At 42.0% G+C, this 72,089-nt stretch overlaps 1 protein-coding gene across 1 annotated transcript; it reads left to right on the forward strand.

The window, feature by feature from the left end:
- Window positions 1–15,234: 15,234 nt before the first annotated feature.
- Window positions 15,235–40,115, forward strand: LOC120225933 (L-lactate dehydrogenase B chain-like). Its single transcript, XM_039224104.1, is given in 5 exon segments — window positions 15,235–15,263; window positions 16,267–16,414; window positions 39,269–39,491; window positions 39,494–39,991; window positions 39,994–40,115. Coding segments are annotated over 5 exon segments (1,020 nt in total).
- Window positions 40,116–72,089: the final 31,974 nt, after the last annotated feature.

Consider the following 72,089-nt stretch of genomic DNA (forward strand, 5'->3'; position numbering starts at 1 on the left):
GCCTAGCTATTGTCAAGCTAAAGTTGTTTTACCCTCTAGGAAAGCATTATCATGAAGACAGTAGGGAGTTCCTGAAGATTGGGCTATTGATAAGATATTTGTAAACTGATTGGAGACTCTATCAGTTTAACCATTTGTTTTCTGTCCTTTCCTTTGTTCTTGGAGAGCCAGGAGTACCTGAGGAATATCACACACATCCCACCCGGGGGCGGGGGTGTTGTGCTATCTTGGGCTTGGCCCTCAGCTTGCCTTATGGTCCCTCATCATCGTGACAGTGAGATCATGACCTGAGCTGAAGTCAAAGAGTTGAGTGTTCAACTGACTGAGCCATCCAGGTGTCCCAAAAATAAGGCCTTTCAAGTCCATGGGAAATCTCCTGACCAGCATTAGTTAGGTCATCTACATGATAAGAACCCTTAGGGTCCATTTTCCAAAAGGAGAAGTCCTGGCCCAAGACAATCCTTTCTTTCTTTTGGCTAATAACTTTCTTGCCCCACCCTCCTTTCTACAAAAACCTTTCATTTTGTATAATTCATTGGGATATGTCTCTATTTGCTAGATGGGATGATGTTGATTCATGAATCTTCATGAATCATTTAATAAAGCCAATCACATCTTCAAATTTATTCAATCAAATTTTTTTTTCATAGCTGTGATATTTAAGAGAGATTTTGGCCCATGCACTCTGCTCCATAAATGATAGTTATTAATGCTAATAACTCTTTTGGTCTTGCCTTCAACCACATGAGTATCATTTATGACCCTGTAGCTTCTTCTGGAATAGCTTTGGGACCTGAACTCTCTTCTGTCTCTATCTTGCCCTCACTGCATTATCTCCACCAATCCTGACCTTGATGTTAACACGTTGTCTGCGGCTGTGAGCTTGTGCCCCTAGGAGAAATTGGATAGAATACTCACATTCAGACTCTGGAATCCATTCATTTTTACCCAGCTAGCAATCACAACTGTTTACCTACTTAAAACAGAAGCAAAAACTGTAGCTATTCCTAATGATTGTATATTGGTATGGAGATCCAGTAACTTGGGACAATGCAGTGCTGAATTTTTTACTGGTGTACAAAGATAATTATTGTTTATTTATTGGCAATTCATTTACACTATCCATTTTAATCGGATGATCTGAATACCTTGGAGCAAGGGATCGCAAATACCTTTCACGAGGTATGCCAACTCTGCTCACCTAATTGGTAGTCGTTGTACAGAGTATGGTGTTGAGAAAGATTGAGATTGTTGCCCAGGCTGGAGTGGAATGGGAAGACTATCTCTGTTTCAAACAATAGGTTTGTTTAGAGGAAAGGGTGGGGGTGGTAGGAACAGTTATAGCCTTTTTTTTCTTATCTCCCCAACATAATCTTCTATTCTAAAACATTGGTAGAAATTTCTGTTTCCTGGATCAGTTCTGTAAGCATCTTGTCCCTGACCTGATTGGATTCTAAATTCAGTATAAATTCTAGTAGAACAAGAACTGGTTTTTACATTCATATTCAGACTCAGTTGTTACTATTTATTCATTGAGGCACACCCTGGGCCAGGTGCCCTCTTGAGCTGTCCCGAGAGTATGGACCTTACCAGTTGTTCTTTTCTTGTGTGTCTAGGGAATACATGTGAATGCAGACAGGACTCTTCACTCTCCCTTGTCAGAGGTTTCTTCGATTTTAAATATCAGAACAAATATTTTCTTTTTTTTTTTTTTAAGTTTGTTTGTTTGTTAGGGAGAGAGAGAGAGCATGAGCAGGGGAGTGGCAGAGAGAGAGAGAGAGAATCTGAGGTGGGCTCTGCACTGATAGCAGCAAGCCTGATGCGGGCTCGGACTCACAAACAGTAAGATTGTTGCACATGAATTTAGCTTCAGTCTTTCCATCTTGACCCAGAGTTTACCTTGTGGGTCTACACTTGGCCGGGGGAGGGGGGGGGTGCTACATAACTATCCTCAGGTGCAAGGAAAAAAAAAACCCAAACAAGTAAAAAGATAAGGGTTAATGGTCCCTGTTAATGGTTATTTATGACACAGCTGGCATACTCTGTCCTTGAGGTAATAACTATTCCTTTGAGACTCCCCCTACGACCCCAAACCTTGCCTTCAGAATGACAAATGCTTTCTTACATACCAGGACAGGGGGTGCTGGCTTTATCACTTTGTAGTCTTTTTACAATAACCGCTCAATTTTGCTTCTGTACTGCCCCCTTCCCTGCTTGCTCATTATAAAAAGCCCTAAGTCCTTGGACTCGGGGCCACACATTTAGAGAGTTCTGTGTTAACTCTGTGTGGTCCTGGCCGGAAATAAAGACTCCCTTAACTCAGCTTCAGTAGTCTCGATTGGTCTCTGTGTCTCTCGGCATAACAAGATCATGACCCGAGCCAAAGTTGGATGCTCAATGACTGAGCCACCCAGGCATCTCTACAAATATTTTTTTTCCTTAAAAGTGTTTAATAAACCTGATTTCCTTTCTCCTTTCTTTCCTTTCCTTTCCTTTCCTTTCCTTTCCTTTCCTTTCCTTTCCTTTCCTTTCCTTTCCTCTCCTTCTTTCTTTTAGAGAGAGACAGGGAGCAGGTACAGATGCAGAGACAGAGAGATGAGAGAGAGACTACCAAGCAGGCAGGCTCCATGCTCAGCAAGGAGCTTAGAGTCAGGCTCCCAGGACCCTGGGATTATGACCTGAGCAGAAATCAAGAGTTGGAAGCTTAATTGAGCCACCAGGCGCCCCAACCTGATTTTCTTTAAGTTAAAATGGGAGCTTTCCACTTTTTAAAGTTCTGTAATAAACTTCCAGAATATTTTCTGGCAGTGGGAGAAACGTGGCTACCTTTCTAACAATTATTTGTTACAACCCCACCATTTTATCACAGCATGCACTCTTCCCAAGACTAGAGCAGGGGGTGGGGGTGGGGGGCGGCTAGCCCTGTGCAGGTAGACTTCCCACAAGTAAGGGCACAGGTGTGGCTGCTGCAGGACACTGCGACATTGTCACACAAGCAAGGGTGGGCTTTGAGAGCAGCTGCACATTCCCAAACATTCATTGTCTTGCATTGTTTAGTACACACTCTGAGGATAAATTTTTAAACCCCAACAGTGGTCTTGTCCATCTTTAACTCTGAGGGTTTTCTTCTTTTTCATCAGCACTGTTATCTTCGGGACCTCTTGATGTCAGCTGTCCTGTTCCCTTCCTTCCTCCATCTCCAGAGTACGGTCTGGTCTGCGAGGCTCTTGTGCGAACATCTCCATCTCTGTGAGCAGCTGGTCCAGTGGATGGTCTGTAACCCTTTCCTGCACCACTGCCTCCTTTGTTTTCGGAAGTCCTTAAGCAGGCCAGACAGAAACTGTTCCCTTAAGCACTTGAAGTCACCCTAAGTAGGGCAGCCCTCATGCACTGGACATCCCGCCCTACAGCCCTACCCCTTGCTGGCCACGCCCCTACACACCTTCGCTCTGGCCTCTGCGTGGGGCTGCTCTCTCCACCTGGAGCGCTTCCTCCCTTCCATACACTCCTCTTCTCCTAGTTAATTCTTTTTCTTCAGAGGTTAGTTTGTTCACTTGCTCCAGAAAGCCTTCTCCCACCTCCCTAAGTCACATCTTCCTAGTACATGATCTCATAACACCTATGCCTCCCTGTTGTACAATTTTCCATGACGGGTGATTATTTGATTAATGTCTCCACCTACCCCTAACTCCCCACAGGCAGAGGTGGGAATTGTTTCTAATTTTGTTCCTCGTGGAATTCCCAGCGTCTAGCACCTTTCTGGCACATAGAGAGAGGGTGTCAGGGTGTGCAATAACTATCTGTTGAACGTAACCATGAAAAAACAGTTAACAAGGTCGTTGGTGCCATCGCAGAGAGGTTGGTTTGGAAGGACACTGGAGATAATATTAAAATGCAGAGAGGGTGCTCTGCTCCTGCAAGTTTGCAAGAAAGTTTGTGTCTTCGAATTAGGCTCAAGTTTAAAAGCAAGTAGACAGGAGCAAGCTGGTAGTGATTCCTTTTTTTTTTTTTTTAATATTTTTATTTATTTCTAGGAGAGAGAGAGAGAGAGAGAGAGAGACACAGTGTGAGCAGGGGAGAGTCAGAGAGAGAGGGAGACACAGACACTGAAACAGGCTCCAGGCTCTGAGCTGGCAGTCAGCACCGAGCCCGACGCGGGGCTCGAACCCACGAACCGTGAGATCATGACCTAAGCGAAAGTCGGACGCTTAACCAACTAAGCCACCCAGGCGCCCCAAGGTGGTAGTGATTCCTAGATGCACTGTAGGGCTCCCCAAAGGCCAGAGGTGGGCGATGAACAATCATTTTATGTTTCACCCAAACTGGGTGCAACATGCCAGCGTTTTTACTGGGCTTTTACTATGTAGGCTCTGATGATTTAAAAAAAAAAAAATTACTCCTTAAACTCAGCCTCCAACCCCATCCTTCCTGGGAGGTCCAGTTGACCCAAAATTCCAACCCTTTAATTACAGGGAGGGTCTTTCTGGTCACCTGCCCCCATTCAAATGCAATCACAGGACCCTTCCTGAGCCACCTCACTAGGATAATAAAGACGCACCTATCACTCAGAAAATCCCAAAGTTTTTGAATTTCTGTACCAGGAACTAGAAATAAAGACCAGTGGGGTGCCTGGGTGGATCAGTTGGTTAAGTGTCTGACTTCAGCCTAGGTCATGATCTTGCCATTCAGGGCCGTGCATCAGGCTCTGTGCTGACAGCTTGGAGCCTGGAGCCTGTTTCAGATTCTGTGCCTCCCTGTCTCTGCCCCTCCCCACTCATGCTCTGTCTGTCTCTCTCTCAAAAATAAACATTAAAAAAAGAAAAATGAAATAAAGACCAGATATATCCTTTATTACACCATAGTCATTAAAAAATTTTTTAATGAGACAATGTTTTTTTTTCCTTAAAATTGGGAGGATTTAGAACATTCATTGGTGGTGGGAGATAGTTGAAACCTTTATTAGGGAAGCAACCTGGCAATACACACAAAGAGTCTTAAAATGCTTATCCCTTCCCCCAATAACTCCATAATTTGGCATCTATGATAAGGAAGCATTCAGAATTACACAGAGAGATTTCTTGGCAACGGTGTTCATCACAGTGTTATTTATTATATGAAAAAATTTTTTTTAAATATTTAAGTCCAGTGATCGGGAAGAGATTGAATAATTTAGGAAATATTCACACAAAGAAACAATAGACATTCATTAAAAGTATTTCCACAGGATGATTAACAACAGAGGAAAATGTTTAAGCTCATTATTAAGTGAGAAGGACACAATTTACAAATCTATACACACATTGGGAGATAAAAGTATGGGTGACTACGATTTTAATACTTTTCTGTGATTTCTACAATGATTTCGTTGTTTTTATAATCAGAAAAATGTCATTGAAACTCTCTTTAAACCACGCAGGACCTAAATGAAGATGACACACAAGTTATAATCACAAGTTACTTTTTTTCATTCATTAAAGTACATCTGGCCAGACCTTTATTTGGCACCAGCAACTTCAGTGTTTTAATTTAAGGGTGCAGTTTATGGCTGAGAACAATAAAGCTTCCAGTCTTTCCAGATTTCACGTAAATTTTCATAAGCTGTCTTTCTCCATAATTCATTCGGATTAGAGAATCGTTGCCCGCTAAGATCTCTGGCAGGCTCCGAGGAAATTAGCGCCAGCCGATGGATGACAGAACGTGGCTTCTGCCCTCTGCTCCCATCCATCCCTCTCAGCTCCAGCAGGCTGTTAAGGGTGGTTTGACAATTACCCCCATCATTCTTCACCCACCTTGGCCCTTGGGGAGCCCTAGAATGCATCCAGGAATCACTGTCAGCATCCTTCTGTCTACCTGCTTGAAAAGGCAAGCTCCTGTTGATGGTAAACTTGAACCTAATCCAAACACGTAAACTTTCTCCCAAACATACAGGAGCAGAGCACTCCTCTGCATTGTAATATTAACGTACTGTCCTCCCACGTCAGCCTCTCCATGATTGTAACAAATGATGACCCATAGTAACCAGAGTCCTATCCATGGAACCATCTTTGTTTTGTAGCCCCATTTCTGAACGTGAACTCTTCCAGACCTCCCAGACTCAACTTCTGCAGGAGAACAGCCCTGTTCAGCTCTCTCTAAAAGAGGTGAGCTACTACTCCCCTGTATGACTGAGAAATCTCCCAAATAGTCATTTTTCTCCTGGAGTGGGACCTCCCTAAAGCTTCTCAACAGTAGGCATTCCCTACGGGAAGTAATGACCCCTGAACTAGGGGGGGAGTCCCCCAGACCAGTGGGGTACCAACAGTAGGTGGTGGGGGTGCTCTGATCAGGTATTGGCATTGAAGGGGCGCACTGTCTATTAAGAATTTCAGATGAGTTGGGGCGCCTGGGTGGCTTAGTCGGTTAAGCGTCCGACTTTCGCTTAGGTCATGATCTCGCGGTTCGTGGGTTCGAGCCCCGCCTCGGGCTCGGGGCTGACTGCCAGCTCAGAGCCTGGAGCCTGTTTCAGTCTGTGACTCCCTCTCTCTCTGACCCTCCCCTGCTCACGCTGTCTCTCTCTCTCTCCTAGAAATAAATAAAAAACATTAAAAAAAAAAAAGAATTTCAGATGAGTATTAAAAACAGAGTAAGTTTGTCTGCTATGTGAGCCAGCATTTCCAAACAATGTGATAAAATTCTTCTTTCCCAAAACATCTTTTGTTAGACCACATTCTAAATAATTATGATGAGTACTGTGGAGGTTTGAAAATGTATACGGGACTTCATATCAATACATGTTTGTTACTTATCCATTACAAACATTGTATTCTACATAGAAGGCAATTTGAAGCTCTCCCAGTTACAGTCAGCCCTAACACAAGGCTTCATACATTCATTTTGAAAGTCGATTAATGGGGTGCCTGGGTGGTTCAGTCAGTTAAGCATCCAGCTCTTAATTTCAGCTTGGGTCATGGTCCCACGGTTTTGGGATCAAGCCCCACATCGAGCCCTACATTGGGCTCTGCATTAACAGCAACAGTACGGAGCCTGCTTGGGATTCTCTCACTGCTCCTTCTTCATTCTCTCTCTCTCTCTCTTTCTCAAAATAAAGAAATATTTGTTTTAAAAAGTCAGTTTATAACCGGCCAGTGCTATATGTCTCCATCACCTGGTTTCTCCACATTCCTGCCCTTAACCAGTAGATTCAAAGTAACAGTGGTAATGCAGGGAGTATAAAGAGGGCAAAACGAAACTTGAATTACTTCAATTCTGCCATTTCATGTGTCAGTGAGGAGTCATTTGTGCTGAAATTGTAAAATAGTATGCCAACTTTGAAGTGTACTATTTTTGTTTCATAAGTGCAAATGTCAGGTCGTATATGAAACATGTTACCAAAATTGATGACGCCTTTAAAACTGAAACGCAGTCTTCTTTTTTAATTAATTGTTTTCCAAAACCAAATAACACATTAAGAAAATAATGATTATCACTCATCAGTACATCATTAGTACTGAAAATAATTTTGTGAAGGGGTGCCTGTTCTGATCTCACAGTTCATGGGTTCGAGCCCCTCCCAGGCTCACTCTCTCTCTCTCTCTCAAAAATAAAAAAAACATTAAAAAAAAAACTTTGAAAATAATTTTGTGACACAGAGGAGAGAGTTTGAAAAACAATCTGTTGGTGGTATAGAGTACTCTGCATATGTAACTGCCCCAAGTCAGGGACTCAAGTCCTCCTGGGCTTTTTGCTTTGTTTTGTTTTGTTTGTTTTGTTTTGCTATTAGACTGAAAGCCACTAGCATTCCTAAATGCAAAGAATCAGAGAAAAGGCAGGTTCTGATTTTTTTATACTTAGACAATTTGGAAATGCTGACAAAATATTCTGTTCCAGATCATCCTGGGCAGGTTAACTTAGTTGATACGTTGAAGAGGTTCATAATGGCACAGATTTTGGAAGGTAGACCTGGATGTTAAACCTATTTGCCAGTGTTCTGACCTTAGAAAAGTATGTAACCTCTCTTCACCTCAGCTTTCTCATCTGTAAAATGGGGAAATAATTAGTGATGGTATCAGGATTAATAACATTCAGCACAGGGCCTGGCTCCATGTTCATTAACATTAGCAAATAATACTATTACTACTACTACTACTACTACTACTACTACTACTACTAATAAGGGGGAGGAAGAGGAGGAGGAGGAAAAAAATGCAAAAATTTTTAAAAAATAACCAATATCAGCGAAATTAGTCTTAAGTTTCTCCCACTCAGAGAATTTTCTGTTTCCTAATCCCAAACATATACTATACCTCTAATTAATAACTACAGCTGTTTATTTAAATTGTCCTTCTATGATTGTACTTTATGGATAATAGTCATTATATGAAATACAGTTTACAAATTCTAATACCTCTTGGTTTTTAATGCCACATGGTAGAAAATCAGCATGTATTTTAACGGTAATAAATCATCACAGAATGACAAAGCCAACTCTTACTGTCCCTGGGCATCCCCTAGTCCCTTGCGGCAAAGGTCCATCAGTAATTTGAACCAACGTGGCGAAGCCAGAGCCCGCTGACATCCAAAGATTAGGAGATTTATCAGTCTCAGAATCAGCTAAGCTACAACTTGACCATAATTCAAAGACATAACATTTTTCCCAAACTTACAGAAGCAGAGCTTTTTCTCTGTATTGTAATATTATCTGCAATGTTTTCCGAAGTCAACATGCCCATGGCTGTAATAGTCTACCTGCCACAAGAACCAGAGTTATTTCCTTTTTCTGGATTCCTGGCACCTGCTACTCCCATAGTCGCCCTGGGTCCCTAAGCCCCTTTTTATCCCTGGCCGGTCATCTCTACAGCCCTGTCAGTATCTGACATCTGTTATCAAAACTCCATGTTGCCCAGATTTTTATACACCTATGAGCAGGGTGACTACACATTACAGCTTCCCTGGGACAGTTCCTGGTTTTAGTGTATTGCTCCAAGGCAATTGTCAACAGTGCCGCCTTTTTCTCTCAAAAACAAATTTGTTTGAACAGCAAATTACACGTTGACCTGTCTATATAGAGCAAGAGAAGTCTATGTCCTTAATTTTCACAAAGCATTGCAAATATCCTTCAAGAAGACAAAAAAAAAAAAAAAAAAAGGAATTAAGATATATGCGAATTCTCCAGTTATAAAAATTTTAAGTGGAGAAAACAAAAAGATCGAAGCAAGAGTGGTAAGATTTGGTGGGCTGTGCAATTCCAGAATACTAGTGGGATACAGACTTCTGACCCTGGCTTGTAGTGGTTCACAAGAATGGACTGAAATTTTGAGGCAGCTTCCCGGAGGTGGTAGGAGGGAACAGAGTCACAACTTTTTCCTTCCCGGGATGGTTCCTGACACAGACACACTCCAGCTTCTGGTTTGAGAGAGATCCGAGGGGGATCTACTCCCCAGCAAGCCCAAGCCTCAGGCTTCCTAGAACCATCTTCCAGCTTTGACTAGATTTTTAGGGCACAAAGATGCTGCATATTCTGACTATAGGAAGGTGTCCAGATTCTCCCAAGTGTCTCCAGATGGAGTCACACGTCAGCTCTGCTCCGCCCCTTCACTGGAGCCCCCAGAGCTGGAGTTCTCTCCCGGGTTCAGCTTGCTCTACATAGACCACTTGCCCTCACTGGGATCTTGGGTGTGGAACTTCCCCTCCAGATCCATGTTTCACAATGTGCCTGGAGAGACTCGGTGGTAAAGAACCCTGAGATAAATGCATTTTAAAAACCTCCCTTTTAGAGACTGACAATGAATAATCACTTATAAAAATTTCCAAGAAGAACTACAACCAAGAAGCATGTTTAAAGGCTTAGCCAGAGTTCCTCATATTTTATGACCATGAACTCCCTCCCCCCCCCCCCTTTTTTTGCAATACCTGATATCCCCAATATTACACTCAGGGAAATTCTGCCTTAATTTCTCTCTCTCTCTCTCTTTCTCTTTTTTATTAGGTTTGGTTAAAATTAAATCACTATCCAGCTGCTAGAGCAGTTTCTAGCTTCTGATGAAACCAGAGGTCTCTTAACCTTTTATTCTAAGCCCATATTAATTGGGAGAGCCATGTGGCCTGGCACTGGACACCATCTTTCCCTGGAAGCCACCTACTGGTGTCCTAGTAGCCATCTCCACGGCCACACTCCCCAGATCTTCCTTCTCTGTCATGAAAAGTTTGGGTTGGTGATAGGATGAGACCTAAGACAGAAAAAGTACTCCTCCAGAGTGGACCAGGCATTTGGGGCCCCGAGGAGACAGAATCAGTTGTAAAAGTAGAAAATACTTTATAGAGGAAACGTAATCCATCGCTGTTGTTTACTACTTATACCCTAGACATGTAACTGGTAATAGGGAGTATGCGGTGCTTCCATTTTGGAAAGCAGACGTCAGCAGTAGGGCTCCTCCTACCCAAACGAGTGAGAAAGCGTGGACGCCGAGAACCAATAAGGTCACAGCTGAGTGAATCCGAGAACAATACAAGGCTTAGTGACAAGGAAGGAGATGAAAACAGAACAGACTCTGCAGCAAAGTAGCCTTAGGTTGGACTTACGAATCATTGAGCTAGTGCTATCGGGCTCCCTAAATCCTGCTAGAATGGGAAACCGACTGGCCTAGGGGTCTGAGCAAGGCTGGGCCAAAGGTAGAGTCAATGGCTTCACCTAGAAGATTTAAAAACTTACTGTGACAGAAGGAGATTACAACTTTAGAGCCCGGATGTCTTTCTAGAACAGCTACCAAAATCCTGTTTCCCTTGGACAGATTCACTTGATCCCCAATATGAAGAAGGGGTCATTCTTCATTTTACAGGGGGGTATCAGTTATCTGTTGTCAAAATAATGCTGCATAAAAAACACCCATGCAACCTTGGGGGCATTCCATGGTAAACATTTATCATTTGTTTTTGAGGTCCACTAGACAGCTCAGTTGGTCTTGGCTGGACTCATTGTGGTCACTCAGACTCACTCTGTTGGTCACTGGCTGACTGTCACCTGGTCAGTCACAAAGGCTGAGCTTGGCCAGGAGGACTGGGGTGAGTATCTCTGCTCCATGGAGGGTTTCTTGAGGTCCAGGCTCAAAATTGTCACATTGTCACTTCTGCAACACTCTGTTGGCCAAGGCAAACCACCTGGTTGGATCCATTTCCAAATGGTGAAGAAATAGACTCCCCCTGTTTAGTGAGAGAAAGTGAGAAGTTATTGGCCAAAAATGTAGTGATGAGAGGTAAAGAATTGGGGCCATGAATGAATTACATTATCAGGAGTAATATCCCCAATCTTCACTTGGCAATTCTGACTCCCAATTGTTAAAGACCCACCAGAGCTTCCAATCTACAACTAGAGACCATGGTTAATGTGCAAATATTGAGTGTGGCCATCAAGAACGCAGAGCTGGGTTGAACTGGGGGTAACTATGAAATAGACATTGCAGGAGAAACATTCTGTTAAGTGTGGGGTTCTCATGTGTCCCTCAACCCATCCAGGGAACGATAGGAAAAAGGTAGTGTTTCTCCATAGCCCATACCCAATGAGTGATGTTTGCAATCTGAGAAGCACAATTATGTGCATCTCATTTCACCTTTCCGATTCCATGGGGTCGCCCAGGGCGCTGAGAGTGATCTACATTTCCTCCTGAGGCCGGGAGAGAGGAAGGCAATGCCCAGTCCACTGTGCAGAAATGGTGGTGCCCAAACGGGACCTGATTCTCCCAGCTCCTCACCCTGGGGTTCCTTCTGCCCTCTGAGCTGCCTCCCTCAGGCTGCACCCTCCGGTCCTGAAGCACCCTGGGCCACTCTATTCCAAGGGCAGGAAGCAGCTGTCCACGGCTTCCAGCTCAGCCATTTACTTCCAGAAAGTGCTGCCTTCCTTTTCTCTGCCGGTTTGCGCAGCAGATCCTCATGCAGCAAGGCCAATGCTAGATAACTGCTGAGTTAACTGCTTTAGGAGTTAAACGAACATACAGTTAAAGACCTCGCTTGTCTCCAGGAGGCACTTCTTTTGTTTCTACTTGCTTTTCTGCCAGCTCTTTGGGCAGCAGTTATGATCTCTCCGGTGCATGCTCAAGAGATGCTAGTGACACTCCAAAGGAGTGAAAAGCAAGAGTGCGCCCGTCGCTGGTTAATAGAACGATGCACGGAGAAGCTGTGGTCTGGCCACAGCTACGAAACCACTCACACCCCTGGGGAAGAGTGCGGAGACCCAAGAATGAGAACATCTGGGAATCTCGGGGCAGCCAAATAAAAATGTCATCACGCTGTATCGATGGCCTACAAAAAGGGCAGGGCGAGGAAGTCCGGATGAGAGAATTGCTAGGGAAGGTGGCAGCAGAGGCAGCCGGCTGTTGCCACCCACAGACGTGTCTCCCGGATATGGACACAGTCCCTGCGAGTAAACAGATTTAGCGCCGGAACATTTGTGTTCTATTCATATGGTAATTACTAAGTAGGAAAAGAACTATGCTCCTTGAAGAAGAAATGTCTGGGCTCGGCCATCACACATTCATATGTATTTCCATTTAAACCTCCTGGATTTTCAGTGCTTGTGGTTGATGGCACCATTCTCACTCCAGCTGGTCTACCCAGGATGGAAATGTAAACTCCCTCTGGGAACTGTAAACATTTTCTGTCAAACTATGTGACTCGGGGCACATCAGCGAAAACAGCACTCAGAGCCGTAGAGAGGACAAAGCCCTAGGGACATAGCGACAGTGGTAGTTACAAAAAGGAGCCAGTGTTTCCCCAAGATGACTCGGTAGAAGTGGAAGCCCAGTCTCCATGCAAACCAAGAAGGGCTTATTGCAGAGCAGCGCTATTCCACAGAACTTTCTGCGGTGATTGGAGGTATTCTACGCCTGCAAGTGCTCAGCATAGCAGCTATTAGCCACATGTGGCCATCGAGCGCTTTAAAGGCGGCTAGTGCAGCTGGGAAACTAAATTATGAACCCTTTTCAAGTTTCACTTATTTGAATTTAAATGGCCATGTGTGGAGAGTGGCTCCCATGTTGGACAGTGTAGCTCCAGAGTCTTGCTTTCTCTACTAAGTTGTACTTTGTTCCGTACATTCAAGGTTTTCTCATGTCCACATAAGCTACTTGGTGTGTTGGCTGTGTTCCTCTCCCTCTGTGGGAGGGGCTCAGGTGATGCAGTCTGTATGGAATGATCCCTTTGGGGGCAGCCAGCCTGAGGAGATAAACCTCAGCATGGGAAAATTTGGGAGGAAGCATGCGGGTGCCTTGAAGGCCAAGGTGGTCGCACTCCCGGGGCAGAGGGAAAAGAGCAGCTGAAAGAAATATTTCTAGATTTTTGGAGTCTCTCTTCATTGGAATGTGTCCTTCACAGACAGAAATAAAAGTGTTGGCCTTTTGAGTAAGGAGTGAGGAGGCGTTCATAAGTGCGTTATCCCTACAGCCAGAAGAAGGGGTAAGGACAGATGAAGGGCAAGGGCAAGGGCAATGAGAGGAGCTGAGCAAGGCCTTTCAAAACAGGACGGGTCAGAAACACTGTTCTCTCCCATGACTTTCTCCTCTGAAAGAAGTGACCCCCCAGCTTCAAGAGGATTCTTGTGCAATTATGCATAATGTGCTTTTGATTAAGTATCAAAACAAAGGAATGGAATTTCGGAAAAACTTGGCCACTGCCTGAGGTGAATTCTACCGTTCGTGGGCCTGTGTCTCCAATGAGGACATGACCAGAAGCCCTTATGTGAAGTCCCTGTTGGTTGGATGGGGGGGCTGTGGAGACAATTCCTGTCACTCAGTAAATATCCCATGAAGGGACACACGTAGGAATGGGAGATGAGAAGAAACTGACGCATGGAGTAAAATAATGACTCTCAGGTGGGCGCCCCATGTGGTGATGGTTCCACAGTATCATCCAAAGGAGTCTAATTAGTACCTGCTGCGGATGCATCTGTGTGACAGCTGGTGATGGGGGTGGGGGTTGTGGTATGAAACCTATGGCCACAGCTGTGGGGAACAGGGCTGGAGAAAGACACAGGGATGGAAATGGTATCTCTTGGATCCTTATTCATTCTTTCGGAACAGCGCTGATTTCAACACGGTCTCAAGGAGCACCCCAAATCCATCCCCTACCAATCTCCACCCAGCCACAAACTTCCTTAAACAGTTTAGTCTCATGTTTAAACAAGTCGACATTTTATTTCTGCACAACTTCCTGAGTTTAGTATATGCTTGAGCTCTCCTTCTAAGTTTGTGAGAGGGAAGAGGAGTTGGCGACATTGGTTGTCCATTTAGAAAAGAGAGAAAAGTTTTGGATTCCTACCTTATCTCACTGCAAGAGTTTAGCCAACTGCAGAGAGGGGGAGTAGCCTACCTCAGATCACCCTCACTTCTGACAGCAATGGGGGGCGTGGGTGGCTCCGCCATTAATCCTCACTTTCCATCATTTGCAGGACTCAGACTCATTGAGAGCTATTATACCTATGGTGACAGTGAGTTCCAAGGGAAGGAAACAGATGAAAATCGGCCAAGAGAAAAGCACATAGGTGAAATCTGGGGGTGTAACAAATGCAGAATATTCATTCTTCTCTCCTCTGGGAGTCAGGATGCATTACTTTCTGGTATCCATGTGTGACAATATGCACAGATTATTGCCAATCAGGGAAGCTCACTCAAACCTTGATGTTAGAGTTTTTATTGGGGCTTCATAACATAGACATGATTAATTGATTGATTGATTGCCCATGTAGCTAATTTCGGTCTCCAGGTCATCTGATACCACATGACCCCAGAGCCCTCAACCTAAATCATATTATTTGTTCTTCTGGCATGGCCAGCGCTTGCTCTAAGATTATCCAGCCTCTATCATAAATCATACAGTTAGACTATCCATTCTGACATCAGGCTCCCAGGCAAAACAAGACACCGCTATCAAGCATGACATTTCAAGGACTTGAGGATTACTTCCCAGGATCTGAGATTAAAAGCCGGACCTCTTGGGAGGCAAGGTTAAATTCTTTACTACACATGTACACATAACAATAAATTGCAGGTGGCTTGTAGATCTAAATAAAAAACAAGTTAAAGAACCAGAATAAAATATAGGTGAAAGTTTTGTAATCCTGGAGTATAGAGTTTCCATCTAAACATAAAACTTCTGAACTAAAGACACCACAAACAAATTGAAAGATAACCAACTGAACTAGAGAGTACATCCACGCCATATTTAACAGTTGACAAATCAATATAAAAAGACAAATAGTACATTGGAAAAATGGACATAATCCACAAGGAACAGAAAAAGTAAGTGTATCCTACAGGTGACTATGTAGATTTGTATAAACTGTTTGGGGGGGACTGTTTATTTAGAGTCATTAAAGTAAAATTTTTATTTTGAGAGAGAAAGAGAGTACAAGTGAGGGGGGGCAGAGAGAGAGAGAGAGAGAGAATCCCAAGCAGGGTCCCTGCTATCAGTGCAGAGACCCACGAAGGGCTTGATCTCACAAATGGTGAGATCATGACCTGAGCTGAAATAAACAAGAGTTGGATGCTTAACTGACTGAGCCACCCAGGAGCCCCCAAAATGTAAAATTTTAAATGAGACTTTACCTTTGGAAATACAGTTTACAGAAATTGCACACAAACTCAGAAACATGTGTTTGTACATACACACACACACACACACACACACACAGACATATATATCTACATATTTGCAATAAAAAGATGGGAAAATCTCATTCTCTAACCCATATAAACAAATATCTAGTCAATACAACAATGGCATGGGAAGCATTCATTGAATAGGCAAGCTGCAAAAGAATACTTATAGCTTGATTCTGTTTTATATATATATAAAGCCTGTAAATATGTGTAATCTATAAATGTATAACAATGAATGCCCACATATCTATCATATATATACACAGGAAAAACAAAGACTTAGAAGTAGTCACCCCCAAAGGGAAACAGAGAGATAAATTTTTCTTTTCTTTTATATCATGTGATTGTATCTGAATTTGCTTCCGCAAGCACAGGTATACGTGTGAGTTTTGCAATTAAACACACATGCATGTGTACAACGGTCCTGTGCTTGTGCTGACCTGACTACACTGGCGCTTCTTCCCAGAATCCCCTGCTCTACGTGATTCTGGGTGAGAGTCGGCTGAAAGAGAAGTTTGCAGGAGATGTGGAAAAAAGAAATACATCAGCAGCCTTTATTCTCTGAAATCTGTGGTCAAATATAACAACCAAGACACACAAGGCGGGGGTAGGTTCTACGTTGTCCTAACTCTCCCCTACCCAGCATCCAGAATTTCTCCACCCGGGTCCTGCTGACCAACAGCGGTCCTGAGCCTTCCTCTGGGACCCCTCTGGATTCCCCCTTTGGCTACAATCTCAGAGGTGGTAGTTGTAAGACTCCCCACCTCCCCTTTGCAACCCCACTCCGGCAGGTGGGTGTGCCTGCTTGGCTTCCCCATGTCCCCAGCAAGCTCGACCTGTCCTACTGTCCCAGTGCTCAGCAGGGCTGGGGAAAGACATTTCTCTCATTTTCCAAGGCCCCTTCCTGGACCTTTACCTCCCAATCTCCTCCCATCTTTGTGTAGGTTTGATTCCCACATAAATCCCTTATTTCATAATATTCGTAGTGGTTCTGCTTTCCTGACAGGATGCTAAGAGTTACCACATATCCATGTACTAGATGTATATGTGTATGTGTACTTGTTACATAGAACGTGAAGCAAGCTTTCTGATGGGAAAGTTGAGTTTCGCTTTTCCCCTTGGAGTCTCTCAGGCTGTCAGCCCGCTGCCCCCAGCACTGGGATGCTCTCCTGTCACAGCCTGGCCCACTTGGGAACAAAAGTCCCCTCCCCCTAGCCCTCTCTTCATAGCTAAGAGAGCCGGAAACGTGAAAAAATGCTAAATCCTAAGGGAAATGAGTGAAATACTCAACTGAATCAAAACAAGAAAATTTCTGCAAACAGCTGGAATTCCATCAGAGCTTAACTTGATTTTAGGGATTCTTGGGTTCTGTCACACATCCTGGGTTTGGTGGAGGTCATCATGTAATCCCTTTCCTAGAAATTGCTCCTTCAACTTTTAGACCCATTGGAATCCCAATGGGGAAAAAAGTGAAGAAGAGGGAATAAATCTTTCAGCCTTGCCTGCCATGTGTTGAATATTGAACTTGCAGATATCATCTCACTTAACCCTCACGGCATCCTGTGAGGCAAATGTTATTCTCTGTGGTCTGAGAAGAGAACATTGTGGCTCAGAGATGTTAAGTGAATCTTCCAAAGTCGCGCTGGTCGGTAAACACAGGATTCAGTAGTTGAGCGCGGTTCTTAAACACGTGCTTACCCACATGATGGGCTCTTGGAGATAAACAGTCAGTCTCTCTGGCTGCCTTCTGAATTAGTTAGCCACTACTGCAGAAACATGCTCTAAGATCTCAGTGGCTCACAGCCACATCTGTTTCTCACTCCAGGTATGTGGGTTGGCCGTAAGTTGGCTGTGGGCTCAGCTGAGTTTAGATGGCCTCAGGCTTAGGTCTGGTCAAGGTCTTTTGTCTGTCTGGATTCTGAAAAGCCAAAGGAGCCCTGGATACTTAGGCCAAGTTCTTCTTACAGTGGATGGCAGATGCTACAGAGGACAAGTGGAAACTTGCCATGTTACTTAAAACATGAGCTCAGCACTGGCACACTGTCGCTGCCACCTCTATGCCATTGACTCATAGTCAATTGGTCTACAGTCAGGGAGGGGCAGCAGAAGTACTCCCCTTCCATAATGAGCAAGAAAGGGAGTGAAGATTTGCTGAACATTCCTCCCTAAAGTTCTGACTCCAGATTTCAATTTCTCTTCTGAGAGGGCGGAGGTCTTCCCCTCAAGCAGAATCTCATTCAAGCAACAGCAGTGTGGCTCAGTCCTCAGATAATCAAATATCAGAATAACAAAGTGACTGTCGCATTCATTATCTGCTATTGGGTAATAATTCACTGCGCAATTTAGTGACTTAAAGTAGCAACAATCATTTATTTTGCTCAGGAACCTGTAATTTGAATAGGGCTCATCTCTGCTTCATACAACATCAGCTGAAGTGGCTTAAAGGTTGGGATGACTCAACATCTGGAGGGCTATAATCATCTGAAGATTCATTTACCTCACGTACCTGACAGTTGACATTGTCTGTTGGCCAGGACCTCACCTGGTGATCAGAACAGCTATACATGTCGTCTCCACGGGGATTCTTGGCCTGGGTTTCAAGTATGAGTGTCCCAAGAGAACAGGCAGTAGTGCATAGAGTTTTTGTGATCTACCCTTGGAAGTGACATAGCTTCACTTCTGCTGTACTGGTTGGGTAGTCTTCCACTCTGGTTCAAGAGAAGAGAATGTGGACCCCCATCACTTAATACCCTTAATACATCACTTAACACATCACAGAAGTACATATGGGATGGGACATATTTAGAAGAGGTAATATGCTACAACCATGTAACAGCAGTTCAAGCCATCAGATTGGGAGAACATTATTCCTCCTCCAGGTATTAAGGAAGAAAGACCATAATATTATAGTAAGTTTTTCAGCTCTCCTTATGGAAACTGAAAACCTTTTATTCACACTTACCATAGGAGCATCTATACTCACACCACGTGGCCCTAACTGAGATAGTTGATTAGACCAGAGCTATATCCTTGACCCAAATAAGGTCTATCAGTGTCTTTGCCAAATAGACTCCCAACCAACATGTAAACTTGGGGGCTGTTAGCCGTCACCATTTTTCTATCCTGTCTCCTGCCAGAAAAACCCAGCTTGTCACTGGAGACAACAATCAGAAGTGGGTTGTGAGGCTGATCGAAAGACTTTCCAGCTCCCTACACCATTCCAGCTCCTGGACATGGCAGAGAGAGAGAGGGAGGGAGACACAAAATCCAAAGCAAGCTCCAGGCTCTGAACTGTCAGCACAGAGCCCAATGCGGGGCTCAAACTCACGAACTGTGAGATCATGACCTGAGCCCAAGATGGATACTTAACCGACTGAGCCACTCAGGTGCCCTGAGAAGTGCAGAATTCTAAAGCCAAATATCCTGCATCTTGAGGAGGGTGACATATTCACAGGGAAGGGAGAGGGTTCTACCCGGCCCTATGTGTGGCATTCAAATTAGAAGAGTGGGCACCGTGATAATGGCCTGGCTTTGGGGAATCATGGTCTTTGCTACATGGACTTGAGGACTATTTGTACAAACAAAAGAGCAATGACGTAGAGGGATGTGGAAAGATGAACTAGATGTTTATCTCCTTTAAGAAAAAATCCTACCCCTCCCTTTCCATCTGGTAGGAGGGGAGAGGCTATTAGAGAGAAGGCAAGAAGATAGAAGCTCAGAAGTCAGCTGTGGATCTCTAAGAAGACAGAGATGAAACCAGCTGGCCCGTGACTAAGACCTGTTAACCACCAACCTTATGCTGCTATGACTTTCTGCTATAGCAACTCACCTATTAAAGTGGGGGATAGTGGCTGAAATCTTAGAGGAACCAACCCCACATACCCACACCCCAACACAGGTACAAGACATAACGTGCTCTGGGACAGAGGACTAAATAGATTTGGTGGGTGAAGGCCTAGATTCAGTATATTCACCTGCCTGCGAATGGCCCCACAGTACCGCCTCCCACAGCCTTCAAATCATCCACACCAAGATGACATTCTAGCAATATCTATCCCGCTAGATTCTGTTCTAAGGGGCCTGCACAAGAAGGCTCTGGGTACACTTGGAGGCACATCAGAGTAGAACAACAGGGTCTTGGACTCAGGACTTTGGACGGGATTAGAAATGTAGGGAGAAAAGTCACAGGGCTTTCTCACTGGGAATTTTTGGAGAATTCTATGCCCAACTCCTCATAGCTGTTCAGGGGCAGTGTGCAGAGAGAGGATTAGTGTTGGGGAAGCCCATGTGCCAGGCACTCTGCTACACACTTCACATTTAATCCTTGGTTTAGCCCTTCCTAGTGGGTGTGATTCCCGGTAGACATTACTATTCCCGTTTTATGGATGAGGGAGTAAAGGGCAGAGGGATTCCTTAACTTTCTCCAGACCAGACATCTGATAAGTAGCAGAACTAACACACGATTTTGAAAAGGGATACCGCAGCAAACTCTTTAATATTTTCTGATTTGGGGAAAGCCATTGTCACAACACAGAGGAGAAAAACAAGTCAATCTTACATGTAAGCAGATGGTAGGGATGTGAATTAGACAGAGAGGGGATGCTGCCACCTGCAAACAGAGCTTCTGGAGAATTCTGCTCCAAGAGCAGCTTGTCAAGTGACTAGTGACCCAGCATAGTGGGTCACCACAAAACCAGGTGTCTCGGCAGCACATCAACCCTTCTGCAAACTGTTCTCTGATTCTGCACATGTTTGGAGGTAAAAGAGGGAAAGCCCCAGAGAACGTCCTGCATAAAAGATGAGGCTAAATCCAGCTCCTTTTCTCTAATGCCAAGATCTTTCAGAAGATGAGAAAAGGTCTTACAAAATCCTGATGCCCAGGCAACACCCCAGATCAATTAAATCAAAATCTTTAGGGTGAAACCTAGACATCAGTAGTTTAAAAAAAAATTTTTTTTAAACATTTATTTATCTTGGAGAGACAGAGAGAGACAGCGTATTCAGGGAAGGGGCAGAGAGAGAGGGAGACACAGAATCTGAAGCAGGCCCCAGGCTCTGAGTTGTCAGCCCAGAGTCCAACACGAGGCTCAGACCCACAAATGGTGAGATCATGACCTGAGCCAAAGTCAGACACTTACCAACTGAGCCACCCAGGTGCCCCTGGACATCAGTATTTCTTAAAACTCTCCAGGTGATTCCTGTTGCAGCCAAGAACCATGGCTCTAGTTGTAATTAATGCTGTAGGAGCCCAGAGAAGTCTTTGTCCAGCAAATGATGCAATGCATTCTTAGAAAACTTTACCTTTGCTCACCTTCCATTGTCCTTCATGTTTTTGCCTTTCCTTGGGTTTTTATGGTCAGGATGAAAAGGAATACCTTTGTGCCACTATATATATATAGTGACTAGTGACCCAGCTATATATATATAAATAATATATATATAAATAATATATATATAAATAATATATATAAATAATATATAAATAATATATATAAATAATATATATAAATAATATATATAAATAATATATATATAAATAATATATATATAAATAATATATATATAAATAATATATATATAAATAATATATATATATATATTTATAGCACTGATATAGCACCTGGTATGACATTCTGGACTTAATCTATACTTATTGGTCTATGCTTTGTTATCTCTGTTCTCCACTAGAGGGTAAGTTCCATGGATCAGCACCGCCATAGTGCGCAGCTCTGGGGGTACAATTCATGTATCACACGAAGTGAATAGTACTACCTGAAGTTGTACAGCACAGTAGCCTTGTGTGGGGGTAGAAATTTTTATCTTGTTCATTGTTGTTTCCCAAACTCCTAAAACAGTACCTGGAACATAGATGATGCTCAATAAATCTTTTTTGAGTGAATGAATAAGTGAATGCGAATGTAGAATATAATAAGGATCCTCTTTAGGGAAAAACCTGGTTTTCCTCCATCCTAGGACCTGGGTTCTGATACGCGTCATCTTATTTTTCATTACCACCATCATCTTGTTGTCATTGTCACCATCACCACCTGTGTTATTAGGCTTCCACATAAAATTTCTTTTGGAAATAAGATTCAATAACTAAAAATGAAAGTTTGAAAACTAATGCCCTATTGAATATAATGTTGACTTTCCCTAAAACCATGCCTATCACCCCCTTTCCCCTCATAAATGGCTTTGGGACCAAACAAACTTGGGTTTAGATTCTGGCTTCATCGCTCACTAGCAATGGGACCCAGGGTAGTTTTTCATCTTCATATGGTTATTTTAATAACTAACTTACTAGACTATTGTCAATTAAGAGAAGTTGTATATAAAAAGCTTGTGACAAAAAAGTATATGAAAATGTGCCCCCCAAAAAAGCACACCAAAAAAAAAATCGCCCCATCTCACTAGCACATGGGGAAATGTAAATGAAAACAAGATAAGACTTTTCATCCATCAGATTGGTAAAAATGCTAAAACAAGATAGTATATTCATTACTTAAGGGCACCTGGGTAGCTCAGTCAGTGCAGCATCTAACTCTTGATTTTGGCTCAAGTCGTTATCTCATGGCTGTGGGATTGAGCCACGCATTGGGCTCCGTGCTGAGCATGGAGCTTGCTTAGAACTCTCTCTCTCTCTCTCTCTCTCTCTCTCTCTCTCCCTCTCTCTCTCTCCTCCCTCTCCCCCATTCATGCACTTTTTCTCTAAAAAAGAAATGTTCATAAGGTAATTATAGCTGCTCTTAACAAATAAACCTCCAAATCTCAGGGACTTAATAAAATAGAATTTTTTTTTCAACTAAAGACCAATCAGCAGTGACAGGGAGGGATGTTCCATCAAGTCCTCCATGGACTCAGGCTGATACTCTCTTTTGAGTATCTCCCATTATGTGCACTGGAATTCCCGAGACACTCTGCCTCCCTTCAGAGGAGGGATTATACCAGAGGAGGGATTATACCAGAGGTTTTAACCAGCCGGCTTGTCGCTTCTACTCGGTTATCTTTGACCAGAACCAGTGACATGGCCGCCCCTAATGGCAAAGGCAAGAGCAGCTGAAAATGCAGCTGTTTGCTGGCTGTCTGACTGCTTCTCCACAACAGCTCTGAAGGATAGAACCAGAGCAGGACTGGGGTGCCTGGGTGGCTCAGTCAAGTAAGCATCTGCTTAAGGCTCAGGTCATGATCATGGGGCTCATGGGTTCAAGCCCCGCTTCAGGCTTTGGGCTGACAATGCAGATCCTGCATCTGACCCTCTGCCTCCCTGTCTCTCTGTCCCTCCCCTGCTCGCGCTTGCACGCTCTCTCAAAAATAAATTAACATGAAAAAAAAACCTAAGTGTATTAAAAAAAAAAAAAAAGGAACCAGAGCAAGACCCGCTAGTGAACGACTGCCTACCTCTGCACAGGCACTGTCAGTGTTGGTGAGAATGGGCTATATGCAACTGGCAGAAAAGTAAATTGGTTATAGACCCTCAGAAGACCTTGTGGCCATAACTTTTAAAATTCAAAACAAGGTTTTCCCATGACCTAGCAATTCTACTTCTTGGCACCAATCCAAGAGGCCTAAAGATGCATACACTAGAATGTTGATGACAACTCTGTTGCAATCACGAACCCAAACTCACTTTCTACCAATAGGGAAAAGTCCACATAAGCCATGCTTATCTATGTTATGGAATTCAATGCAGCAGTTTTGTGAGTTTAGGTAATGAATAGGAAAAATGTCTGGAGGTTCATGGACCAGAAAGAAATAATGGTCAACTCCAAGTAAAGGGAAGAGGAGAGGGTAGAAGGGAGGGAAGAGGGCTTGGCAGAGACAGGAACATGAAGCTCTTATTGCAGAGCGAGGGCAGCCCCAAGCAAGCCCACCCTCTTAGAAAAAGGTTGTATTAACTCCACTCCTCCACTTCTAGGTAATTGTCCAAAAGAACGGAAACAGGAACTCAAACACTTGTATGCAGATGTTAATAGCGTCATTATTCACAGTAGCCACAAGGTAGAAACAGCCCAAGTGTCATCCACAGATGAAAGGATTAAAAAAAAAAATGGTGGTATATCTATACAATAGAATATGATTCAGCCATAAAAACGAATGAAGTTCTAATGCCTGCTATAACATGGATGAACCCCGAAAATACACTAAGTGAAACCCGTCAGATGCATAAGAAAATATCACATGATTCCACTTACATGTAGTATCTACAATGACAAATTCATAGAGAAAGAAAGCAGAATAGTGGTGACAAAGTGGGGGAGGGGAAATGGGAAACTGCAGCGGGATTCTTACACAGTCATGACACTGAGGCTTTTCTTTCCAGGGAGCAACTTTATTCCTGCCGGCACTGCTCAGTTGGGTTTGTACCCAAAGACCTGAGCCCCGAACGGCACGTGGAGTAGTTTTTTATATATTTTTCCTTCTTTGTTTCCCATATATAGTAACACACAAATATGCAGTCTGATTAAGTGGTCTCATCTTACAAGGTCATGAGGGATGTTGTCACATACGCATGTAGCCAGGTTGCCTTGAGGTTTTTTTCCTTTCCTTAGGGAGGAGACTCTATTACAAAACTATTGCTTAATGATTACAGTTTCTGCTTAGGATGATGAAAAATTTTGGAAATAGTGTTCATGGCGATTCTCAAAAACATTGACAATGTGATTCTTGCCACTGAATTATATACTTAAAAATGGTTAAAATGACAAATTTTGTTTATATATTTTACCAAAATGAAAGCATAATCAAATGATCCACAGTTGAACCTCAAAAGAAAAGCTATTTAATATATTTTCAACTTGCCTTCAGAAAGAGTGAAATAGGCTCTTTTATTTTTAATGCTTAGTTTTGAAAGGGAGAGAGAGGTGTGAGCAGGGGAGGGGCAGAGAGACAGGGACAGAGGGTCTGAAGTGGGCTCCCTGCTGTCAGTGCAGGGCCTGATGGGCTCAAAGTCACGAACCCTGAGATCATGACCTGACGCGAAGTCAGATGCTCAACCAACTGAGCCACCCAAGCATCCCTCAAATAGGCTCTTCTTGAGTCCAGAGAAGCAGAATGAGGATTAAAAGGGCCTTTTGTAGAAACCAGATTTTCCCCCTTCACCCCCCAGACATAGTTTCCAACATTTAGGAGTCTACTTTTGCTGCAGATTGTTAAAGATGACAGAGTTCTGTGTAAGGAGAGGGAAGAATGTAATTAAGCCTGAGGAGAAGTGTGCCATTTAAACCTCTTTAATAGGAAATCTGGTGAGTCTAGTCATGTACTATGGGAAGCTGATAATAGAGGTAGAAAATGGGAGGCAAGTTGTAGGAAGTTTGCCTTTGAATCAGGTGAATGGAGACCAGCCCTTCCTCCCTGGAATAACTATTGATGCAATACTCTATTGTGCCATGTGTGTTTTGAGGGGGTGGAGGGAGGCGATTAAATGATTTATGTGTTTAATTTCCCTGGATGCTTAAAAGGCTGCTGTCCTGTGCTCTGAACACAGAGAAATTGATTAAAATAACAATTGCCGGGAGCACAACCACCAGCAATCAGCACGAGGGGCTGTTTTCCTCTCTTAGAATTAGACCCAATTCCTCCCAGCTGCCAGGGGTCATCTGTTGGCCCTTGGGGGCTAGCATGGAATTTTCAAAACTAACAAGATTTAACCTTAACTAACAAGGTCAGTAGAAAAAGTAACAAATTCTCCAGGCCCCAAAGAAGGGAACAAAGCTTGTCTCTTACTGGTCTCCACTTTGCTCCTGCTCTCCAGGGCCTCCAGTTCTTAAATAAATAAACTTGTAATCCAGTGAAAATTAACAAATATTTATTGAAAGACTGGTGGTTCCTGGGGGGGGGGGGGGGAACTGAGGGGACAATGTCCTAGGGAATGAGCAGAGGAGGGAGAGAATTTCATTCGGAAAGTAATGTGCACGGAAGGGCTCAGGTGTGAAGCAACAGATTTTGCCTCTTAGTACCTTCTGTGACCTTGAGCAAGTGATTTATCCTCCCTGAGCCACGGCTTCCTTGTCTGCACAGCAGGGATGATAGTAATGTCTCCTGTATGGTGTTGCATGCATATAAGAGAGAGACGTGTAAAGGCCTGGCACAGAGTAAAAGCTTAGTAAGTCGTTGGCATTATCGGTGTCATTGGCTGCAGATCACAGAAGTGGAGAACAGAGGTCCAAACACTCAGAAGAGGACACTTAGGGGAGAGAAAAGAGATTGGCTTTGGGATGGGCACCAAGTCCATTGAGAAGCTAGCAATAGGAAGAGAACTCACTGAAAGGGTTATATTTATGATTGGACTTTTATTATAAAGGGTACGCATAGGACGAAGTGTGGAAGGGTCTTGGATACAGAACTTCCATTCCCAGGAAGTCATGGTGTGGAATCGTGGTGCATCACCCTCCCTGGACATCGCCATGTTCACCAAGCAGGGAGATTCACCACGCCTCAGTGTCCAGAAATTCTCTTCGGGCTTCATTACAAAGGCACAATTGGTTAACTCATTGGCCACCTGATTGAACTCAAGCTCCAACAGCTTTCCCCTCCCTAGTGGTAGAGTGACTGAAGAGTCCCACCCCTCTAATCTTGAATTTGGTTTGAAGCTTGAGACCAGATATAACCTTGATTATATCACAGATTTAGAGGTGAGAGAACTGGTCTTGAGTTTCCCTGGGTTTGACCAGGACCTGCCTTGATTTGTTTCTGTCTACCTCAGCTTCAGTATCTTCTTCTGTAAGTGGAAGAATGGCACGGTTACTTTCAGAAGTCTGATTCAGCAAAGCAAAACATATACATGTCGAAAAAAAAGTGGAAGGACATAAATCAAAACAATGAATGTTGATTGACTCTGGAAGATTTGTTTTCCTTTTTTGTAATTTCTGTAATATAATATCCATATCTTCCTATACTTAAAAAAATATTTGAAATGCCCTATGGTTCTACAATACACACACAAAAAACTCCAAAGCCTTTAAAAATTTAAAGTAACTCGGGGCGCCTGGGTGGCTTAGTCAGTTAAGCGTCCGACTTTCGCTTAGGTCATGATCTTGCGGTTCGTGGGTTCGAGCCCCGCGTTGGGCTCTGTGCTGACTGCCAGCTCAGAGCCTGGAGCCTGTTTCAGTCTGTGACTCCCTCTCTCTGACCCTCCCCTCCTCACGCTGTGTGTCTCTCTCTCTCCTAGAAATAAATAAAAACATTTTTAAAAAATTAAAAAAATTTAAAAAAAAATTAAAGTAACTAATCTACATATTTAAAATGCACAGATGTATACAGTTTGATGAGTCCTGACAAGTGTATACACCCCTATAACCAATACCCAAATGAAGATGGAGGACACTTCTATAAAATAAATGTCATGTAATGTGATGTAATGTATGGCATGGGGACTATAGTTAACAATACTGTATTGCATGTTTGTAAATTGCTAAGAGGGTGGATCTAAAAAGTTCTCATCATAATAAAGAACTTTTTTTGTAACTATTTATGGTGAAGAATATTAACTAGACTTACTGTTGGTGATCATTTCATAATATACACAAATACTGAACCATTGTGTACATTTGAAACGAATATAACGTTATGTGTCAATTATATCTCAATAAAAAAATAAAATAAAATGCAATTCCCCCCAGTTTTTTAAGGTGTAGAACACTTCTGTTACCCAAAAGTTCCCTTGGCATGCTTCTAATCTATCCCACCCCAGAGCCAGCTCTACTCCGACTTTTAACACCATCCATTGGTTTTTGTCTGTTCTTGAATTCCAAATAAATAGAATCATACAATATGTGCTCTGCTGTATCAGTTCGTCTTCTCAGAATCATGTTTGGAGATACATCCAGGTTGTTTCAGAAGTACATTATTGTTTAGTGCTGTCAATATTTCACTGTGTGAATGGACCACAGTGTGGTTATCAATTCTCCTGCTGATGGATATTTGGGTTGTTTCCAGTTTGGGGCGACTGACAATAAAGCTGCTACAAACATTCTTGTACAAGTGTTTTTGTGGACATCACTCTTCATGTCTCCTGGATATACACCCAGGCGTTGAGTTCCTGGATCCTAAGTGTATGGTGACTTGTTTATGAAACTGCCAAATAACCTCCGAAGGGGCTGCACCATCTAACGTTCCCGCCAGCAACGTATGAGAGTTCTAGCTGCTTTGCGTCCTCGGCCAGGTATTATCAGTCCTTGATTATAGACATTCTAATGAGCATAATGTGGCATTTTTGCTATTAATTTGCATCTTCTTGATAACTTGTTAAGTTGTGCGTCTTTACATTTGCTTCCTGGGCACTCATATTTTCTTTTGTGAAAGACCTGTTCAAGCCATTTGCCCCTTTTTTTAAAAAAATTGGAAAATGCTTCACCTTTTTCTGATGTTTCCATATCAGTTCCCTCATTTTATCCTCCCCGAAAGCCTGAGAGATGAGTGGAATGGCAATAATCCCTTGTCATAGATGAAGATGCTACATTTACAGAATGTGTCACAGCCAGACAACGGAATGGCAGCAACTAGAAGTTGGGATTTTCTCATTCCATTCTCACATAGATCATGCTTTTCTTCCCCATGAAAGGCTGTGAGGCTGTGATGCTTGTAAGACACCTGGAAAAGGGGTCTAAGTAGTGTACTCAAAGCTTCTACGTGATGCGAGTAAGCATGGGAAGGAAACAGCTTTGTTTCTCTAGTCAGACCCTGGTGGCTGCCTTTTACCAACCAACATGGTGGACCTCCTGAGACCACAGTGGGATTTATGGGTGCCTCCAGACAGAATACTCTTCAGTAGCTTCTTGGCTGAGTCTCACATGAAACAGTGGGTAAACGTTGCTTCCCAGGGCCATAAGTTCTTCAATCATAGGCTTCAGCACAACCCTAGGGCCATGTGGCCATCAAGTGAGACTGACATGTCCAGATCAAAGCAAGGTGAAGCAGTTCTAGCACTCTCCAGAGTGGGTGCTCAGTTCTGCCACATTCCTCTGTGCAAGGCTCACATCTACTGTCCTTGGGAAACATCCAGTTCATTCAAGCAAGAGAGCAAATCCCTGAGATGATCCATCTTGTCTCGTCGCCTCTAGTTACTCACTTTTCCTGCCCATCCCACTACCCATACTCTCTGCCTCCCTTGACATTGACTGCTGCCTGGACTCCGAAGGTAGACCATTGGCTTTAATTAACTTTTACTGATCACCTTCTGTATGCTTGCAATAGTTATGGTTCTTTCCACTCATATCATTTCATCATTTTGTTCTTTTTGAAATTCACCTGTCTGCTGTCTTACACCTTTAAAGAATCTTAACTTCAAAAATGATAAGAATAGCCCATGAACAAAGTCTACTTCTCTATGCTAACTTATGTTGGCTAGAGGAAAAGGCTATTCCTTTTTGGAAAACATGCGTCCTTCACTGTGGCACCCTAGAGAAGATTCCTCTTTTCTCTGGTTTAGCTTAGAGGGATGGTCTTGACTAGGACAATTCCAGGCAGCAGCCTAGAGGTCTGCTGCCTACTCCTGGTCTCACTTACTGATTGTGGAATGTCCCAGTTCTAAAATTTTCTCATCTATAAATGACGGGAGTGGATGAAGATGGGTTGCAAGAAGGAGCAGAGAATAGCCAGCTAGGGTTGATGTGAACATGAAATGTGAAGCAGAGAGGAAAGAGCTGAATGAAGGGTCTGTGCAGTGCCCACCATGTCACTTTATTCAGTGCGAGTGCTCCATAGGTATTTGATGAATAAGATAATACTGTATAGGTGTTTGATAGTCAGTCCTGTGGCAGAGTGATGATAGGATCATCAAGGATTCCTCAGATGGATCTGTCAGCCACCTCCCATGGTTGTGGTCAGTGGAGGACTAAGTGTGAACCACACTGGGCCAAATTACTTCATTACTTCATTAAAAAGAATTGTTTTAGGGCCACCTGGGTGGCTTAGTTGGCTAAGTGGCTGACTTAGGCTCAGGTCATGATCTAGTGTTTCGTGAGTGTGAGCCCTGCGTCAGGCTCTGTGCTGACAGTTCAGAGCCTGGAGTCCACTTCGGATTCTGTGTCTCCGTCTTTCTATGCCCCTCTCTCATTCATGCTCTGTTGTCTACCTATCTGTCTCTCTCTAGAAAATAAATAAACATATAAAAAAATTTAAATAATAGGTAGGTTACATGTAGTAAAGTTCACAAATTTTAAATGTATAGCTCAATGATGTTTTTTTCTTTTTTAAAATTTGTTTTTAATGTTTTTTTTTTTTTTTTTTTTTTTAGAGAGAGAGAGAGATAGTGCATGAGTGGGGGAGAGGCAGGGAGAAAGAGGGAGACACAGAATCCAAAGCAGGCTCCAGGCGCTGAGCTGTCAGCACAGAGCCCAATGCGGTGCTCAAAACTACAAACCATGAGATCATGACCTAAACTGAAATCAGACGCTTAGCCAACTGAGCCACCAGGCACCCCTCAGTGATTTTTCTTCTAAGTATACACCTGTGTAACCCGTCACTCAGTGCAAGACCTAGAACATTTGCAGCATTCCCACGGGCGCTTCATATCTTCCCAGTCAATGTCCTAGAAAGATAACCACTATTGTAACTTTCATAGTCATCAATTCGTTTTGCCTGTAGTTGAACTCTATATAAATGGAACTGGGCAGCATGTACTCTTTTTGTGTCTGGTTTCTTTTACTAGACATTCATCCATGTTGTTGTAGATAGCAGTAGTAGGGTATTTTTCATTTCTGAGTAGTAATATACAGTGGTATGAATATATCCCTATTTATTTATCTATTCTGTTAATGAATGTTTGGGTTATTTCTGCTTAAGGATATTATGCACAATGCTGCTATAGACACTTTTGTAGATGCCTTTGGTGAAAATACTAACTTAGTTCTGTTAGACATATACCTAGGAATCATAGGGTAGTTATATTTAACCTTATAAGAAATTGTAAGACAATTTTTCAAAGTGTTTGCACTGATTTTTACTCCCACCAGAAATAACAATTCCAGTTGCTCCACATCCTTGCCAACCTTTGATCTTTTCTGACTTTATTTTAACCATTCTACATTCTGGTGGGTGTACATGGTGGTTTTTTCCTCACACTTATTTTTAAGATTTTAAAAAATGTTTCTGTTTGTTAAGTTATGACATTCAGAATTAGCATTAAAAACAGGATAACTGAATTAATGTTGTTTTTAATTTTTCACTCTCTTGGATTTGTAAAGCAGTGTTTGATGGATTGAATGAGATCATCTATTACTCAGGTCTGCAAAAATATAGCAATTAAAGTAATGGACTCCAGTAGTCATTAGCATTTCCATTACTAAGGGACCCTTTCAAAACCTTCAGTCTTCTCTTTGAATCTGGGACCTTAGGAAGCCTCATGGGTTTTGTTTTCCACCACTTATACTATGGATAAAGAGGCTCACTGCAGGACTATTTAAAAATATATATTCTTAAAAGGCTCAAAGTGGCAAGAAGTGTTGAAATTAGAAAGACCCAGCTGAGGGGCACCTGGGTGGCTCAATCGGTTAAGCATCCAGCTTTGGCTCAGGTCATGATCTCGCAGTTTGTGAGTTCAAGCCCTGTGTTGGGCTCAGTATTAACAGCTCAGAGCCTGGAGCCTCCTTCAGATTCTGTGTCTCCCCCTCTCTCTGCCCCTCCCATACTCATGCTGTGTTTCTCTGTCTCTCAATAATAAGTAAAAATGTTAAAAAATTAAAAAAAAAAAAGAAAGGAAGGAAGGAAGGAAGAGCCAGTTGATTTCTGTTGGCATCAATTTCCTAGGAAGCTTTGAAAAAATTCACTTATTTGATTTAAGAATAATCATTTATTTAATGTATATTAAGTCCTGTGCACACAGATAAAGAACAATCTGTGGTCTTGAACAGTCATTTACTTATTTTGTGAGTCTTTGTCTGATAATCTAAACGATTTAAAATTCTTTCTGAGAACGGGCTGTGTTTGGTACACTGGTGTACTGACCATTATAATAACTAGGACAATGTCTGGCACATAGTAGGTGCTCAACAAAATGTTTATTAAGTGAATGAGTTAAAACTGTTCCTTTTCATATATACTCAGTGCCTAAGATAGAGCTTTGCAAATGACATACAATCCAGAAATGTTTGTGAAAGGAAAATAGAATATCTGGAAAGACAGAAGATTGAATGAGTCCAACAAAAGGAAGGAAAATTAATCCTGGCAAAGCTCCCTTTACATAAGCAAGGGCTTTATTATTTTCATAATACATGCTCTATACAACATATATCCACATATCCACCTGGACTTCACACAGACCTCTCAATCCAACATGTTCAAAATTAAACTCCTTGAATTTAAGTCTATAACCAGTTTTTAAGACCTCCCCCCTCATGTATCTCCTTAGTTAACACTACCCCCTAGCAACCTAGCACTGTCTCCCATGCCAGAAAATTAAGAGTAATCCCCAACTCCTCTCTTCCTCATCCACCTGTTCATTCATAAATTAGTTCATTCAACAAATAGTTATTAAGAGCCTTTTATGCACTTGATTTTGTTCTTGGTATTGATGACGTGTCTTTTGGACAACCTTTTCCTGAGAAGTACTTTGCTTATTCAAGAACCCAACTATTATCATCTTGATTCCCTAGGCAACAACCTATCATTTGAGACATGTTCCAGACTAGAGAACAAAAGCGAGAAGCTTTATTGCATGGCTGAACTTTCCATTTATAGAGGATGAGTCAAGGATGACTCATCTGATAACCATTTCTATTGAATTGCCATGTCTAGCTGAGAGAAATATCTCCATTCACAAAATTCTTCCCTTGTCTTTCTTACTGCTGCAGCACACTCATCATGCATTTAATCAGATTCTTCAATTGTGTGAGGGCTCAATGGCTCAGTTAGAGACAGAGTTTGGTGTGGACCAGGGGATCTGTGATGCTTGGTAGAAGGGTGTTTGCATATGTGCATGAAGTCATGGAGCACATTGATCCAAAAGGAGGGTGAATGTACCTCAGACCCAGAAATACCACTTTTTGCTAAGTCAATGCCAAACTCTAGACAGTAAGAGTGTTAATAGGATAAGATATCATAAAAATATTCAATTTTATGATCACTTGATGAGCAGTTGTTATGGGGAGACAAATATAGGCATACCCTGAGGTAGAAATACCTGACTCATCAAAGACTTACACATACAAAATTCAAATTTGATATAGCCCCCCTTGTCTCGAACCATTCTGAAATCTCCTCCAAACTCTCTCCTCGCCATCTTCTCTAGCTCCAGGTAGCAGTCAAGAATAAAGACCTGCCAGACCTGCTTATTTATTTCTATTTTTTTATGTTTACTTATGTTTGAGAGTGGGGGAGGGGCAGGGAGAGAGGGAGACACAAAATCTGACACAGGCTTCAGGCTCTGAGCTGTCAGCACAGATCCCCACCTGGGCCTTGAACTCACCAGCTGTGAGATCATGACCTGAGCTGAAGTGTTTAATGCTATCTGTCTACCGGTGTCCAGAAACTATTCAATTCCTTATCAACCTTCTTTTCCTCCTCAATTAAGTATTCTTGTCATCAACCACCAACAGTCAAAGGAAGAAAAAAAACCTTGCTCATAGTCCAAGTTGGCATTTAATGCTTTACTTATGAATTTTGAAGGAATACTGCTTCATATTTTTATTGTGGATATACAGCATTTTAGCCACATTGAGTGATATAGGCTTTTATTGGGACACACCTAAGAAAAATTTCAATGGGAATTTCCAACCACTGAACCTGACACATCCTTTGGGAACCCAGTCCACAAATTGGGACCTCTAGATCTGGAAGTGTCTTGTTTTCTGGGAGTGTCTTTCTGTTTTCTTGTTTATAAGGTTATGGAGTTTTCATAAAGTTTCTGGGAGAACAGGCATCGACATCTTTCATACATAGCAAGTCTGTACAAGCATTCCAGCTGTGTGTGTGTGTGTGTGTGTGTCTGTGTATCTGTGTGTCTGTGTGTGTGCATGTGCACATGTAAGAGGGAGTGAGAGCTGAGACAGATGGCTTCTTTCTGTACCCCAAGCCCATTCCCATGTATAGCAATGGTTATGTGGGAGATGTCCTCCAATCTGGTCCAGCAGAGCCCAAAAAGCAGAGGGAGACACAGGACTTGGGGAGGGAGCCACTTCTGTCCCAACATTTACAACAGCATACAAAGCCAATATCAGAATCATGGAAGAATGCCTCAAGGGGAGAGTTGGATAATAGCGGGCTCCACTTGACTTCCAGTTGCACCGATTTCCCAGATTCCCGTATTCAAGGCTATGTGACCATCTTAGGACATGGCTGTCCAGCTTCTGAGCCAGGAAGTGTTGGAAATTGTAGCCCATGTACCTCTCATGACCTTCTTTTTCTTTTTTTTTTTAAGTGGGCTTCATCCCCAGGGTGGAACCTAACCCAGGACTTGAACTTACAACTTTGAGATCAGCACCCAAGTTGAGATCAATGATTGGACACTTACCTGACTGAGCAACACAGGAGCTCCTCTCTCACAACCTTCTGGACCAAAGTTCCAATTCTTATAATTCACCAATTATTTGTAATTGCTCACTTATCTTACTTCCCCCCCTAATTTATAGCCAAATCACACGATTTACTTGTAAGAAATGTCTTTCTACAACCATATCTAGCCCTTCCTGTCTTTCCTTCTTTCTTTTGTATGCTCAGTAGGACCCTTAAGCACTAGGTAGACACTATGATCTTTATTTATAGATGAGGAAATTGAAGCTTATAGAGGTTAAGTAACTGGCCTATAGTCTCACGGGCAATAAATATTGGAAAAAGATTTGAACCCAAGTCCTACAACTCCAGAACCTGAGTTTCTCCCAGAAACTTTATGAAAACTCTACAACCTTATAAACAAGAAAACAGAAAGACACTCGCAGAAAACAAGACACTTCCAGATCTAGAGGTCCCAATTTGTGGACTGGGTTCCCAAAGGATGTGTCAGGTTAACCATCATTCATATATACATCCCAGTAGGAAAGAGAACAGTATATTAATAGCATGTGTCTCATGAGATCAATGAAACCATTAAATGAAGTGATTTTGGTTTAGTGTTTGGTCCATGGGAAGATGTAACAAATGTTAGTGATGGGAACGATAATGAAGAAGATGAAGAAGAAGAAGAAGAAAAAGGCGGATGAGAAGAAGGATGATAAGGAGGGGGAAGAGAAACATCAAAAGCTTTACTCATTTGCCTCCTTTACTAACGATTACAACTGCTTATGATGGAATTTGGGTGGTTATCATGATAGGACACAGCAAACTCAGGAGGTGGTTGGAAAAGATGCTATAATTTGGAGAAAAAGCTTTGTCTCTATGGAATTTGAGGACAGGTTTACTTTTCAAGCTGGAGATGTCACAATGCTCACCTCCTTTCTTCCAACAGACACCCCAAGGGCTAAATAGTTCCCTAAGACCCTTGGATTCATTTCCTCACCCTGAAAATCCAGTGAGACCCTGATTTCAGGGAATGGTGAGATGTGAGAGTGAAGGGAGGTTGGAAGGGCCTGGGGCCAGTGCTTGGACATTGATAACAGGTCTTCTTCTAATCCAGACCCTAGGAGACAGTCCTAAGGCCAATTTATTATGTTCTAACTGCCGCACTGTTAATCCCAGATACTAATGCATACAAGTAGCCTGTCCATGGAAAGAATAGGGTTAGAGGTTAGGGAAGAAACTACCAGTCCAGCCATCCAAAGATATATAACTAAAGTGCTCAGCTCTGCATTGGGGGTGAGGTTATTGGACATTAATTATCAGAGGCCTCCTAAAACTATTTTGGGAACTCAAATCTAAGCCAAAAGCAAAGATCAACATGTACATGTGTGCCTCTGATGGCTGGAGAGAAAAGTCCACCATGAGAACAGAAGAGAGGGCCAGAGACAGAGACCTATACAAGGGCAAGACCTTTAATACTAGGAATTCTGGTTTGATCTAATCATGTCTGGTCTGAACAGGCAGATTACCAACTCTGCCTTTGTTAACAGACATATACTAGTGAGGGGTGGGCAAACCCCAGATACAAATAGGAGCCAAAGGAGATATCTTCCTCCTGTGCAAGGTGCACCTCCCTAAAACTCGGCACAGTTTGACATTGTTTACTTACGTCTTCCCTCTACTTTACCAGCTGTAACTGTTCTAACCTCAGCTAGGATGGCTGCAAGTGTCTAGTACTGTAGACACCCTACCACCTACATGCCCACCTTTCTGTCCAGGCTTCCTCTTGTCCTGCCAGATTGTGGCCTTATAGGAGCCCAGAGGAGGAAGAGAGTAGCGTGGAATGGCCATGTCTTCTTGGTCTCCTTTGAAGGGGCTGAGCTTCAGCTGGGTCTTGAAGCACAGAAAAAATTAAGGCAAGTATGCATTCTAGGAGAGGCTATTCCTAATTTCTGCAATGGAAAGAAAGAACATAGTTATTATGATGATAAGCTCAAGGAGAAGGAGAATCCATCTATACAGCTAAAGTGGGAAATCAAAATATGGAGGGAAAGTTGGGAGGGAAGCTGACATACCTCATCATGCCCAGGAGATAGGGAAGAAGACTCTTTGCTCATGTCCCAGGGCTGAGATGAGGGATAGGCCTGCACCCACTCTGAGGCTTAGGTGTAAGCCTATGGAGGGTCCCAGAGCCCCTCCTCAAATATCCCCAACCTTTCCTACGCCATGGATTCCACTGGCCTTCTGCTGAAGCAAACTGATCTTATTGCAGAATAGTGTTTTAAAAAAAACAACACAGAACAACAAAGGAAACCAATTACATTGAAATATAGTTATCAAAATAATTTTTTAATGTACGCTTCCTTGTTAATGCATTAAATCATGCTTTTCACACTTTCTGTGGCGAAGGACTAATTTACTTATCTAATCCATCTTGGACTATCAACTTCAACAAATAGAATAAAAATACGAAATAAAAGATAAGTTGAAAAACAAAACCCAATTTTTATATGATTCAAAAAACATTATATTGTCAAATTGTTATAAAAGCTTCTAAATGTTTACACTCAATTCCTGTATTCCCTTGTCATGAAACTCTAATTGTGCAGGGACTGGCATGAGGCCACAGACCACCGCTCTGAAAAGCTCTGTATTAAATATGAGATCTAGCTGTGGGTCTACTAATGACTCTAATTTTCAAGTCATGATAAGCATAAATAATCTATCATTTGCATGTGAAATATCTATTAATTCTATTGGTGGCAAAATCAGTTATTGTTAATTCCATTAGGGCATGATGACTACTTTCATGATGGGAAGAAATACTAAATTTCAACCATCGGTTGGTGAAAATGAAGATGTAATTTTCTTCCCTTGCCCAAGTTCATCGACCTCCTAAATCCTCTTTCCAGATCCGGTTGGAGCTCCAGCCTAAGGCCCCCCACCCCACCCCCAGCCTTAAGCAATAGGAGGGGTAGTAAAGACTAGAAAAGGAATAGACACAACCACAACCACAGGAGAAGATGTTCCCCGAACCTCAGCAGTGCAATTCCTTCTTGTATCTTGAGTCCCGAGGTCATAGAGTCAGCTCTTGTGGTTCTGACTAGGGGAGGAAGCAGCCTGGGCGTGGAGGACCACAGGCCCAGACTCCAGGTAAGAGGGAGCTCAGATAATCAGAACTGATTGTCTCAGATAAAGGGACAGAAGCCCCAGAAGAAAAGGCAAGAGGCGTTGCAACCATGGGATCAGATGAAGGAAGCTGTCAGCCGGAACAAAGAGGTTTACAGCTTCCTTGGCCTTGCAGAGCTCAGAGGTGCAGGGGGGCCCAGGGGCCTCCACTAGAGCCCCCTTTCTTTGTTTTGGGATTGTGGTTTTTGCTGCTGCGCTTGCCCAGGCCCAGACGCATTTTCACCTCACTCATGTCCCCCCCCCCCCCCCCCCCCCCCCCCCCCCGCCCATACTGAAGGTTACCTTGTGCCAAACATGAGGGTAAGCACGGCACTTTTCACTCAACCCTAAAAGCCATGCTGGAGAATATGTGTCATAATCATCCCCGTATAATAAGTAGGGAAATGAGCTGAAGGCCATCCAGCTAGCACAAGTGTGAACAGCACACCTGGGACGTAATCGGGACCCTCTGAAGGTGGAGTCTGTGGTGGCTGCATGCCTCCTGTGTGCCAAATCCTTGGTTCACTTGGAGCAATACTGACCAGCTCTCCTAAGCACACTCAGGGGTGTTGGATCTACAAGGATAAACATAATCTTTTACCTTCAACATTTCTGGTATTGTTTGCATTTTACAAGAGTATGCATTTTGTTTTACTTTGTTTAAGGAAGAAATATATACATGAAGCAGAAAACATGAGCTGGCCAGGCTTCAGACTGGCCCTGTGTTGGCATCCAGGCCCCCATGTGGCACTGGAATGCTTCCATGGGCGGGTGAAGACTTGGTGTCGTTTAAGGATCTGCAATCGGGGCCAACAGTGCCCCCTAGAGGATTTGGGGTGCACTGTCAAGGTTCAGCCTACCAGCTTTGGTGGCAGTTGGGATGGGCAGGGTTTTGTTTCCCACGAAATGGGCAGAACTTGAAAGTCGCCACCACAAAACTAAAGAACATCAGGGAAAACTAAGGCCTAATCCATGCCAGTAGACAGCTCATGTGCTGCCTTGACAAGTGCAGTCAGAGGGGGGGAAAGGTGAAGGAAGGAGCAAATGTCCAAGGGCTCTTCTGGAACTATGCTTGGGAAGTTTCCAGGTCAGGGATTCAAAGCCAAGCTGTGGCCTGAGGAACAAGGTTCAAGTTCAGTTCTTTCAGTCATGAAACTTGGGCAGTCACTTGCATGTACGATGCTCACACCCACATTTACAGATGGGGAGCTGTTGAGAGGACCGAAGTGAAAAAATTTTGTTTACGTGCTTAGGTCTTATTATTGTCAACAGGTAAAAATACAGCCCTGTTTCTAGGTGCTGCCTGTGTTGTCACTGCCCATCAGAAATGGCATGTTTGGGCTCTATAAAGGCTGTTAACCCGTATGGGTTATATAATATAATATATGTTATATATTATATTATATTATATTATATTATATATATAATTATAATATATAATAAGCTATAAAAGCTTTATTTCAGAGGAAACTACTGTCCTGTATCTGGAAAACCAGGTATCCTGAGGCAGAAGACCCTTGAGACAAGAGCTAAGGGCTGACATCACAGACAAAGCTCAGGAACGAGACAACGATGGCAACTTTCCCCACTGCTGTTCGACATTGTACTGGAAGTCCTAGCCAGAGCAATTAGGCAAGCAAGACAAATAAGAAGCATTCATATTGGAAAGGAAGAAATAAACAATCTTTTTTGCAGGTCACGCAATGCCATGTGTAGAAGATCCAAAGAACAGTGAAGTTGTGAGATACAAGACCAACACAGAAAAATCATTCGTGTTTCAGTACACCAACAATGAGCAACCCAAAAAGGAAATTAAAAAAGCAACTCCATTTACAATAGCGTATCTTTTGTAAATAATAGATAAACAATAAACATTGTTTAAACAATAAAATATCTAAGAATAAACTTAACTGAGGAGGTGAATGGCTTATATACTGAAAACAATAAGGCATTGCTGAAAGAAATTAAAAAAGACCTAAATATACGGAAAAACATCTTGTGTTCATGGATTGAAAGAATTCATATTGTTAAGACGTCAGTACTACCCAAAGGTATCTATAGATTCAGTGCATTCCCAATCAAAAGGAGAAATGATGGATCTGCAACATGGGAGCTTATGTTTTCAGACACCTCAAATTATGGCAGATAGAGATTACCCTGTGATTGCCAATTCTAAAACTGTGGTGGTAATTTCAGGAATCTTCCGGTGGGAGGGAGAGAGCTATCCAAATCTGGTGCAGAGGAATATTAATGTCTTCAAATGTATTATTTCTCAGTCAAGCACAGTCCTAATTGTATCATAATTGTGGTTTCCAACCTAGTGGATACTCTCATATATGTTACCTGGAAACTAAATGGACTATCCAAGCACCATGTGATTGGAAGTGGGTGTAATCTGGATTCTGCTAGATTTTGTTATTACATAGCTGAAAAACTTGGCATCCATCCCAGCAGGTGCCATGGATGGATTTGGGGAGAACATGGACATTCAAGTGTAGCCGTGTGGAATAAAATGCATATGGCAGGGGTTTCTCTCCAGGAACTGACTCCAGACTTGGGAGCAGACAGTAACAGTGACACTTGGAAGAAAGTGTATAAGACAGTGGTTGAAAGAACCTATGATGTCATCAAGCTAAAAGGATATACCACCTGGGCTACTGGATTAAGTGTGGCTGATCTCACGGAATCCATGTTGAAAAATCTATCCAGAATTCATACAATGTCAACGATGGTGAAGAGAATGTATGGCATTGAGAACAAAGTCTTCCTTAGCCTTTCCTAAATGTTCAGGGATTAACCAGTGTTATCAACCAGAAGCTGAAGGACGATGAGGTTGCTCAGCTCAAGAAAAATGCAGATACTTTATGGGACATCCAGAAAGACCTAAAAGACCTGTGACTTCTAGCGTCTAGAAATTTAAACACTACAACATGATTAAAACTGAGTCCTTTAGTTTTCAACCCTGTATGTGGATCACGGCTTGCTTTTATCTTCCTAAATGTGCAAATCTGGGCTCATGGACTCAAAGCCCATGCTTGCAATAGAAGCCTCGAACAAATAAAATTAACTGTCATAGTGTGCTGCTAAAAATAAAAGTTGCAAATAGGTACGCAAGCAAGTGCGTGTACACACTTTTGTAGCAGCACTAGTCACAATAGCTAAAAGATGGAAACAATGCAAATGTCCACCAGTGGATGACTAGATAAATTGAGCTACATACATATTATGGAATATCATTTCATTGCAAAAAGGAATACAGTACCAATATATGGTGCAATATGAATGAGCCTCAAAACATCATGCTAAGTGAAAGAAGCCGGACACAAAAGGTCATATATTGCATGATCCCATTTATATGAAATATCCAGAATTAATAAATCCATAGAGATTGGGGACATGGAAGGGAAGGAGGGGAAATGAGGAGAAACTCTTTCATGGGTAAGGAGTTTAACTTCCAAGTGATAGGAAAGGCTTGGATAAAGGTGGCGGATACACAATATTGTGAATTTCTAAGTACCTGAATCATTCACTTTAAAAATGGTTAATTCTGGGGTGCCTGGGTGGCTCAGTCGGTTATGTTTCTGACTCTTGATTTCAGATCAGGTCCTGATCTCACAGTTTCATGAGTTCCAGCCGCACACTGGCAGTGTGGAGCCTCCTTGGAATTCTCTCTCTCTCTCTCTCTCTATCTCTCTTTCTTTCCCTCTCTCCCTTTCTGGAGGAGAGGAATTCTGCCCCTCCCCTGTTGGTGCTGGCTCTGTCTCTTTCCAAATAAATGATAAACTTTTTTTAAAAAAAATAGTTAATTCTGTGTTATGTGAATCTCACCTCAATAAGTTAACTTAAAAAAGAAAAAGTAAGAGCTAAGAACTCTGGGATGGCTGGCCCGTTACTACCTAAGGTGCAATATGTAACATGGAATACCTTATTAATGCTCAGAACAAGACCTAGTGACAGGTGGGAAAATTTTCCTGATGAGGAAATGGTGGTGAGCAAAAACAATATTTTGGAAAATCTACAAGAACTTATAGGATAGGGTGGGGCGCCTGGGTGGCTTAGTCGGTTAAGCGTCCGACTTTCGCTTAGGTCATGATCTCGCGGTTCGTGGGTTCGAGCCCCGCGTCGGGCTCTGTGCTGACTGCCAGCTCAGAGCCTGGAGCCTGTTTCGGAGTCTGTGACTCCCTCTCTCTCTGACCCTCCCCTGCTCACGCTGTCTCTCTCTCTCTCTCCTGGAAATAAATAAAAACATTTAAAAAATTTTAAAAACAAGAACTTATAGGATAGGGTAAAAGATCTGTGGTTTCTATTGGCGGCAAAGTTACAGGAACTGTGAACACTACTGTCTTTTGTTGCCTACATTCGTAATAAAAAATGCTAGAATTTTGTTATAGATTAATGAAAAGAATGATAACTTTTTCTTTTCCTAGATCATGAACTCCCAGGATAGAGATCCTTGCTCTAGGGTGGTAAAAACTGAAGAAAGAGTAAAGGAATTCACTTCAGAAGAAAGATAGCCGCTATCATCAACTGGAACGGATCTCTCAGATCGGTGGTCAGGAAGCTACAGTCCACAGGCCAAATGCAGCCTCTCACCTGGGTTTGCAAGACATTGTTTAGTGGAACACAGCCATGCCCGCTGATTTACGTATTACCCGTGACTACTTTCATGCTATAATAGTGCAGCTGAATAGCTGAAAGGGAATCCCAACAGCCAGCAAGGCCAAAATATTTACTATCTAATCCTTTCCAGAAAAATGTTGCTCATCCCTGCTTTAGGGGAATGCCACCCACTTCTCTGGGGATGCCACCCTCTTAGCTGGCCACCCCCTGTGGCTGGGCAGACTGGTGGGTACCATGTGCGCACAAGGAAATAGTCCTGCTATCCAATGTGCTTCTGGTTGAAAATAGCAAATGTTCACTGAAACCAACAATTAAAATTAAAAGTTTACCTTTCATAGGCCCGGGCAAGATGGAGTAAGCCCATGCCAAGACGTCCCTGCCACAGAGTACAGCCATAAAGCCTGGGCTCCAATCACAGAACAACTATTTGAAGACTCGAGAAAGTCAATCAGAGCAGACAGATGAGGGAGATGAGCATTTGAAATAACACCAAGCTGGCAGTGAGTTTAACGCCCTGCCCCAGAGCCCCCCGGCCAGAATGCAATGCAGCCTGAGATCCCGAGGTGGCCATCGCTGTCCACAGAGAGATTCAGAGCCTTCTGGTTCCTGGGAGAGAAGTGGCAAATGGTTCCCAAAGCTTAGAGTGTGGGGAGATCCCTCGTCATCGTTTCTCTTCTCCATTCTCTCCTCCCCAAGCGTCCGAGCACCATTCCATGGTGGTGGGGGCTGTGACAGGTGGCGATGGGGTGGCTACAAAGGAATTTCATAGTAAAAGAAAGGGTAACCCTCCTTTCTAGTTTGACTAGACTAAACCCCTACTGCCTTTATGCTTTTTCTGCCCTGCTACCACTCGGCCCCAGAAACGGGCCCAGTATCGGGAAGCGTGTAATACAACGGAATAAATGAAGCCCATCTTTCTGCTGGAAGGACTAAAACAAGAATCCCCAGACACGCAGAAAGTACCAGGAAGGCCACAGGGAGTGAGAGATGTAGAAAAGTAATCCCCCCCAGTTGTTGTAAACTCTCGAGTTCATCCTCACACTGCACACGTGTGCCTATAATCCTAACAGCATACCACAGATTCTGAGAGTTGAACTATAGGGCAGGCCGCAGCCCAGATCGCAGACCGGGCACTGGGCAGCACATCCACAGGACAGATCTAAACAGCACAGCCAAGGCTTTGGAAACGCCCCTGACCTCGGACCCACAGCCCCATAGAAGCCAGGTGGAAAGTGCAAGCTGAACCCAGCTGGATCAGTTACCCACTGGAACAAAAATATCAACATTCTCCACAGGATTTAATATGTATAGGTTACATCTGAAACTAACACAGTGTGTCAAAATACTAGCAATAGAACGGAGTTTCCCCCGTCTGACTGAAGGGTATTTATTCAAACAAAATTCACACAAGAGAACAAAATGCATTTGAATAATGAAACTCACAAATGATGATGCTTTGAAAGTTTGTACCATTTGTACTTCTCATGGTTTTAAAGCGTAAAACTCCACTAAGACTTTTGGAGCCCCCTGTTCAAGCCTGACCATACCCCTCTCGTCCTTAAGGCTCATCATTGCTCCCCAGAGCCCCCCCTCCCCCAACAATTGCCTTCAGGACAAAGGCGTGCCAAGTCCTGCTACCACCCCTTGCCCTCTCAATCACCACAGGTGCCCTCAGACTCTGAGCTGCATGTCGAATCTGGACCCTTGCCATTACCGTATGCTTTTTAGTTGGAATGCAAGCCCCCCTGTTCATTGATTCCCCCCTCCTTCTCTGCAACGTTCAACTGGGTATCTCTTCCTTCAGATGGGAGCCTTCCCTAGAAACCAATGCTCCCTGTCCTCCTCTCTGTGCTCCCTCTGGACCCTGTGCTGACCTCATCCTGGGCTTAACTCACAGTGTCACGTGCCCAGTGATTTTCTTTTTGTGAGGCAGTTTCTCCCCCACTGTGAGATCTGGAAGGAAGGGATCAGTGGGTTGAAAGTGAGCGAACGAGCAAGAACATGACCCAAATATTCAGGAAGCAAACATCAAGAGTCTTACTAGCCACTTGGCTATTGATTATGTGTGTCTTTTTTTTCCCTAAATGTTTTATTTATTTTTGAGAGAGTGCAAGCTATGGAGGGGTGGAGAGAGGGGGACAGGGGATCCAAAGTGGGCTCTGCAGTGATAGCAGCAAGTCCATTGTAGGTCTTGAACTCTCGAACTGTGAGATCACCACCTGAGCCAAAATTGGATGCTCAACTGACTGAGCCACCCAGGGGCCCCTGACTTTTTGTGTCTTAAAATTGGCTTGACCTACTGGGCATCGAGTCACCATTCTTCTATTTACTAGTTGTGACCTTGGTCAAATCCCTTTACCTCTCCGTATCTTTCTTGTCTCTCAAATGGTAAAATCCCCAAGTTCCGATGGCACTGAAGATGTGGAGAAAAAATCAAATGAAGTTAAGGATGTCAACATTCTTTCCTCTGGCAAGAGGTTATTGTTACAAGTTCCTAAGTCACACAGCGTGAAGAAGTTGAACGTCGGAAGCAGAAGGGGCGTGGAGACAGCAAAGCTGAAATCCTTCATTTTATTAATAAGGAAGTGAGGTCAGAGTGTGAAGGGACCTATCCAAGCTCCCAGAGTGAGGCAAGCTCAGGCTTTGCTCAATCCCAGGGCTCCCAGCTCTTCCCAACACCTTGCCCTCCTTGGCATTCTCAGGCTTCACTTTGGACAAGAGGATTCTTTTTCTTAAGCAGAGTCAGTTCTTCTTCTTCATTCTTCTCCTTCTCCTTCCTCTTCTTCCTTTTCTTCTTCTTTTGTTACAAATCAGAAAATAGACATTTAAAAAAATGTTTATTTATTTTTAGGGGGGTGGGGAGCAGAGACAGAGAGACACACACAGAATCCAAAGCAGGCTCCAGGCTCCGAGCTGTCAGCACAGAGCCCAATGCGGAGCTTGAACTCATGAACCATGAGATCGTGACCTAAGCTGAAGTCAGATACTCAACGAACTGAGCCACCCAGGTGCCCAGAATAGACATAGAAGTGCTCTGAGTCTTCGTTGATTATGAAAACCTAACTGCGCATACCCACATGATGTCCCTGAGTGCCGGGTACGTTTCTAGATGAGTATTTGCTGTGCAAAGAGGCACATGTTAAACCAGAAAACCTGCTAAAGTATCCGCTCCAACCAGACCCAGAGAAGAGCAAAACTGACTCATCTTTTAGGGATATTGTCTTTCAGGGACTCAGTTGCCATGGCGAGCATGTCTTGGCCCACAAACGGCCCCCCTGAGAGGTCTTCCACAGGCCAACTCCTCCATAAACCTCCGCTGTTTAAATCTGGGGGAAAAGGTAGAAAGATTCCACAGAGTGAATTGCCAGAGGAAGAAAGAAACCCAACATGGAGTTTTCCAGGAGACCAGATTTCAATCTTCTGGGAACGTTATGTGACTTTTTCATTGCTTGAAGAATGTCTTTCTAAGTCAGGTCGGTGGCCACTGTCGCTCTGTGGGGGAGGATGTGTGGCATCTCATCAGGGCACAGCTCAAGCAGGGCGATGGGAGCAGGAAATTAGAGAGCACTTCTCTGCCTGCCCAACAGCGGCTAGACTCACAGTTTTGGTTCAAATGTGTCCCAGAATTTTAGCCAAGCATGGAATTTCCTGGAGCTGAACATCAGCTGTCAAAATGTCCTTCTGAAGCATCTGCTCTATCCAGTCCTGTGTCAGATGATGACAGCGGCATTATCGCCACCACCCTTGCACGCTCTCTAGTGCCTGTCATCCTGCTGAGCCTTTGCATACATTTGCTAATATTATAATAGCCCTTTGAGATGAGTATTATCATTCCCATTTTACAGACAAGGAGAGTTGGCAGACCAAAACCGAACAACCTGCAGTGATACAAGGTGAGGTCTTTGGGATCAGACAAATAGAATTGAATATCTGGCTTCTTTCACTGAGTATGGTTTCAAGGCTGTGGTGTCTGCCAGTACCTCATTCTGTCGGTGTCAAATAATTTTCTATTGCATGGATATACCCGTTTGTTCTAATGCATTCGTCAGCGGATGAACATTTGTGTTTCCACTTTTTGGCTATTATGAATCATCCTGCTATGAAGAGTCACGTACATGCGTTAGTGTGGACATATGTTTTTATTTGGAAGCACGTATCTAGGGGCGGAATTGCTGGGCCATATGGCAACTTTATGTCTAATATTTTGAGGAACTTTCAAACTCCTTTCCAAAGGGGCTGTGCCATTTTATAATCTCAGTGGCAATGTCTGAGGGCTCCCAATTTTCCACATCCTCCCCAACATGATTTATTGCCTATTTCTATTTATAATGGTTATCCTAGCGGATACCTAGTGGTAGCTCACTGTGCTTTTTTTTTTTTTTTTTACATTTCTATATTTTTGAGAGACAGAGCACAAGTGGGGGTGGGGCAGAGAGAGAATGAGACACAAAATCTGAAGCTCTGAGCTGTCAGCACAGAGCCGGACACAGGGCTCGAACTCACAAAATGTGAGATCGTGACCTGAGCCGAAGTCAGAAGCTTAACCCACGTTGCCACCCAGGCGCCCCTCACTGTACTTTTGATTTGCATGTTCCTAATGACTAATGATGTTGAACTCCATTCCATGTGCTTATTTGTCATTTGTATGTTTTTCTTGGAAAAAATATCTATTCAAATCCTTTGCCCATGTTTTATATGGTTATTTGTCTTTTTATTGTTAAATTTGAGTTCTTATGAAATTTTGGATACAAATCCTTCATCCTACGTATAATTTGCAAATATTCTTTCCCATTCTGTAGGCAAACCCACAAAGATAGAAAGTGGGCTAGTGATTTACAGGGTGTAGGACAGAATGAGGAGTGACTGCTAATGAGCCCAGGGTTTCTTTTTTTTCTCTTAACCAAATTTATTGTCAAGTTAGCTAGCATGCAGTGTATACAGTGTGCTCTTGGTTTCGGGAGTAGATTCCCATGATTCATCACTTACATACAACACCCAGTGCTCATCTCAACAAGTGCCCTCCTCAATGCCCATCACCCATTTCCCCCTTCCCTGCCCTCCTCCCCATGACCCTTCAGTTTGTTCTCTGTATTCAAGAGTCTCTTATGGTTTGCCTCCCTCTCTGTTTAAAATTATTTTTTCCCTTCCCTTCCCCCATGGTTTGTTTTTGTGGCGATGAACATATTCTAATGGTAAAGTTGTACAAGTCTGTGAATATACGAAAAACCATTGAATAGGACATTTAAAATGATGAATTTTGTGGTATGTGAATTATATGTTAATAAAGTTATTATTTTTAAAAAATTTTTTTTAATGTTTTATTTATTTCTAGGAGAGAGAGAGAGACAGCATGAGCAGGGGAGGGTCAGAGAGAGAGGGAGTCACAGACTCTGAAACAGGCTCCAGGCTCTGAGCTGGCAGTCAGCACAGAGCCCGACGCGGGGCTCGAACCCACGAACCACGAGATCATGACCTAAGTGAAAGTCGGACGCTTAACCGACTAAGCCACCCAGGCGCCCCTTTAAAATATGACTTTTTTGAGAGAGAGAAAGAGAGCCCATGAGTGAGTGAGCAACAGAGAGAGGGAGAGAGTACAGAGCCGGAAGCCGGGCTTGAGCTCACCCTAAGCAGAGTTCGAACTCACAAGAGAGAATCCATGACCTGAGAGTGAGACCATGACTCAGGCCAGAGTCAGATGCCTAACTAACTGGGCCACCCAGGTGTCCCAAAGCTGATATTAAAAAAAAAAAAATAATGATGATGATAATGATAAGCAAAGACCTGCAGAATAATCAACAATGTGAAAGAAAGGCAAGAAACTCAGGAAGTAGAACTGGTTTGGTCAATAGGTCCTCTGTTTTAGCTGCATTTCCTTCTCCATCTCAGTTCCCCACCCCTCAATTAGCGCTTCCTAAGGTCACCTCCCAAACAAACTCCTTGCACTCAAATTCTTATCTTACCCTTTGTTGCTGGGGGAACACAAACCAAGACAGGTGTTAGGTATAAATGTCACAGCCTTCTCTTGAAAATCTTGCAATTGAATTGGGAAGATACTTACAAACTTACATGCTATTAGAACTCTAAATGAGCCCCATATGGAAAGTTTTAATCTATTCTCACGCTCCCTTTAGTCACTGCCAATAAATCAGTGTAAACTGGTATATCACAGGTATTTAACCTTTCTTGGCATTTATTCACAACAGCTCATTATTATCCAAAAGTCGATCAAAGTTGCCAAGTCAGCTGCTACCTAATTTCCTCTCCATCATACAAAGAAATTTCTAGTAGAGAGGTGAGCCCACTGGCACCTCACCTACTCTGCCCACCATGTTACATGGCACCCTTTTTCTCCCCACCTTCTAGGCGACAACAGGGCATCTTCAAGGACTACTGAAGTGACTTCTCATTAGAGATGGATGTGCATTCCTCCTAAGAATGAGTCAGAGAGATGGATGCTAAATAACTTTGCCTAATTTCTCCCTCTTTTATCATGCACTTTCCATCTTCTGAAGACTTCAGCACTTTGAAGCTTTATCGATTTGTATCAATAGTTAGCTTCATGCCAAATGTTTTGGTCTTATAGTTCTTTAATGAATCTCCTCCTGTTGAACTTGAAGGAGACAGATATCCAGCTTTAATTATTTTATTGGCCTTAACTTTCCTCTTTCTTCAAATAAATTAATGTAATCTGGGGAAAATAGACCTGAAATTACTTAGAAATGGGCTCATATAATTTCTTATACAACCCGCTTTGACTTTGGCACTCCAGGAACTTTGGACTTTTGTATGAGTTAAGGTTGTTTGGAGGTAAGCTACCCAAACTGACTTGAAGCAAAAGGAGGGTGTATTGGAGGAAAGCTTCATAGTTCAAAGAACTGAAGGAACAGCTAAGCAAACCAGCTTCTGGAAGGATGTCCAGCTCTCGGGATCCCATAGAAAGTCACAGACTTCATCATTACAGCATTGCCTTCATATAACTTAGAACCAACCATCTTCCATCGCTGCATATTCCCGTTCAGAGATATGTTCCGAAGGGGCAGAATTTGATTGGCATGTGCCCACTCCTGTGGTCAGTAGACAGGGTATCTTCTCATGAGCTGTCCTGCCAGAACAGAATATTTGGGGGCAGACTCTCCCAGAGAGATTCTGGGTGCATGGAAATTGTAGATGTCTGCTACATTGTTTCTCCTGGCTATCCATTGGCCCATATTCCCATCCACAGAATTTCACTAATAATCTCATCCAACATTACACAGCCATATCACATATCTCAAATACACTCCTTCTTGAAAGCCTCGGCCAGCTATTGGACCCAGAAGCAAGGTCGTAGGGCCTTTATTCTCCGAATATTGGATCCCAGGTTGCACCCCATACCTATGACATGTTCTGTTTCAGTGCACACTGGTCCTAACTTCCAACAGCCAGCACCAGCAGCTTTTTGCCTGTGAGTTTTTTTTGGCCATTGGAGATGTCTCTGATCATTCTTGAGGCAGGAAGTACCAGAAAGTTATCATTTCTTGGGGACCATCCCTCAACCAAGGACTAAATAGTAGATAAATATCCAAGTTTTCTCACCTCACCAAGAGCTGTTGGAATAACTCTTGGGTTCATATTCTACAGTCTTTCAGAGTCTTAATTCCTTGGGGGTCCGCTCCAGTTGCTTACACTGATGACATGTGTTAAAGTGTGCATTGGATGCCCGCATTCTTCAACCTCACTTCCTGCTCTCCTAGTGGTACTCCTCAGATCACTTCCCAAATAAATGAAGTGCACACAACTTCTTGTCTCAGGGTTTGCTTCTAAGTCCCTGGGTATTTTTCATTCACCCTCTAGGTCTGTCACAGACCCTCTCAAAAATTTGTAGCCTGTGGACTAAAGGGCCGATTTAGCCATGACCAACAGACCCTTGTTTCTGCAACTGTTCCCTAAGCCATAGCTATTATTTGGGAGTTCTCTCCTCCCCTGTGCATTTGATGTGAGCTTTATCTTTATTTAGCCCCTCAGTCAGTAAGATTCCTTCCAAGTGGTGACCAAACCTTCATTCCTGAGAGGCCCTGGTCCCTTGAGTCCCTTCTTTTGCCTTTTCTCCATTTTTAACAGACCATTCCACCATTTTATGAGGTTAGTTGCTTCTGGGTTATGAGAAGCATGATAGGACCAGTGTATCCTGTCAACCCATTGCCTTCAATTTCACATTTGGAAGCGAGTCTCTAGTTAGAGGAAGTGATGTATGGGATAGGCAGTGTAATGGTAGGTAAGGCCTTCCATAAGTCCATGTGTGATGGGTCAAGCAGGGACAGAAAATCGCCCCATAAATGTCTAGTTTGGTAAGGAAAAAATCACTGTAGTTTCTATGGTGGCATGGGTCCGGTGAAACCGGCTAGCTACCGGGTATTTGGTATGGCCGCATAGGAAGGTCTTAAAGATGACTCTTGCTGCCATTTTAGGCTCTGAACAGTGGTGGTGAGGGAAAGTTTCCTTTACCATCGTGTCTCTGGTCCTGAGCCATGTGAACAATACTCCAGGCGGTTAGGGAAAGTGGATGACTGACAGCAAATGAGCCCCTCTGTGTTTGGTTATCAGAGTACTCTTCTGAAGTGAGGAATTTGTGATGAAATTAAATGGAGTAGAAATATTCTGCATTTGGACCCACATATATTTCCAGAACCTCCATATCACTCGTATTTCATTCTCCTTGTCACCAATCTCCAGCCAAAAAATTAACCGCTATTCATTTTTCAGTGTAGAGCCTTATGTCACTCCATCTCTCCTTCTAGGAAAAGCAGGAAATATATATAATCATCAACGTTCTACCCACAGGAAAATTCCCTGTTCTTTATTACCTTTAAGGCTACCTCTGAGTAAGACTCTAATACCACAGTAACCTGTGATACATTGTGCCCAGTTACCTGTAAATAAGGTAATTTCTTCCTTCTTAGTTAACTAATCATAAGGTACTTCCCCTGTATTAGGGTGCATATTGAAGAGCGGCAAAAATAGGAGCACAGAGAGGGGTTCTGAGCCACCACCTTCCAAAACCAACCTGCCCCTTCAGGACCTACCCACGGAGGCCTGGCCTTATACCTACCTTTTCCCTTTGATGCTGACTCCTGAAAATGTCTTACTTCGTGGTGAATTAGATAACACAGCGCCCAGACACGATGGGGTGTTCAGAACTCATGATCACCTCATCTCCCAAGACCAGATGTTCAGTGTCAAATGTAGCCTAATATCAAGCCTGAAACTGTTTGCTTAAAGGATAACTGTCATTTACTGGAAGTCAAATTGCCTTGCTCCAAAAATCTGTGGGTCTGCTCTGTAGTTTTCATAGTGGACTTGCCAAATGTCCTACATAACTTCCCGAACTGATACAAAAACTTTGAGGACTATTGGATCCACCAAATAACATAAGCCTGGTGAATCCAGCGTATATTATCTGGAGCCCCTGAAGTTACACCCTTATATGTCAGGTGCCATCCAAAGCTCGCCTCCATGTTCATAAAAGAAACTATACTTGCTCTCTCTCTCTCTCTCTCTCTACATATATATATATATAGATGTTATATATGTTATATATATATGTATATATATATAAAACATCTTTGTCGTATTTGGTATGAAGACTAGTGTGTCCTCAAAGTGTTTCTTCTTGTTCATTTCTCTAGAAGAGTTTATATAAGAATGATATTACTTTCTTGAAAATTTGGAGGGATCTGGAACAATTAGACCAACAAAATAAATAAGGTAGCATTTGGTTATAACCCAAAGTATAAAATAAATATCCACAGCTCCATACTGATATAAATAAATGATTAAATAAATAAATGGGAGAGAACAACTCAAATAATTTATGCAGATCCTCCCTTTTCAAGGAAATGGAACGTAACTCCTTACCTCTTAAAACTCTTAAAGTACATAGTGATTTTCTTCCAAAGAATACAGTACAAAAATCAGGAAAGAAGAGTAACTTTACAGTGGAGGGACCTACTTTAGGTTTATTCTCCAGAGTAAACACCACCTCAGTCACACGATTAAGCTTAACGTCTTGTGATGTCTTGTTCATAGGATCTACCCTTGATATGCTGTGATGAGAATTGTACTTCACTTCTGTGGTCTTTGTCCCCAAAGCCCATATACCCATATAATCATGAAATATGAAACAGATTCCAACTGAGGGACATTCTACAAAACACTTGACAAGGACTCCTGAAAACTGTCAAGGAAAATCTAAGAAATTGTCACAGTCTAGAGAATCCTACTGTGATAGCTTGGGTGGGATTCTGGGACAAAAAAAAAAAAAAAAAAAAAAAAAAAAAAAANAAAAAAAAAAAAAAAAAAAAAAAAAAAAAAAAAAAAAAAAAAAAAAAAAAAAAAAAAAAAAAAAAAAAAAAAAAAAAAAAAAAAAAAAAAACCCTAAAGAAATAAGAATAAAATGGACTTCAGTTAATAATAACGTCATCAAATACTAATGTAAGATATTAACAATAGGGGAAACTGGGTGTGGGATATACTGTACTGTCTTTGCAACGTTTCTATAAATCTAAAACTATTTTAAAATGAAAAATTTATTTTAAAAACAACTACAGTAAGTGGCAATTAAGCCATAAACATCATAAGTATTGTTTTAAAATGGATTGCAATAAATGTGCCACTCTGGTGTGGGCTCTTTAAAATAGGAGAGGCTGTATGTGCATTGGGGTAGGAGGTGTATGGTAAGTCTGCACTTTCCAGTCCATTTTGATGTGAATCTAAAACTGCTTTAAAAAAATAAAACCTATCAAAAAATTAAATGAGCATTTAAAATGAGATGAATAATTCTAAATATATCTAAATAATCATCTCCTTCTTAGTTAAAAATTAATTTATGGGCTTAGTGGAGATATTTCCTTACATATAGATATTAAGACTATATTTTTCTAATCTAATGAAGAGTGAAAAATTTATCTACATCTGTGTAAAATTTTAAAATTTAATTAAATGACTGTCCTTAGGTCTCTGTTTTAACAAAATAAGAAGTTAATCATGTATTATTTTCACTAATTCTTAATTCACAATACAGTTTCGCTTTAATGCTTTCTTTTCTTTGATAATGACTAACTCAAATAACGCTTATGGAAAATTAAGTAAAAGTCACCTCAAAGTATAATTCTGACTCTCTGTTTAAAACTTTTTTTAAATGGGCACCTGGCTGACTCAGTCAGTTAAGCCTGCGACTTCAGCTAAAGTCATGATCTCACGATTCATGAGTTCGAGCCCCGCGTCAGGCTCTGTGCTGACAGTTCAGAGCCTGGAGCCTGCTTCAGACACTGTGTCTCCTTCTCTCTCTGCCCCTCTCCCACTCACATTCTGTCTCTCAAAAATGAATAAATGTTAAAAATTTAAAAAAACAAAAAGACCTTTTTGTAAAGTTAAAAAAATAAATTGGAAGAATTCTAGAGAGGAGTCTTCCACACCTGGAGTTTTTGTTTTTGTTTTTGTTTTTTATGGGAAGATGTTTTAGTTGTACATTCAACTTCTTTAATGTGATATGGGATATTGAGATTTTTATTTCTTCTTGTGTTCATAAATTGTATTTTTTCACAGTTTGTCCCTTTTCATCAAGTTTCAAACTTAATAGCATAAATCTGTTTATGATAGCCTCTTCATATCTTTTGATGCGTTGTAAAAATGTACCTGGGATTTGTTTTAATGGAGTGTGATAAAGCAAGCAGACCTGAAAATAACTGTGATGAAGGAAGAAGTTTTATTCATTCCCTAGAAGCAGAAGGCACAGCACACCATGAAGGGCTATATGAAGAAGCATCAAGGTCAAGGAAGCAGAGGGAGGGAGTGGAAGATACAGACAAGAGCTTCTATTGTGGTTTTCACGGGAAGGAAAGGGCGAAGCAGGTGTAGGCTTAGCCAGCCTGATTTCAGTGAGCTCCAGGCTGTAGGGGCTGCGCACCGTTGTCTGATGCCCGGCCCTTGGGTGACTGAGGGGATAATGACTTGATGTGTCGAGAGGTCAGTAAGAAGGTGTTACAGGGTCTGGGCATCGGACTGATTTGTATATGCAAGATGAACTTGCAAGACAGTCCTTACTACCTCTAGGAACTGGCTAGCCCCCGGATGAGGTCAACAAGTCCTCAGATGTGAAAATATCAGAAAATAAAATGGCATGATTAATACATGATATCTGCTAGATCTGTAGTGATAACCTCTTTTTTATTTCTAATATTAGTATTTGTGCCATCTCTTTTTCTTTTCTTGATTCTTTTTGCTAAGAAAAGTTACCAATTGTATTACTCTTCCCAAAGAACAAACATTTATTTGTGCTCAAATACATCCCCAACTTTCTATAGCATAAATTAATGGTTGAGTTTAAATCCTAGCCCCATAAGGAATACAAGTCACTTATACTGGAATACCACCGTGTGCAGGGCATTGCTGTGGTTACCACAGAGGCCTTGAGAGCACATATAACACATATAACATCCTCCTTTCCTTTCAGACAAATAGAATTTGTATTTTCAGAGAGTAGTTCTTGGAGTGGCTGCATCAAAATCACCTGGGCAGCCTGTTAAAAATTCTGATTCTAGATCCTCACCCCAGGCCTTCCAAATCAAACATGCAACCAATAATATGCACTTTTGGAAAATCCCTTAGTGAATCTTTTGCAGAATAAAAGTTTTAAGAGCGCCTGGGTAGATTCAGTCATTAAGCATCTGACTTCCACTAAGGCCATGATCTGAGTTCATGAGTTCGAGTCCCACAATGGGTGAGCACAAGCCTGGCTTTGGATGAGGCTTGCTTCTCTGTCTCTCTATCTCTCTATTTCTCTTTCTCTCTCTGCCCCTCACTCACTTGTGTCCTCCCTCTTAAATAAATAAATAAAGTTTAAAGATGCTTTAGGGGCACCTGGGTGGCTCAGTCAGTTGAGTGTCCAACTTTGACTCAGACCATGATCTCACGGTTCATGAGTTCAAGCCCTACGTTAGGCTCTGTACTGACAGCTTGGAGTGTGGAGCCTGAAGCCTGCTTTCAATTCTGTGTCTCCCTCTCTTTCTGCCCCTCCCCTGCTCACACTCTGACTCTCTCTCTCTTTCTCTCTCAAAAAAAATAAAAATTAAAAAAATTTTTAGAAGTACTAAAATCTTCAGAATAACCAGTCTAACAGAGAAGACATAGACCCTACTGTCTGAGTTGGCCTCATCTAAATGGGAAGTATACAACATGACCACACAAAAAATAATGGTAATAATCCAGCCCTGCAGAAACCCAGTTGTCAGGTTTTACATCATGATTCTTCTGGATCTATGGCCAGTCCTCTGACTTGGACTACCTTGCTGACCTCCACACCTCTGTGGTGTTTGATATGAATCTTATTTGTCAAGTTCAAGGGACTGAAGCTTTAAAAACTGTGCCCTGCAATCAGGAAGCTGAGGTTGCTGGGTCTCCTTCATGTTCCCCAATCAAGAATCTCATTTCAATCCCTGGAAGCCACTGATGATAAAGGAGCCTAACTAGACCTGAGTTGTAGTGGCTTCTATTAATTACTTAAATGGAGAGTGAGATTTTACTTGGACAAGGGCTGGCACCAAATTCTGCTGCAGTCTTTGCAGCTGACCCATAAATCAGAGGCTAAGTCCAATAAGAATTTTAAAATTGGATGGAGTCATGCATGATTCTATCCAACAGCAATTTTTATGAAATCCCATCCCTACTTGGTAATTACTAGGCTATGACAATTAATTTCTTGCTTTGGATTAAAATCCATTCAGTGCTAGATGGATATTTTAGTCTGGCAAGATGGATTGTACTTCATTTTACCTGTGTAGGGCTATCAGCAAATGGGAAATTGTAAGCTGAACAAAAATGGTTTATTAAAAATAGCTCAAGCACAATTAGTACATAAACAGCCTTCAGGTTTCTTTTTGAAATAGCCTTACAGAGGGCTGGGGTTCGAAAATCCTTACAAAGGAACAGCTTCATCTGGCTTTGTATACTGAGAACATATAAATAATAGCTGATACAGACAAGCCCTGTTTTCGGAAAACTTGAAATGCAGACACCCCGATTTACAAACCTCATAAATAAGAGGGAAAGCCAAGCTGGCTTTCTACCCAGCTCCTATTCCCCATAGATGTATTTACTAAGCCACTTCCCTGCTAGCTTTTGGAATAATACATTTGGGAGGATTTTAAGGGCTCCCTTGGGTCTTCACACAATCTCCTGCAACCCTTCTCATGCTTCAATTCTAGGAATAACATAATAAAAATATTTATGGAGCACAAAGTAGTTACTAGGTGGCATACTTTTAGGCATGAATTCATTAGATCTTCACAATAACCCTATGAAGCAGGTACTGTTATCATCTGTGTTGTATACAAGGGAAACAGAGGGGTAAAGTGGCTTGTTAACTTCCCCAGGATCACTGTATTAGCTATCCCTGGGTAACAAACCACCCCAAACCTAGTGGATTGAAACAATAACCATTGAGTTGGCTCATGATTCTGTGGACCAGCAACTTAGGCAGGGTTCAGCTGAACCAGAACCCTGGGGTTGGATGGGCTTTCTCCAACATCTGTACTCAGATGCACATTGGCTTTGACTCTTTGAAAAGCCTGGGGCTTCAAGTGGGACAAGCGGGCTGACTCAGGCTAGCTTAAGCCTGTTCACGTGACAGCCAGAGAGGACTCCAAGAGGATCTGGGGTATGCATGGCCTCTGGAGCTATGGGCTAGAGCTGCAACATCACAATTCTACACACAGCATGTCACAAGGCCAGCCCAGATTCAAGGGATAGAAAAATAGATTCCTCTTCTTGGTGGGAAGAACTGCAAAGATACATTGCAAAGGGTGAGGGTATAGAGAGGAGTGGAGAATTGAGGCCATTTTTATTTGTTTATTTATTTATTTTGCCATTGATCTATTTAGTTACATAGCCAATCATTAGGTTCAGGGAGCATTCACACCTAGATCTTCTGACTGTACAGCCAGCACACTGACCCCTTTGCCAAACTGCCTTCATAATTGTGAACTATCGTTTTGTTGTAATTGGGCTTTACTTTTATTATTTGAATGGAGTCTCTTCCTTAGTAACCTATACTCCAGTTCCTCCAGGTCTTGAGATCTGCCTATCTTTGCCCTTCCCTCCAATGCATTTGAACCCTGTAGAACTCCATTACAATACCTACCTACCCAAAAATGACTGTCTTCCTACTGATGGCTGTCTTCTGTGATGGCTTCACAGTCCCCACTCTGCTCAGGCTTCCGATCTCCACATTTACCAAATTCCTTGCATACACTCCTCTGTCATCCCCCGGCACCTCCACTCTCTGGCCCAGAATCTCGGTGTACGTGTTTACTCTCCGCCAGGTCCAACCTCGGCCACCACTGAGCACCATCCCCGTTGTCCTTCACTTTGAAAAAAGAACCATGATAACATTCTTCTAAATGACTAGTACCAACTCTTATTTAAAGGTTTATGAATCTTAAAACCTAATATGCAAAGCTTCTGAAACACATCTGTTGCACCTAAGGGCCATTGTTATCTGTGAATTCAACTCAGTGCTTTTCTGTCCTATGTAGAGCCAGATGGAGGGCTGTAGGTTGTACAGGGCCACACCCAGCTGTAGAGGGGCATCTGACCCTATTTTTTTTAATTAAAAATTTTTAAAATTTATTTTTATTTTTTGAGGGAGAGAGAGAGCATGCATGCAAGCATGGAAGGGGCAGACCGAGAGGAGGGAGAGAATCCCAAGCAGGCTCCACACTCACTGCAGAGCCTGGTGTGGGACTCGATCTCACTCCTGCAAGATCATGACCTGAGCTAAAATCAGGAGTTGGATGGTCAGCTGATCGAGCCACCCAGGCGCCCCTACCTAGTCTCTGACCCTAATTACTCCTCTTTTTACACCAGCATTCTGTCCCTGAATTCTGTCCTGAACCCTGCTATGGCTGAAGATCACATGGCTGTACCTTCTGGATGAGGAACTATTTTCAAGATTGTGTGTCAGAACCAGATGTTTATCTGTAGTTGGTATATTTGCTGTTTCGCAGAGACACGTGTAGGTTTCAAAACTTGAAGCAGTAAAATGTTAGAGACATCAAGTCTGAGCAGCATCATGGTAGGCCAACCAACCTCAACTGGTAGGTAGCCTCTGACAAATTACTTCCCAGCTTAGCACCTCGGTTTTCTCATCAGCCCACCAAGATCATTGGATGGCTCAAGTTTTATTTAGTTTTGACTTTCCCTGATTCTAAATATTTATTCAGCATTTACTATTGTTATGCCGGAATCGCGAGTTCCCAGAGACCTTCAAGGAGCCGGCACCCATGCAAGTACAAAAGGGTCTTTATTACAAGCTTGAGCTCACCTGTCTACCGGCACAGCAGCAGCAAAGTGAAGCCCTGAACAGTGGCAAGCAGGGTTTTTATGGGGGAAGGGCGGGGGTGTTACCGTGCACACGTTGTACATTTTGCATCATTACATAAGCACCATCATAATTGTACATTACCCATAGTAACAGCATGGTAACAGTTTTGACCATTCAGTATCTGCGAGGCATCCGTTACTTTTGGCGGGACCCAATCATGACCTTTGAAAGTCTTCTAAAATGACCAATTATGAGGCGGGCTCAGAGAATCCACATGGGGCTTATGCAAGTGGTGATTGATTGGCAAGTTTGTACAAAGTAACTACCTGCAGTTCCCAGCCCTGACTCCTCTCCAAGACTACAGGAATGTTACACATTTCTTTTGATTGGCAGATCCGAGGGTCTGAGGGTGGCTTCAGCTGAGGCTTTTCCTGGAACTGTGACTACATGCAGCCTGAGGTTGTTTCTAATGGAGGACTTAATTTCACGCTCCTCACTATATACATTCAAGGATCAGAGTGAGCAGCAGAGGAGTTACTTGAGGACAGAACAGATGTTAGGTCATCCCAGGAGGATCAATAGGATGTTCCTAAAACCATCACCCTCTAGGAGGTTGAGATGTAAGTGTCAAGGTGCAAAGTTCTCAGACTGGAAGATAAGAGGAGACCCAGAAAATATTCTCCCCCTTTTTGTTCGTACCCTGATCAGTCATCTTTGTCCTCTGAAAATGCCCCAGCAGCATTGATAGTATTGCAGGTGAAGTTTCTGAATACTTCCTTCCCATTGGTCAAATTCTAGCTGTGGTCAACAGCTAGAATTTTTTAAACCAGGGTATGTCTACTAAGTCTTTCTAAGATACAGATAGTTTTTTTTTTTTAATGTTTTATTTATTTCTAGGAGAGAGAGAGAGACAGCGTGAGCAGGGGAGGGTCAGAGAGAGAGGGAGTCACAGACTGAAACAGGCTCCAGGCTCTGAGCTGGCAGTCAGCACAGAGCCGACGCGGGGCTGGAACCCACGAACCGCGAGATCATGACCTAAGTGAAAGTCGGACGCTTAACCAACTAAGCCACCCAAGCGCCCCAAGATACAGATAGTTTTAAAGGAATTGGTTGCTACCTCCTTATTTTTCATATGTGTTTTCCAAAAATTGACCTACAGAAGGTTGGAGTGTCATGCCAGTTTTTTTCATTTCGACCTTCTCTTTCAAAGTTGACCTTTCACTACTTCTCAAAAGAGAATTGTAACATTTCATCCACATATGTTGCATTGACCCAAGAGCTGAACATTCCCGGGACATCAATCAAAGGTACAATTCCAAATATCTGCATCAGGAAGCCTCTTTAATCCAAGACCTATCAAGAGTGATGCTTCTGAAACAATCAACAAAACTAAAAGGTGACCTGTGGAATGAGAGAAGATATTTGCAAATGACATATCCAATAAAGGGTTAGTATCCAAGATATATAAAGAACTTATAAAACTCAACTTGAAAAAAAGAAAAAATAATCCAATTAAAAAATGGGCAGAAAACATGAACAGACATTTCTCCAAAGAAGATATACAGATAGCCAACAGACATATGAAAAGATTCACATCATCACATCATCAGGTAAATGCAAATCAAAACTACAATGTGATATCACCTCACACCTGTCAGAATGGTTAAAATCAACAACAGAAGAAACAATAGGTTTTGGCGAGGATGTGGAGGAAAAGGAACGCTCTTGCACTGTTGGTGGGAATGCAAACTGGTGCAGCCACTGTGGAGAACAGCTTGGAGTTTCCTCAAAAAGTTAAAAATAGAACTACCTTATGATCCAGCAATCACACTGCTGGGTATTTACTCAAAGAATACAAAAACACTAATTCAAAGAGATACATGCACCCCTATGTTTTTAGCAGCATTATTTACTATTGCCAAGATATGGAAGCAGCTCAAGTGTCCATCAATAGATGAACAGATAAAGAAGATGTGGGATGTATATAATGGAATATTAGCTGCAAAAGAGAATGATCTTGTCATTTGTAATAACATGGATGGAGCTGGAGAGTAGAATGCTAAGTGAAATAAGTCAGTCAGAGAAAGGCAAATACCACGTGATTTTACTCATCTGTGAAATTTAAGAAGCAAAACAAAGAAGCAAAGGGAAAAAAGGAGAGAGTGACCAACCAAGAAACATACTGTTAACTACAGAGAACAAACTGATGGTTACCAGAGGGGAGGTGGGTGGGAAGGATGGGTGAAATAGGTGATGGGGCTTAAGGAATGTTCTTGTGATGAGCGCTGAGTACTGTATACAATTGTAATGTATACAATCACTATATTATATACCTGAGCCTAATATAACACTGTATGTAAACTTACTGGAATCAAAATAAAAACTTTAAGAAAAAATGATACTTCTTGCCTTCCGTATACATCTAGTAAGAGCCGATTATGGCATTAGAAACAAGTATTTGACCTCTGCTGAGGTGCCGTCATATACTCTAGTGTGGGGAGAAGTATCATAATGATCTCATCACTTGTATTGTCTGACTCTTAGTGACAGATGTATTGGTCTTTACGGAAACTGCCATGAAAACAAAACAGAAAGACGATACGTGAGAGTTATTGAAGATGGAGACATCTGATATCTCACCTAGGTGCCAAGCTCAGTAAGTCTCCGTGCTTTATCCCACCTTTCTTTCTGTCTCAGACCTAGAATTCAGAAGTTAAACGGCTGTCATAGGAATGCATAATAGCATGCTTATTTGAATTGAAAAGTAAGTGAGAGTATTTCAGACAGAAATTAGATCTGACTTGGCTCATTAATTTGACCATGAGAACCAACTTTGCCAATTTGGATATATGGCAGGCATTTCCCATAAACTAAATGAGCTTAATCTCCAGCTCCACAATTTTGATAAAAGATACTTAAATCACATGGTTAAGATAAAGGTATTTTACCTTTAAAATGTATTGATAAAAGTATTTTGAAATTAAAAATATTTTTTATTCTCCTAAACCTTTTTGAATTATGAGGTTAAATACATTTTTAAAGTGAAAGATAAATGCTATAACTAATGGTCATTTATAGGTTTTCATAAAGCTTTGGTATATTTCTTGATATATTTGGTATATTTCTTGGTATGTTTCCCAGAAATGAGAAAGAGGTTGAATCTGATGACTAGGCAATAGTTCTCCTTTTCTCCCTTTTTGAAAATTAGGAGGTTTCTACTTTTTGTTTTTAAAAAAATTGAAGGAGAATTTTTCAATCATCATTAAAATAATTTTAAGAACCATTTTGGGAAGGAGTTCAAAGAACTGAATTGTTATAACAAAACTCTTTGCCTTCCCATTGATTTGTTGATGTGGATAAGGTTTTTCAATGGTTACATAGATAAAAATGAAAAATAAGAACATAACTGATATTGAAACTTTAATTCTAGTACAAAGTAATATTCATTCATGTGAACATAATCCAGATGGAAAAAACTAGCTTCATCCATCTTATTGAGAGTGATGCTTCCATTAGTAGCTTATTTTTATGTTCAATAATTTCTTACTTAATATGTAATACCTTTATATTGTTTTGATTAATTATGTGTTACCCATAATTGTAATAGTAACGATTCATAGGGAAATCCCTAAACTTGAGGACTTCTATGACCACAGAATATAAAAAAATAAATAAAATTTCATTTTATAAACTTCTTTTTTTGGCAGAGAAGTACATTAGAGCAAACAATAAAAGATGTTTGAGCATAAAACATGTTCTATTAAGATATAATTTATGATAGATGTGAAACAGAAATACAAATTCAAGAAGAAAATGTAAATATTGTAAAATTTCTGCTAAAGAAGACTGTGTACTTTTAAAAGTGGATAATTGAGGGTAATAAATCACCACAATAGCTAGATTTCACTGGAAATGCTTAACAGAGTGATGTAATTGTTATATTTTGAAATCTTAATCTAGTATTTACAATATGCTAGAAATTATACCCTTTTTATTTTAGTGATGCTACTTAAATTTATAATAAAAAACATTTGGATGTCAGCTTAAAAATGTGCAACTGGGTCCTCATTGTCTTCAAGTCCAACCAGGTCAGATGGTCAAACCCAGATTCCCATTGCCTTGGAAACCTTTTGCCCACAGCCATTTCTGGTACCAGTTACTGAATTGACCTGAGTTTGGGTGCACGTAACAGCACTAATTCTAGATGGTGTCACCAGAAAGGAATACGATGCTGGGAATTAGGTGCTTCCAAACTTTTTGGAAAAATCAAGGGGAAAGACTCTAGATTGAACTTCCTGGAGTTGTTTCTGCAGAACCACACAGGCCTAGTGCAGCAACTGATGGATCAGGAAATGCTCACTGTCACCTACGGAATGAGCAGGCCAGGAAAGTTATCGTCACTGCTGCAGAGCCCCCAAAATCATGCCACAATCCCCGCCAGACAAAAAGACTCTCCACACTCTTCCTCTCTTCCCAAGTTCCAACTCACGGTTTTGCACAAGTTTATCTGATTGGTGGAGCCTAACCATACCTGGAACTCTAAATCCAAGATAGTGTAGAAATGATAGTTTCTAGCTTTTAGGCTTTGTAGGATAGGAGGAGATGTAACAGAAGCCAAGCAAGTGGCCGTTAACATTCATCACATGGTCTTTCCTATGCATGGAAGAAAAGGGGGATAGTTCCCTACGCGACACTACTCAGGGGATACCTTGATGCTGAAGTATCTCTCTGTTACCTGTCATGTAGCCTGTTATTAGAGCATCAGCAATGATGCTTTCCATGAGCTTTTTATTAACGTGTAAGGATCCCTGTGAGATTGAACACACAAAGCAGTAGTTTACTACTAACACCAACACGGATGTCAGATAGTAGTTGATTGAGAGACCACAGCAAGATCGGTGTTGGGAAGAGGGCAAGAGCCGCAGAAAGTGGTAGAATATCCAAGCAGGGGGCAAAAGACCACCAAAGGCAAATTGTACACCTATGCAAACATGCTCCAGGACCCTCCTGCCTGCTTGTTAACTAGAAAGGCCAGTCGTGCTGCCATAGGGGTGTATGTAACAAAAACGCCTGATAACAACCGCAATTCAAGTGTCTCCGTCTTCTGGCAAGCCCTAGCTCTCAATCTCTCTCCCAGAGAATAACTACAAGGCAGCACTCGGAATACAAATCTCTTCTGACGCATCCTTCTCCAAGGGCAAGAGGACTATAGAGATTCGCATATTGATTGGAAGCATAGTAATGCGATGAAAAATTCTAAGACAAGCCAATTTCTCAGCGTTTGCAAGGACTGGCAAGTCCATCAAGGTTATTGATGAAGAAATTAAGCAGAATGCAGAGCAGCCTCCTCCAGCCCCAGCTCCCTCATCAAAAATCTGGACCAGAAGCGCTTCTCACATTACAGCAGTATGTCCTGGCAAAGGCGTACGCTGCCGGTGGCTCTTGCTGGAAAGATACGGATTGCATGCTAAGGGGTGCTGTGGTGACAGAGAATGAGGAAACCCAGGTTCTAGTTCTGCTCTGACTCTCAATTACTGAGTGACCTAGAACAAGTCATTTGTCCGCTGCGATTGCCATTTCTTCACTGATAGGACGCAAGTAATATTAATATTACCTGCCTCCTAGAGAAAATGGTCTTAATTCAAGTGTGCAGAAATGTTTCAGACATTCTTGAACCCCCCTGAAATTCCATGCTAACTTGTACATTTAGGAGCATATGCTTAGGTAATTTTTTCACATAATCAGAAATTGGATAATCATATTCAAGAGGAAAAGGAATCCATGGATTAAATTTAAGAAGTTAATAGCTAATGGCCAAGAAGTTAATCAGTAAGAACTGCTTCATACACTCCGGGCAAAATGAAAAACATCATGTTCGATTTTCCAAACTTTAGCCTGAATCCCATCTGCCTTATATGCACAACATCCTCTGTCTCCTTCCTGGGTCTATCTGCCCGGTTTCCTGGTTTGTGTCCCATATTTGTAATTCTTGGTTGCTTTTTTTTCCATTCATATATGCAGTCACCTCTCAGGTCACCGAGGGATTTCAAGAATCAAGACAGGTTTCCCCACTTCATGGATCCCTCATATCTCCAAGGACCCATACCACTAGTCAGGAACATTTCTGCAAACCTTAAAGTCTATTTTTTTTTTTTCCTCTCCTCTCCTCCCCTCCCCTCCCCTCCCCTCCCCTCCCCTCCCCTTCCCTTCCCTTGGACATTGCAACTTATCACCCAGCTCTCTAAGGAAAACTAACCTCAGATACTACAGAATTCTAAGTTGTAGAGATTAGAAGAAGGTTGTTCTTAGTGATCCAATGGCAATTTTCCTTTGCAGTACAATCTGATATGACTGAGTTCTTCCCCATTCTGGGCCATACCACAGTATGATTCCTTTATTTGTAATGAAATGGAAATTCAGAACACTGAGAAACAGAATAAGAAACAAACCTCACCTGTCTTTTATTCTTAGCTATATGCAATATTGAGCAATGTTTAACTGCTGTCCATAATTCTTTCAGCCCTGTCTATATTAGATGACCTGATCACAGAGTTTGCATTTCCCCTTTAGTAATTATGGACGGCCAACGACAGCAGAATTGCCCATAACCTTTAGCCAAATCTCTGGGCTATTATTCTAGCAAATGCAAGATACGTTTTGACCCTCTGTGTTACTGTTTCTGGGGTAGTGCTTTCAGGCCCGTGGTAAATTTTGCTCAACACCTACTCCTTTACCAATCTCCATATTTCTAGTCAGACTAAGTCCCATTAAAACAGTGATTTGAGGGCACCTGGGTAGTTCAGTCAATTAATTGCCTGACTTTGGCTCAGGTCATGATCTCACGGTTCATGGGTTGAAGCCCTGCATCAGGCTCTGCGCTGTCAGCTTCAGGTCCTCTGTTTCCCTCTCTCTCTGCCCTTACCCCGCTCAGATGCTCTCTCTCAAGAATAAATACACATTAAAAAAATAGCCATTTGATTTATTTGGAACACGTAGACAAGTCTCTGCCTAAATAAATTTTGGGTCCCTACCTCTCAACTAAAAACCCAGTAGTGTTTTTGAGTAAAAGACATGTTCTTAAATATATTGACATATATATATATACACATCTGCAAATTTATGGATGTGAGTGAGCTTGGTTAACTTCTAAAGAGCCAAGGCCATAATTACCGCATAACATCCTCCTGCTAACAGTAAGAAAAATTAATATATGGAAACTTCTGAGAAGTTTAGGACCCATGTGAAGATCCTTCCCAGAACCCTCCCTTAATGCCCTTCTAAGAAACAATTCTAAATGATTCTATGGTCCCTACCCTCCTAGATTGGGGCCTTCTTCAATGATTTTAAGACTTCATGTCACATCTCTTGTTAAAGATTATAAATATATAATATACATAAAGATTTTATAATATGAGTGTGTATTTGCATGTATGCATCCCTGAAAATAAAAAATAAATGTTTTTCTTCTCTTCAGATGCCCATAGAACATTCATTAAACGACTCTCTATTAGACCAGTTGACTTAAAAAAGTACAGATGACAGCCTCTAATGCTAATGCAAATGCATCTAGAATTTTAAAATTTTGAGTAATTCTTACCTAAAAGAGAAAATCAAACTCAGAAGTGACAGGTATCTAAACTATGAAGGCCACTATACACAATAACATATGAGACATGGCTAAAGCCATGTTTAGAGGCAAATTTAGCCTTGAATGTTTTAAGAAATCAAATAAAAATAAATTAATAATAATTAAGGATGCAGGTCAAGAAGACTAAAAAACAACAAAGTAAACCTAGTGATTTCAGATTGAAAGGAAAAATTAGTATGAAATAGAAACTGATGAATTAAAAATGTAACAGCAACAAATAGAATTAATAAACAGAATTAACTGTTTAGTAAAAAAAATATATAAAATTAAATAGTTACCTATCTTAGTCCAAAAGCAGGGAGGGCGGGACACAAATATAGAAAACATACACAATATGAAATGACCACTGGACAGAGGCTTGTCCAATGGACTGCATTTCCCAGAAGCACCCCTTGGTATCTAAGTGTGGCTAGTTCTAGCTAACGGAATGACTAGTTCTACCCAATGGAAAATGAATGGAAATGATATGAGTGTGTAAGAGGACTTGCATCAACAATTCACAGTAAAGGAAATGAAAATGGCTTTAAACAATTGAAATGATGCTTAATCTCAGAGCAAGATCAGTACTAATGAAAACTACTATAACAAAATACCACTTTTCACCAACCAGATTGACAAATGTCAAAAAGTCTGGCTGCAGTGACAATAACCACTACTAGTTGCACACTGCATTAACTGTGCCTGGCACCTTTACGAGCACTCTACATGTATTAACTCAGTTAGTCCTCGAAGTAATTCCATGAGGTAGGTCCCATTTTGTCCCCATTTTACAGATAAGGGAACTGAAGCACAGAGAGGTTAGTGAATTGCCTGAGAGCTGACATTGTGTAGGTATGTAGAAAACAGGCACTTTCATGCATTCAAAAGGGAATGCACCCTGCAAAGGGCAATGTGGCTGTATCTACTAAAATTACAAATGTGTTTTACTTGGAACCAGCAATTCCAGTTTAGAGAATATAACTTATGGATCTAGTTACTGATTGGGCAATGGTCAATGTACATAATATTAACTACAGAAAAGACTCCAAGTAGTTTAGGGAAACTGAGAAATAATACAGTATGTAAACTTTTCAGATTAACTTTTATCACAGAGCATAATTTTCTGGTGACTCATTCAGGCTGTTTAGTGTGTCAGTTGACATCCTTTTTAAAAAGCATGAAAAAAAATTTTTAATGTTTATTTTTGAGAGGGAGACATAGCATGAGCAAGGGGTGAGCAGAGAGAGAAGGAGACACAGAATCCGAAGCAGACTCCAGGCTCTGAGCTGCCATGCCAGCACAGCGACCAAAGCAGAGCTCAAACTCATGAACCACAAGATCATGACCTGAGCCGAAGTCAGATGCTTAATTGACTATACCCTTGATTTAAAGCAGTGAGAATGGCACTTGACCTCTGTGATCTTCCTTTTCCAAACCTGTAAGTTCAGTCTTATCATGAGGAAACATCATTCAAACCCCAAATGAGGGAAATTCTGCCAAATGCCTAACTTTCAAGGTCATCAGAAACAAAGGAGTTCTGAGAAATTGTGAAAAAAAAAAAAGAGCCTACCAAGATATGACAAGTAAATGTAACATGGTAAATGTAACATGGTATTTTGGATGGTATCCTGCAACAGAAAAAAAGACATTAGGTAAAAACTAAAGAAGTCTAAATAAACTGTGAATTTAGTTTTTAATGTATCAATATTGTGTCATCCTTTGTAACAAATGTACCACACTAATGTAAGATGTAACAACTGGAGACACTGAGTGTGGGGTAAATGGAACTCTCTGTACTATCTTTGCAACTCTTCTGTAAATGTAAAGAATTCTAAAATAAAATGTTTATTTTAAAAATAGATGCTAGAGTTAGAAAGGAATTCATCTGGCCTATAACCCATTTTGTTTGAATTACATAAATACTACCTAGAAAGCTCTTTTCTTTGGACTGTGAGGGCTCAAGACTTATAAGGATCTATTGCTTATAGAGAAGAGACTCTTGAATTATATTCCCAAGAGTATAAAAGAACACCACAGGGACACAAGATGCACCTTGCAGAAATCGAGCCATTTTTACTGGAATTCATCTATCCTTTTTTTTTAAATTTTTTTTAATGTTTTTATTTATTTCTAGGAGAGAGAGAGAGACAGCGTGAGCAGGGGAGGGTCAGAGAGAGAGGGAGTGACAGACTTTGAAACAGGCTCCAGGCTCTGAGCTGGCAGTCAGCACAGAGCCCGACGCGGGGCTCGAACCCACGAACCGCGAGATCATGACCTAAGTGAAAGTCGGATGCTTAACCGACTAAGCCACCCAGGCGCCCTCATCTATCCTTTAAATGGAGGAATTCACACTTACTTGAACACACTAGACATATGCCTTATTCCATATTCACTTTTAAATTTGTGCGTTGGAATTTTCTATTGCAAGAGATAAGGTCAGACTTGTGTGGTACAAGAGAAGATCAGTCACCTTCAACTGGTGGCTTCAAAGGGGCCTTTTGATCAGATGTGGATAAACTGAGGCACCCACAAGGAGCAGAAGTTTTTCCTGAAAAGGACTTGTCTTAATACTTCGGTTTCTTAAACAAAAGAACCAAGAAGCATAGTCTAGGGATATTCATTTTGCTTTATTGCTTCATGCTTACATTCCAAAAGTAACACATCAAGCTATTATTATTATGCCCATATGTGTCCATCATTGTTAATTTTAATTGTGTTCACATATTATCAAATTTCCTGGGAAACTCAGAGCTTCATCCCATAGTTTTTTTTTAAGAGGTTATAGGTGACCTGTGGGGTAGTGGATTATACTGTGAAAAACTTGTGTCCAAACAGCCAGTGGATTTGGTAAAGAGAAGTTCAACAAATTGATGACACCCTGAAGATTCACCAATTCTGAGCTGAGTTTCTCAGTTTCTATGCTGCTACTTTGATGCAGGACACACCTGGCTTAAACAGTGGTTTTCCATGAATTCCAGTAGAACGTCAGAAGCCTCTCCTGGGGCCGACCTTCTGTCTGTAAGCCAGGGGCCCATGGGCAGTGGTCCCTGACTCCTCCTGCCTCATCGTCATAGCTCTGTTCTGCTGTCACAAGCCCTCCCACCACAGTGGCCTCCTGGAATATCCCTGCCATGTACTTCTCCCTGGGCCTTGTTCTCCCTGCCTGGAATGCCCTCCTTTGCTGTTCTCCTATCCAATCACTCCTTCAAGCCCTGACCTCTTCCTGGATCATTGCAGCTAACAGGATAATCGCTCACTTCCCTTCCTGCTTATGGCATTTATCACTTTCAATCTTGATTGTACACATCTGTATGCTCACAGAATGCATGAGGCACTGAGCTGAATACATCCGATGGAGCATAAACATATGAGAAACGACCTTGGCCTTCAAGTGGCTTGCCTTCTAAGAGAAGGTTTCCACTAAGGGAAGTGTAAGATGGTATCATACACAACCAGAATCCAATTAATGTTTAAGCAGAAGTAGCGAACGCTGTAGGAGAGAACTTACTGTCATTGGTGGAGCCGTGGAGGCAGACAAAGCTAGATGTGGATTCAACCAGACCACCTGCATGATCTCAGGTGAGTTACATGTCCTTTCTGTGCTGGGTATTTTTTGTTTGATGCTCAGACCACTCATGTCCCTTCCCCATCTTGCTCTTTTTGAGGCCAACCAGTAAAGACTCAATAGGCCCTCTGACCCTCTGGTTTCAGTTTGAGTCCAACGAATGAGAAGTATTAGCAAGAGACCAGTGAGAGGGAGGAGAGGGAGGTTGAGGAGTGCACGTCCCAGACTTCCTCCCTGCTGGGTCTCCCTGAATTTGCCATTTACAGCAAACCTCTCTTCTCTTGTCCCTTCCATCTAGGATAGATAAGCCTCCACCTACCTATCGATCCTTTTTTGGCTTCCTTGACCCCAGACTATTTCTTTGAAAACAGGCCCAATTCTTATCAATTACCTCACTTGAATGTGCCATCTGTTTTCTGCTGGAATCCTGACTGATACCTCAACTTCCTCAAACATTAAAAAAAAAAAAGTGTGGGGAAAAATATTATCTATGTTCATAAAGAGTCAATGCTCATCTGACTCCCATCTCACAAAGGACCAGGGCTGGCCATGCTACTCTGGTTTGGGAGTAGGTGATCAGGGGCTGAGGCTGACATAGAAACTTCTACCTGAGACAGTGGCTGAGGCTGGAAATTGCCAGGAACTGGAAGTCAGGAGGGGATGGATACAGATTCAAAAATCCAGTAAAAGGTAAAAGCCAACATTTTAACTGACTCGAATTATCTGCCCCTCATCCTCTACCCTCAGAACGTTTCTGACCTCAATTCTAGAATATCTCTTCGCTGCTCATTTTGTCCCGCCCACACCAACCTCTTTGCTGATCTTCACATTCTCCAAACACACTCATAGCTCTGGGCCTCTGTTGTTCTCTCTGCCTGGAACTATACTCCCCCCAAATATTTACACGACCCAGCCTCTCAATTCCTTCATGTCTTTGCTCAAATGCCATATGCTTAGTGAGACTTTTCTATTCCATCTTGTAGAAAATAACCACTCCACATAGCTTTTGACACTATCTGACATACTAAGACATTATGTAGACATAATAGTTCACTAGGTAGCTTTCTGGCCAGAAAATAAACTCCATAAAGTCAGGGACTTTGTTGCATTCACTGTTGTCTCCCAAGTACCAGATATAGTACCTGACACAATTAAATAATTGGTGAATAAATGATTTATGAATGAGTGAGTGATTGTGTGCTAGCCCACTCAAAAGGATCAGAAATGAGGCCAGGCTCCATGCTTGGGTAGGTCAGACACTATGAAAATGTCAAGAGCGGTCCTAGGTATACCATGAATGCTCAGGAATGTGATGTCAGATGCAACTTTTGACCTTAAGAATCCACAGTTTCACAGAAGGGATGAGACACAGGCATAAATATAATCATCTCTGAGGCAGAAAGTAGTCACAGCTATAAGAGAACCATGAATTCAAAAGCAGGAGATTAGAGATACATCATGAGGAAGGCATCAGGTGAACAAAACCTTAAAGAATTGCTAGACTCTGTCTTGCTTCTGAAGAAGTAAACATGTTTATTTACCGTTTGCTTACAATAATACTTCCTTATCTCTGCATCAAATTTATAGTTTGAAAACACCTTCATATACATATACATGGATACCGACATAGTCATATTTTATTTGACTATCATTTCATGTAGATATATCAGGTATTAATGTGTAACAAAACACCTACAATGCAATTCTTATTCTAACTACCTGGAGTTAGGTCAGATGTCACAGATTAAGGGCACAGTACCCCACAAGACTATCCTCACTTTACACACCAGCCGCTAGCTACAGGGTTCTCAGCCCCCCACATTTCTGACCTACAAATTCAGGATTACCACTGTCTCAGATTCAATATTTTGCTAGAAAGATTCATAGAAATTGGGAAAACATTATACTTATTATTATAGTTTTATTTTGAACGATATAAATCAGACTAGCCAAAAGAAGACATTCATAGGGATGAGGTCTGAGAGGGTCCCAAATATGAAGCTTCTGTGTCTTCAAGATGCATCACGCTCCTGGCATATTGATGCGTATGGCCAGACAGAGTAGCTCACAAGAGCTTTGGTGCCCAGAGTTTCTAATAGAATTTTGTTATATAGGCATGATTGATTGAATCATCAGCCATGTGATTTAACTCAGTCTCTAGACCACATTCCCTCAGAAGGCTAGGTTGATATTACAAGGTTCAAAGCTCCAAAATTTTAATCATGTGGTTGGTCTTTCCGGCATGACCAGCTCCCACCCTGAGTCATCTTATTTGCATAAATTCGGGTGTGGTTCAAGGGGCCCACCATGAATAAAAAAGATTCTTTTATCACTCAGGAAATTCCAAGGATTTAGAAGCTCCCAGAAATGAAGGGGTGAGGAGAGAATCAGCCAAATTCTCTGTTATATAACACCACTCCAAAACTCAGTAGCTTAAAGTAGTAATTATTTATTCTCACGCATCAGTAGCTCAGCTGATCTAGGATGAGATTGGTTGGGCTCAGCTCCAAGCTTTGATAAGGTCTAGGTCTGCTTCATGTGTCTCTCACCTGCCTTGGACCAAGGATGACCAAGGCCTATTCTTTACAAGACTACAGCAGAAGCACCAAAGGGCAAGCCTAAACCTGACAGCACAGTTCACAATTTTTTTTAAGTAGACTCTACACCTAATGTGGGCTTGAACTCATGACCCTGAGATCAAGA

The sequence above is a fragment of the Hyaena hyaena genome, unplaced genomic scaffold, assembly GCF_003009895.1.
Source record: "Hyaena hyaena isolate Hyena2069 unplaced genomic scaffold, ASM300989v1 scaffold_16, whole genome shotgun sequence".
NCBI classification, from domain to species: Eukaryota; Metazoa; Chordata; class Mammalia; order Carnivora; family Hyaenidae; genus Hyaena; species Hyaena hyaena.